This window comes from Taudactylus pleione, unplaced genomic scaffold (assembly GCF_031769625.1).
Source record: "Taudactylus pleione unplaced genomic scaffold, aTauple2 ptg000018l, whole genome shotgun sequence".
In the NCBI taxonomy this organism is placed as follows: domain Eukaryota; kingdom Metazoa; phylum Chordata; class Amphibia; order Anura; family Myobatrachidae; genus Taudactylus; species Taudactylus pleione.
The window spans coordinates 20,402,596-20,463,543 of NW_028284420.1; the positions used below are offsets into that span (position 1 = coordinate 20,402,596).

The following is a 60,948-nucleotide window of genomic DNA, read 5'->3' on the forward strand; positions in this document are numbered from 1 at the left end:
ATTGAAAGTGGGCATCTCAGTCCTCATTCACACATTCAGGTGCATGGCTGTACACCAGGGAAGGGCTTCGTAGCGGCATTAGCTTAAAGTCCCAAACGCAACTGCAGCAATAGACACAAGGAAGACTGCGACTGCTTTGGCTCACAGTCGGGCCTGATGAGGAGTGTCCGGGCCCTCCACAGACCCCACCCCATTAGGGCTGCTTTCAGAAATTTCCTGGGCTGGTTCTCCATCCCAATCCACCCCTGCTGGTGAGTGTTAACTATAAAAATGAATACAATAAACAAAGATGTTTAGAAGTTATATATATATATATCTTCTTTGTATTATTCTAATCATTTTTATATCAAATCTCAGGAGTATGACAGGGGAGGCTCTCCCATGTGCAACCAACGTTAACGATGTTGAGTCTTTTGTATGTAAGCGGCGGATCTGATATGCCGGCGGTCTCTGTACACAAGACAGCGGCTGAGTCATTAGCATATTTTCGCAAGTCTGCTGCATAATCAGTGACGGGCATTGGGCCTGACTCGGATCCACCAGCAAATGTCATCCCAGCTGCAATAACTTATGGATCGCAATTATGAAAATATACTAATGACTCACCTGCGTCCTGTGACTAGAGGCGCCCACTGAAAGCATCTCACTTCCACCACTCACGCACAAAACTGGAACCATTGCAAATATCAAACACAGACCTGGCAGCCATCAGTAAGCCTAAGGTGTCACAGACATAGTGGGTCTCCAGACACACAGAGGGCTCTTCTGCTGCGAGCAAGGAAGAAGTGGCTAATTTATGTATACCCTAAAACTGTTTAAATGATCAGACATGCCTGCATTTTCTAACCACCCCTCCCCCGTTACCTCCCCCAAACGCTTACTACCTGTCACTCACTTTGCGAGTGAATCCTCTGTGTGTGTGAGCGCAAAACACTCGCTGTGCATGCGCAGTGCGCCTTTCAGGCAGGCACAATGTCTATTTATTGCTCAAAAGGCATAAATATCTGCATTTCGTGTAGATCTAAATCAGGCCCATTGCGTCAGCATGTTTTTTTGACTATTTTAGCCCAAACCTAACCATAATACTGACAATGTGCAAGAAAAAAAAAACATGTTGACATTTTAACTATGTTGACCTAAATGCATGTCGACACATTGGTTGTCAACCTAATGGCAGTATCAACATTCAGACGATGTCGACATTCTGACTGTCGACCAGTTAATTGAATACCCATTGATACACACATGAAGGAATTACTCCAAGGTGTATAGTGCATACAACTGCAGGGTTAAAACGTGGTTATTTACACCTCCGGTGCCCATTCACAATATCATCAACATGCTCTTGCAGTCACCTACCTTTCTCACTGTGTCAGGTGCAGCAGTCAGCAAAATAATTCCTGAGATAAGAAATCAGGATGCAGAACCTAATGCTCTTGACTTGATCCTGAATGGTTTTATCACTGTCTGGAGACATGCTTGTACAGGAGAACAAGGTTTATTCCTGGCGGAGGATGTGATACAATCTTCATGTCTTCTAGCAACGCAACAGATGGAACTTACATGATACAGTAACACATATACTTTCAATGGAAACAAAGACGTAGCATACAGGTTCAATATGCATACAGGGCCTGATTCATCACGGATCACTATTGTGACCGCATCTGCTAAAAGACACAACAAAGGAACCTTATCCCTTCTCCACAACAAAGAAAATGTTTAAATTGAATGAAGTCTGACAGACATACAGTCAACTTAGCATTTCCGCTTACATGCCTATGACAAACACTTATCCTACATGTGAATACCCCATGATTGAACATCCTTAGGTACCATCCAACCGGTGCAGCCTGCCAGATTGTTCTTAAATGATCCTGGCAGGACAGCATCAGATGAATGGCAAGAAGGGAAACAGCAATAGCCCCAATGCTCCAACATTATCCTACACTTTCAGAGAACAGAAGCCCAGCGTTACCTGTTCCCAGGTGCAGAGTGCAGTAGCTCCTGTTACCACCGGAATCGAAGTGCCGGGGCTCCACCTCCCAGCTCATAAGAGAACCTTTAGTGTACTTCACTTAAGGGCGCCAAAGGCTGCGCAGCCACTGCCTGCTCCTCCAGCAGTATGACTGTCATCGGGAGGTTGAAGTCCGCCACAGCAGAGGGGAGCTTAGTGAGGCATTGTGGGCCATATTGCGGGGTCTGTGTGGCATAATAATGGGGCACGCATTGGCAAACAAATTGGGCACTTTGGGGTCTATTTATCAAGCAGTGAAAAGTGTGGAGAAGTGGACCAGTGAAGAAGTTGCCCATAGCAACCAATCAGCTCCTACCTATTATTTTATAGACTGTACTTGATAAATCCTACTTGAAAGCTGATTGGTTGCTATGGGAAACTTCTCCGCTGGTCCACTTCTCCAACCTTTTCATTGCTTGACAAATAGACCCCTTTGTGGCTTAATTCCTGTGGGGGGTCAATGTGTGGGGGGTTAATGTGTGTTTGGGAGGGAGTTGTAGCTAGATGGAGTCACTTCAAAATTTCATGCATGGCATAATAAAGGGGTACTGTGTGGCATCATAATGGGGCATAATAATGTGACTCTGTTTTGCTGAGGTTGTGGGTTTGATTCCCATCATAGCCCTAACTGTGCGGAGTTTGTATATTCTCCCTGTGCTTGCGTGGGTTTCCTCCGGGGACTCCAGTTTCCTCCCACACTCCAAAAATATACTGTTAGTTTAATTGGTTTCCCACAAAAATTAATGCCAGTGTGTATGTGTCTGTACATGTGATAGGGAACATAGATTGTAAGCTCCACTCGGGCAGGGACTGATGTGAATGGCCTCTGTAAAGCGCTGCGGAATATGTGTGCACTATATAAATAACTGGTAATAATAATAATGGGGCACTGAGGCATACTAATACATACCTCCCAACATGACCCTCTCCAGGAGGAACAAAATGCTGTTCCTTGACTTCCCTCTTAATTTATGAATGCCGTAACCTGTGTTGAACTAGTTAATTGATAAGATAGCAATTATAAATTGTGAGGGAAGTCTAGGACCAGAGCATTTTGTCCCTCCTGGAATGGGTCATGTTGGGTGGTATGATAATGGTACTCTCTTTTGCCTAATAATAGGGCACTGTGTATCATAATAATGGGACACGGACTGGCATAACAATGGGAACTCTTACCATAAAAATGGGGCACTGTGTGGCATAAAAATGGGGCACTGTTTTGCATAATAATGGGGCACTGTGCAGCATAAAAATGGGGCACTGTGCGGCATAAAAATGGGGCACTGTGTGGCATAAAAATGGGGCATGTAATATTTTAAATTGTTACAAATTGATGTGTGTGCTGTACCCCACTTCATTCAAGTTTGTTGATATAGAGAACGATCAGTTGAGAGGAGAGCCGGAACCACATACTAGTGCTGGAGCTGTTGCCAGTGCCACCAGTCATGATGATACTAGTCCATCTAAGTCATCTACTAAAGCCAATGCCCAAGGGCATACAGGGCTTAGGACAGGGCATCTAAAAACAAGAATCAATCTTTTACAGTGGTAAAGAAAAAAACATCAAAAGAAAAGTTAGCTGCAGAAATACATGAAATTGGCAATATGCCTTTCGCCACATGAAGCAGCAAGGAAAGGCTAAGGTCTTGGCCTTTATTTATGACTGGTGATTCTGCCTCTTGTGATGATGTAAGCACAAGTGAACATGCTGACATAGAAATCGAGGATGCTTCTGTGGAAGTGCACCAGGATGAGCAGGATATTTGTGTAGCTGACACTATAAGGATGTTGTTGATGAGGATGTTGTTTGTGTAAATCAGGCACCAGTGGAAGAAACAGTTACTGCCCATGATAAGGAAAAGCCCATTGTCATGCCTGGGCACAAGACAAAAAAAAATCCACTTCTTGGGGTAAATTTACTAAGAATCGAGTCTGGGAGAGTTTGCTTTTTTTTCAACTCGATTAGATATGCCGAAACTCGGGTGATTTGTGGCTCCTGAGACTCTCAAATTTACCAAGAAGTGAGTTTAGCTGAGAGTGAGATGGCTGATGGTGAAGCAGAATTAGATTTCTCTCCCGAGTAGCCGGTTTTGCAGAAGATTACTCACCCGAGATTGCAGTGTCTTCTCTCTGCAAAACTCCCGAGCAAGCAGCCTGCACATATCAGTGAGATATGTGTAAGCTGCTTGTGTTCTAGCCTGTAAAAAATCGGGTTAAAAGTTTAAAAATAAAATGACATAGGGCCCCCCCCTTAAAGCTTAACCAGCCCGGACTTGCCAGCCTGTCCTGGTTCTTAAACTTACAGGGAACAAAATGAGTAGGGTTCCACAGTAATTTAAGAACCAGCATTAGGCTGCAGGGCCAGACCTGGTTTTAAATATAGGGGGGGAAAAAAATGCCTGAGGTTACCCTTATAATTAAAACCAGCTCCAGACCCTTTCTAGCGGGGGACTGATGCCACAGCCAGGGGTGCCCTTTCACCGTACCCCCAGCCACAGCATTATTCCTGACCACTAGTCAGCCCAGGCCAGGGATCCCTGGGGAGTTGGGGACCCCTCCAATAAAGGGGTCCCCCTCTCCAGGGCACCCCTGGCCTAGGATGATAGCCCGGGGCTATCCCCACCACCCGGGGTGTTGGGTGGCGGGTTGATAGTGTAGGTGTAGTGTTAAAAATAGAATTAACAATATTGTCTTTACTGTAGAACTGCAGGTCCCAGCAAGCCTCCCCCGCATGCTGGTACTTGGAGAACCACAAGTACCAGCATGCGGGGCATTAAGGGGTCGCTGGTACGTGCAAATAAAAATTTATTACATCCATACACACTCACATACTCACCTGCCCCCAGTTGTTCACGTCCCCTTCTCAATGTAAAGTATCCTATGGAAGTTCCTGAAAAAAAGATCCAATACTCACCTTTTGTCCCACAATGTTCTATGCAGAAATCCAATAACGGCCATGGATGGTATATGTCATATCCCGGCGAGGGTGAAATGCCGGGTGTCTATATCTAGACGCCTGTCATTTCCCCAACGCCGGGAGACAGGCGCATTAGTAGGGCATGCTGGTTTTAGTAGTGCTAGTTGGAGTTCCCAGGGGTGACTCCCAGGTAAGCTGGCTCTCAATTTGGATGCATTTATGCATTTATGTATGTGCTTTTATCATGAGGCCTTACATTTGACAAAATTATATATGTGCCTGTATCATGAGGCCTTATAATTGGGATATTTTACATTTGGGGTGAGCGTTTGGGCATAGGGCCCCCGGGACTGGTCTGGCTGGGCCTCCTCAGGGCATCACCACTTAATACACATAGTTGCTTTTCACATCACCTTTTATGTTTGTTTATTATTCATGTATTTTTTCACATATATTTTAACCTCTCATTCCACACTTAATGATTACTCACACACAGCTATACTTTGCACTGCACTGTCACTCTTTTTCCATTTTCGTGTGATGCCCTGGGGGGGTCCTGGGCTGGACGTTTTTTGGGGTGCACTGTGCCCCGGACGTGAACCTCTTAGTGTTAGGGACTGCTGGTAACAGAGAAGCCGTGACGTGGCCCAGCAGCCTCCCATGTGTTTGCAAATGCATGCAACTAATATCTCTGAATTTCTATGACCATATAGTCTTCATATATTGTTGCAGGTATTATTCAGTGTGCTGAGGTACAATAGGGGGTTAAATCCCCCTCCTTTTCTACTTAGTATGACCCCTCCCTTTCATGCACCTGATTAGTACTGCTAGATTGATTGAGCAGCTGCCATTTTTGTTTGTATGCAATTGGTTTCACTGACACGTCCCTAAGATGCTCATAAAACTGACCATGTTTGCGTGCATTTCTAGCCATCTCCCAGTCATCACCCAGGAATGCCCATTACTTTACCACATGTCTGATACAATGGACCTCATTCAGAGGCGGACGGAGGATGCAAGCGGTCGCTCAGAAACTGGCCGGCCACTTGCATCCTGACCGCCTGCCTCTGTTGCGGGCATTAGGCTGTGGGTTAACACCCACAGCTCTAACGACCGCTCGGGTGATGGTCGCGATGGTCAGAGACCATCGCGACCATCGGGGCTTACGTCGAGACCCTAGGGTAGGGTCTCACTTGTCGTAAGCCCCGGAGAGCTTCTGGCTCTGTCAGAGCCAGAAGCTCTCCACTGACATCACTAGTGATGTCAGTGGGGCCTCCCCCAAACAGCAGGCGTTCCCATGGGAACGCCCCCGTTTGGGCTGCCAACCCCCTGGCCCGCCTTCCAAACGGGGCGAGCTGTCAATCAACATCGACAGCTCGCCCCCTTTGGATCGAGACCCGCTACGACCGGCGCTGTCGGTCGTAGCGGGTCTCACGCATGCGCACGACGGCGGTGGTGCCATCGTGCGCATGCTCTGTGGGGGGCCATTGACCCGGTCCGAGCGCATCGCGCTAACGACCGGGTCTGAATGACCCCCAATGTGCCTCGATCGCAACAGTGCCTTTGTGCATACACTGTGTGTAACTCATACACTATATGATTTTTTAGGAACTTTTACACCTGTGCAGTTGCAAAAAAATCACTCAACTATGTAAACATCAGCATTGTGTGCAGCTCTGAATAAGACCCTGTGTAGTGAGAACTAGGGATGGCCATCAGTGGGCTAACTAACCATCGATGGTGCCAACAGTGGTTAACATCGATGGCATGGAATCAGTAACTGGGAACCATTGATTTTTGCACCCCATGATGGCCATCTTTGCAGTGGTGAACCACAGGCAAATCGTAAGGGGACAAAGCTTGTTAATCATGGAAGGGGTGGGACTTAGTGGTGCACCCAGCGGACAGGGCTAAGCTCCACTGCCCTGTGCTGAAAGGAAAAAATAAAATCCTTGCTGCTTCAGCTATTGATGGCGGAGAACCATCGGATCTCAACCATCCATGGCAAAACATCGATTTTGTCAACCATTGATGGTCGAGGGCTATCCCTAGTGAGAGCTCCAATCTGCATACCTGATTAAGGATATGCTGTTTAGTGCATTCCAGCACATGGTTTTTTTTTTAATTACACATTATATTTTTACCTCACTCAGAGCCTGATTCAGCACAGATTGCAAGATTGCACATGCACGCACCCGGCAGCTGCAAAATTATGCAAATGAATGCAATCGCAGTGAGATTGCAGCACTATACCAAGACGCTCAACACTTTATGAAGCCACCCACTTCCCATTACTTACAGTACATCTGCAATACCTTTGCAAGTCTGCGAAAACATCGATAACATCGAGTAACATTGGATCCATATGCACAGTTGTGGTTGAGCTGACCTCACTAACTGCTAAACTTCCTGTCGGTATCTAGGGCTCATGCTGCATATACTGTCACAGGGGCTTATTTATGCATGCCCCTGTAACGGCGTTCAAACGCCCTGGCATGCCTGCGTTTCTCCGACCACCCCCCCATCACCACCCACAAATGGTACTTCCTGTCTATCACTCTGCGATGGGTCTGTGTGGCTACTGCAGTCGCAGTCCTGATCGCAGTGGAGCGTTCACGCACTGCGGCATTGACGCATGCACAGTGTGTAACATTCGGCCGACTGCGTACACGATCGCATCTGCGATCCTTGCTGAATCAGGCCCTCAGTTAGATCCTGTTAACAGAGATGACAATTTGAGAGATTTGTAGGGTCAGTTTGAAATCTTGCAACTTAAAATTGCTTAGTTAAACTTAAACAATAGCACTATCACTTCAACTACATGAAACATTTTGCTCATACTGGTCCTTTAAGACTTTTTAAAATAAAATGTGTATTTGATACAATTAACACTGTGGCATTAGAGGGCCTCTTACATTGAAGAGGTTAAAGAGCTGAGCCTGAGCTCCCACCTTTCAGCATGTTTCACCGTATGCTAATCAGAACAGCTAATTACTGCCTGATGATCACAGAGGGCCAGAGATGGCTGTGAGGCTGAGCAGACCTGACACACAGTCCCAGAGGGGACACTCTCTGCCTGACTCTCACACCCCAGCAAGATTGTGCGCATGCGGAAGGGGTCAAATACTGTAAGTCACTTCAATTCAATGTCTCCGGCCTTGAAAGTGTCATTTTTCCACAAGGTCAAAAAAGAGCCTTAGTGCTGACAAGAAATTGAGCTATTTTAGCTGTCAAGAGATGTATGTCATATGCTTTTTACCTTCTATTTGTTTCTGCACAAGAACTTCTCACTGTTTAGGCCTATTTTTTTTACTTGGACATTGTAATGCACAATACTGCGACATATAGGGGACTTGTCATTTATATACAGTGGTCCAGAAGCATTTTTGATAGTAATTATTCTCGTATCCAGTAGTATAGTGCAATGCACACTGTACATGCAAACTGTTTTAATGTGGCCTCGAAAAGAGATATGCCAAGGTGGGAGGTTCGGGGTGCATGGTGTCATACATCCCATCATCGCGTCCCTGCCCTGCACAAGGCATTGCTTTAAGCAAATGGGGTAAGGTCCATGCTAATGCAAATTCAGCACGAATCATGTCATCAAGTCATAGAGGGGTATTCAATATGAAACGTTAACCTCACTGTCGAAGTTAACTTTTCATATCGAAGTTTTTACCTGCGTTAAAGTATCGGGCGCGCCCCCGCTTATACCCGTATTCAATATAAAATTAACAAAAACGGGAAACTCCGAAGTTGGATTTGCGTAAAGTTACGAATTTTTCCGTAAAATAATTGTAAGAGCCACGTAAAGTAGTAAAAACATGGAGGATCACTATGGGTTCCCCCGTTTTAGCCTTTAATTGAAAGTCGGGGATTTAAATAGCCGCAGCAGGTGTTTTTTTTCCCGACATTGAAGAAGTGATGCAGAAGAGCACTTAGGTTATTTTTTTCGTTTTTTTAAGTGGTGCCATCAAATTTGGGGTACATGAAAATGGGTACTAGCATATTTTTATGTTCCTAAAGTAAGTTTTTAAAAATTCTGCACTTGTGCACCTGCCGCTATAATTCTATTCTAGAAAACACCTGCCGTATACTTGCAGAATAGCCCTGAACCTATTTCCCTATTGTTAAACAATTTTTTCCCATTTTTTTTTTCACCCCAATTTTTAAATTAATTTTTTGGGGTGTCCCTATTTTTTTTTTAAAGTTTTTTTGACACAGTTCTTTTTTAAATGTCATTCCCAGGGGTGCTGGCTATTTTTTTTAAGCCTGCACCCCTAAACCCCAATTCTGCACTTTTTTTCGCCACCTATTCAATGGTGAAAAGTTATCCACGTTTTTTATCAAAGACTTTTCAAAACTGCGATAAGTCTTTGAAATTGAATACGGTGTAAAAGTAAAACCTGCGACAATGATGTCATACCTCTGATATTAACGCAAAAACGATGTTATCGCACCCATATTGAATACCCCTGATAGAGTCATACACTTCTCTCAACAAGTGGGCTGGATCCTGAAGGCTGGTCTAGTCTACCAGTAGTCTGGGAGAGCTCCCCTGCAATTCAGGGAGTGACAAGTACTGTATGATGCAATTTCAATAGTAATGCAATGAAAATCCTAGACCATACTTGCCTACTTCGCCGGAATGGCTGTTAGGCTCCTAGGCATCTGGAAGAGTAGGCAAATTTCCTGGGGATGGCAACCCGTTGCACGAAGCTGCCCACTCAATGATTGGAAGTGGGTGTCCTGGGCTGAATTGTTGCCCCGCCCCTGCTTCGTAATACCAGTTATCATGGCATTGTGTAGTAGAGGGCATGGCCATGATGATGCAAACCCGTACACCGGCCCTCGCACATTCCCGCGACATGCCCCAACCCCGCTGAGCCAACCTGGATGCCCCCTCCTGAAGGGGGCAGCCAGGAAGTTGGCAAGTATGTCCTAGGTTTCTTTGATATATGATAGAGGTACCTATCAGAATTAATACAGTCAGCTGCATTTGCAGTCATTAGTTGTTTTGGTAGAGCATCCAGCAGAACCAGAACTGAGTAGGGCACTTTCTCAGATATTAGTGATGAGTGGTTCAGTGACACCCATTGCATTCATAGGGAGTACAGAATATGACTCAGCTGCTCCTCATTCAGTTCTTAACTGTGCCAAAGGGAGCTGAAATAGAAGTGGAACTGACCAGCAGGTGTGGTATGAAAAGTCGCCATGAATGCCGATAGCTTTTTTTTATATTCAGAACCTAAGTGGCGCCTATAACCGATTCTGAATAATAATCTTTTTTTTTTAATTACACTGTTTTGTTGATTCAGAAACATATCAGTAAAGACATACAATAGTAAATAAAGTTGAACATGAAAATGTAGTGTTGCATACATCGAAATAAATAAGTCTCATGAATACACAACACAACATCATTGAATGACAACCAAAAAATGATGGACACGCTGTGCGAATAAAACAAAAAGGGGGAAAAATACTTTAAACTATAGGGGGATCATCATCCACCAGTCTCCTTAGTTACCATGAGGTATTAGAAAAACACTGAATAAACAATTGCTGTGTCCTTGTAGGGAGTATGGAGATATAACTCCCAAACCCACCCAAAATTTGTCAACTCTAGATTCTTTGGCCAATGAAGCCTCCAACCAATCCATTCGGAATTCTTCAAACAAAGAAAAAGGTGGCACTCCAGATTGTAAATATCAAACTCCTATAACAAATAACAGTTTTTTTCCATAAAGATACATCTAAAATCTACAAGAATTGTAACAAATTGTGAGAGAGAGCCATATAAGATACTTGAATGTCGACAGTTAGAATCTCATGAACTTTAGATTGACAAGAAATATTGAGACATTTGAAAACGTTGACCTGTCCCTATTTAACATGTCAATATTATTATTTTTTGCTTATTTTAACCTAACTCTAAAAAAAGAAGCAAACATCCGTATTTAGACATTCTGGTGTTGACATTTTAAACATGGCGACATTTTCGAATGTCGATCTAAAGTGCATGTCGACATTCTAACTGGATCCCCTGACCAGCAGCTGTCTGTCTGTTTTCTTCTTTCTTTCCCGTATGGCCTTCCTGTATGTGCAATGGGTTGAAAATCTGTTTCTTCCCTCCCTCTTTCTATTAAAGTAAATAGATTTGTAGCTTCTACTAAAGGTTATGGCTGGTGTCAAAATGTAAGCCAGTAAAAAATATAGTTTTAGGCATAGCTTAGCATTAAGGTCCTGAGTGATTACCCAGCAAACACTGAAAAGATAAATAAAATCCTCTTAGATGAATTAACCATACCTGTAGATTGTCCTGGTTCTAAAATATTTCTATCTACAAGCTTCTGACTTTAAAGGTGCCCAGACACGGTGATATTTGCAAACTATCCGATGTCGTATGCAATCTCCCTTGAACTCTCTCCAGCAGCTGAAGTGAACGATGTGCAGCAAAAGCTGCGAGATGTTCACCCAATCTAATCTAATGATTTTCATATTCATTGGATCGAGTGCGATATGACACAGGTACAGGCTTGGATCTGGGAGATCTGTGCTACATGCATCTGTGTCATTGACACAGAAGCACGGACGGGATCAGTGAGACCCGTCTGTGCTGCTATGGTTAAAAAAAAAAGAGATTCCTGTGTAAAAAACAAAACAAAACCCCAGCATCTGACTTTTTCTAGTGGACTAATGCCACAGCCATGGGAGCCCTTTCACCAGGCCTCCCAGCCGAAGCATTAACCCTAACCACTAGTCAGCCCAGGCCAGGGATCCCTGGGGAACTGGAAACCACCCCATTAAATGGGCACCCTTCTCGAAAGCACCCCAGGCCTAGGCTGATATCCCGGGGCTTTCCCCAGCACCCCTGGGTCGGTGGGTGCCGGGTTGATAATGTAGTGCATTTGATAAAACTAAAAATATTGTCTTTTGCTGTGGAACTACAGATCCTAGCAAGCTTCCCCCGCATTCTTGTACTTGGAGAACCACAAGTACCAGCATGTGGGGCAATACGGGGCCGTTCGTACCTGTAGTTCCACAGCGAAAGCAATATTAAAATAAACACAGGACACACACACACCGTACAAACTATGTTTACTTAACATACATACACACTCACCTATGTGTCCCTGAAGCCCCTCGTGTCCTCTTGTCCATATAGAAAATCCATAGAGTACCTGTAAAAAATATCCTATAAGGACGATATGGATCGGAAGGCTCGCCTCTCTCAGCCAATGCGCTCTCAGCTGTGGGGTTTACATAGTGAAATCCCGCCTATGAGCTCTCATTCAGGAAGTGGGTCCGCGAAATGCGTGTTTTTGTTTTGCCAGTCCGGGGATGACTACTTTGGATTGAAGAGGACCCAAACTTCGCATAGGAGAAGGTGAGTATGGATATTTTTTTTACAGGTAGTCTATGGATTTTCTACATGGACAAGAAGACGCAAGGGGCTTCAGGGATACATAGGTGAGTGTGTGTACATTAGAGAGGATCAGAGAACCGGACCCACCCGAACATTGCAATTCTGAGTTGGATCCAAGACCGGCTCAGGGTTTCCTGCATGACTCTGATCTCAAAATGAGGCAAAACATCATCCTCCCACTTTCGGATTCTCCCGGGTTCTGAATTATATAAAGGTCTCCGAGATCTGTGCCATTTTCACTTCGGCTGTAGAGATAGAAGCTAGCAGACGTGTAGTCACTATCAGTCACAGTGTGTGTGTCCAGTCGGGGTCTTGGGCTGTAGGTTGCTGCTGTGTTATACATAAAGGGGCTTAGGCTACAGTATATAAAGGGGGGCTTCCTTCAGTGGGTGCTGCAGCTGCCGTGTCACTTGTCCTGTCAATTAACTGTGGCTGCTGCTGTGTTGTTGTCCTGTGCGTCAGGCCAGGGCTACAGTCTCTGTCAATTAGGGGTGTTCTTCCCCAATGTAAAAAAGTGCTTTTTTTTTTTCTTTTTTCTTTTTTGTGTGTGTGCATTAGCAACTTAGCTCTGCTATTATTGTTCGGTGACACTGCCGCAGTTTATCATCCACGTATTTGTGACTCTGCAGGTGGTCTGTCCGCTCTCGCCAGGGGTGCTTTGTTGTCCATAAATAAGGGGCGTTGTCTGTGTTGTTCATCAGGGGACTGCTGCCTCGTCCAGGGGTGCTCTTCCCCAGTGTAAAAGAAAATATTGTTCGGTGACACTGCCAGTCAGATTGCAGTGTAAGTTTTGTTGATATGGAGGACAATCAAATGAGAGGAGAGCAGGAACCACATAGCAGTCTTGCAGCTGCTGCCAGCCATCTCCACATTTGCAGTGGGCACACAAATGGTGGAAAGAAGATCCTCTTCAAAGTACAGTATTAGAAAGGTCAGGCAAACACATGGCAACCACGAACACACTTGGGCTCTTCTCAGGGATCTGTGACTTTTCTGAGCACACAGTTGGTTCATGTGCCTTAGCGATTTAATTTTTTTTGCCACTTCTACAGGTAGAAGGGCCTACATCATCATAAGATGCAGAACCACCAGTCATAAATAAAGGCCAAGGCCTTATCCTTTCCTTACCACTTCGTGTAGTAAATGGCATATTGCCAATTTTTTGTTTCTCTGCAGCTAACTTAGGTTTTATTTTTTTTTCTTTAACACTGTAAAACATTGCTGGTTTGATTTTAAATGCCCTGACTTAAGTCCTTGGGCATCGGCCTTCGTAAATTACGTTGACGGCCTTGCATCGTCATCGTGACTGCTGAGGAGGATGAGGAGGATATTTCTGTAGTTGGCGCTAACAAGGATGATGAGGATGTTGATGCCGAGGATGTTGTTTGTATAAATCAGGCAACAGTTGTTGCCCATGGTATGAAAAAGCCCATTGTGATGCCGAGGCAAAAGACAAAAATATCCACTTCTCATGTGTGGAATTATTTCCAGCCAAATCCGTTATCAAGCCATCTTTAACGTTTGCCAAGAAATAGTGAGTTGAGGTAAGGACTTTAACCACCTGGGAACCTCCTCCCTGTTATGTCACTTGCAGCGCTTTCATCAAATTCCAAAGTGTTTACAAAATTCAGAAACTTTAGCTAAAAACGTAACAATCAGTCCAGCATCACCTAGCTGTTCTTCTCTCTGTTAGATCCAAGCGCCTGCAATCTCCACCACCAACACCTGCATCATCAACATCCTCAATCATGATCGGAAGTAGTCCTGCTGCATCCAATTTCATAAGCATGACTGACTTCTCTCCTATTCATGATTTCTCAGAAGGATCCTTAAGTGCTATGCCTGTTGCTGCTGCTGTAAGTGGATCTTCATCACAGAAGGGGACCAGGAAGATGACAACTTTTAGTAGTTTAACAAAACAATTGACTGTCAAACAACCCTTTGCAATGTGGAACAAGTATGACAGCAGACACACAGTTGCACAGCGGATTACTGACGCCATAACAGCTATACTGGTATTAGATGTGCATCAAGTATCCGCCAATGCAATGCAGTGGGTTTTAGACAGTTAATTGAGGTCCTGTGTCCCCGCTACCATGTCCATTCTAGATTCCACTTCACTAGAACAGCAATCCTCAGTCTGTACAAGGACATAAAAAAAAACCTTATTAGTGTCCTCCAAAATGCCATTGTACCCACTGTCCACTTAACCACAGATATATGGACAAGGGGGACAGGGCAAACTAAAGAATAGATGACTGTGACAGCCCACTGGGTAGGTGTATTGCCTCCAACAGTGCAAACAGCAGCAGCATCTAACAAATGCCAGCTCATTCACAGGCAGGCTACTCTGCGTATCACCGGTTTCACTAAGAGGCATACCGCTGAGAACCTCTTAGAAAAACTCAGGGAAATCATTGCAAAATGGCTTACCCCGCTTGGACTCTCCTCGGGATATGTGATTTCTGACAATGCCACCAATATTGTGAGAGGATTACATCTGGGCGAATTTGAACACGTGCCATGTTTTGGTCACACAATTAATTTGGTGATTGTAACATTTAAAAAAAATTATGACCGGGGCATGCAGGAGATGCTCTCGGTGGCCCGAAAGATTTTGGGACATTTTCGACATTCAGCAACTGCGTGTCAAAGATTGCAGCACCAACAAGTACTGTTGAATTTTCCCTGCCATCAGCTGAAGCAAGAGGTAGTAACTAGGTGGAATTCTGTCCTCTATATGCTTCAGCGGATGGAGGAACAGCAAAAGGCCATCCAAGGCTACTCAACAGCCTATGACATGGGGAAAGGAGCGGGAATGCACCTTAGTCAAGCGCAGTGGAGAATCATTTCCATGTTGTGCAAGGTTCTCAAACCCTTTTGAACTTGCCACGTGAAGGTAGTTCAGACACTGCCAGCTTCAGTCAGGTCATTCCCCTAATCAGACTTTTGCAAAAGCAGCTGGAGAAACTGAAGGAGGAGATGAGATTGAGTGATTCCGCTTAGTATGTTAGCGTTGTAGATCAAGCCTTTCATTAGCTTCTCCAGGATCCAAGGCTCGTCAATCTCTTGAAATGAGATCACTATATTATGGAGGCCATACTTGAGCATAGATTTAAGTCATACAGTATGTTGTGTCTTTCCGACGGACACAGATCTGAAGAGATGCAAAGAGCTGTTTTTGAAAAAATTGTAAGCTCAAGTGGCACGTGACAAGGCAGCATCTCCTCCTTCAGTTTCTGTGGCTGCCAGGAAAAAGCATTTTCTTAAGAGACCCACTGCTGATAATGCAGATCAGATAGCAAACCATAATGATATCTGGTTGGGTCCCTTCACTTTAGACGGGAGATCGGGCACGATAAAACAATTGAATATCGCCCTATCCTTGTGTTTTGTTTTTAATTGCCCAAAACTCATCTCATATTTAGTATGCTGTATGGTCTTCAAATATATTCTATGCTGCAGACATTAAAATGTATTTTAATACAGTAGTTAAAATAACAAAAACATTGATCATTGATCTCTTTGGTGATGTTCTCAGTAGAGAGCAGTCCATATACCTGGAATGCAACATTTTCTATTTTATGAGCATCCTGCTCTTCAGTGAATGCAATGAATGTGTTTATCATTGGTGTAAGTGATCTCTTTGGAATGTCAGAACTTTGTCTCACCTCACACTGCTCTGCTCGGTAGGGAGGAGCTGCGTGCACAGAACAGTGAAGTTTGTGCTGTGGCCAACTATGTCTATACATGGCAAACCAATGCACCCCCCAAAAAAACGGTCCTGCTTCCCATTGTCCTGTTTTTTTGTTTTTTTCTTTAGCAGATGAGAGGGTTTTTTGCAATGGTCTAGCATTACTAATGTATTGGGCATGGTCCAAATCTGTAGACAGGCAATTTGTCGCATTTGGAAAAAGCTAAAACTTGGCGGTTTTGGTTTAGATGGATATCTACATTAAATGCAGTGATAGGAGCAGCATCTTCAAGGCAGATAAAAATATTATTAATGATGAGATTAATAATGATGTAACCATTAGAAATGTGCGATTCTTATTTCCTGAAAAACTAACACACCCGAACTTGGGGGTTCCAAGTTGAATAGAGTCCCGGCATGGATCAATTTTGGGGGTCCGAGTAGAGCTGAGTCCTGGCTTGGATCTGCTATAAGTTCAGAACTCGGATTTTATAAACAAATCTTATGTTTTGGATTGCATGTAAACCGTTCCAAATTACATGATTTTAGCTATATTTATAAATTTTAAAGAAATCCAAAATTGAATCTGAACTAGGGGTGAGCGGGTTCGGATTTCTGAAATCCGAGCCCCCCCGATCCGAGGCAGATCTGAGTCAGGCTCGACTTTTCCCGCCTGACTCGGATCTGAAATCGAGGCAAAACGTCATCATTCCGCCTTCCGGGTCTCGCAGGTTTTGGATCCTATATAACGTACCCACGTCGGCGCCATTTTTTCACTCGGCTGTGGACAGTGAAGAGGGAGGGTGGGAACAGAGCTGTCTTAACAGCAGTGTGGGCCCTGGGCAAAGCAATGCACTGGGGCCCCTACCCACCTATTCTATTCTAGCCTGGTGGTATTTATTGCACTTTTTTTTTTTTTAGTGAGAGTGGAGAATGTAACATCCATTCCCCCTTAGGAAAAAATAAAACACATTGGCCCCAACAAGAAAAAAGATTGGCCCCCATGCGGAAAAAAAACAAAACACACAACAGCCCCCAAAGCACATACATTGTCCTACACAGCAATAAATATGACATTGATTCAATGACTGCCCTCACAGGGAAAACAATAAACATCACAAACATTGATTCCCCCCAGGCACTGAGCACCGCCCTAAGCCCTTGTAAACTCACAACCATCCTCTGCTCCTCTCCCCCTGACCACCATCCTCTCCCCCTGACCACCATCCTCTCCCCCCTCAGCACCTTCTGCAGCCCCGTGTCTCTTAGCCTCTCCATCCCCCATCCTCACCATTCCCCAGATTTTCCTAGCCCCTTGTGTATCCAACACCCCCCCTCTCTCCCCCCCCCCCCTTTGACACTAGTCGGACAGGCAGATTTGTTAAAGTTTACTTACTGGCCGGCGCTGGCTCCTGCACCTCCTTCTGTGTACACCGTGGGCTGCCGGCTACCGCTGCTGCTGCTGTGCGTGCAGGGAAGGCTGGGCTGCACTGCAGATGAAGAGGGTGATGGAGACGGGCCGCGGATGGACTGGAGGCGGAGCCGTCAGTGGTGACTGACGGCTCCGCAAAGGCTTATGGGAGGAGCTGCTGCAGGTGGGCATGCGCAGCAGCTCCCTCGTCGGCCATTTTTCTTTAACTACAGTACGCTGCTCGATCGGAGCTAAACTCTGATCGCAGCAGCGGCCAGCCAGGCCGGCGGAGAAGAGCAGTGGGGAATGAAGGGCGGCCACACAGGGGGCCCAATCCGTCCCTGGTGGTGAGTACTCGTCAACCGCGGGGCGGGGGGGTTGTGGTGTCACTCGTCACGGAGGGGGGGTTGGGGGGAGCTGGCGGATCGGGACACAGTGCTAAAAAAATAACATTTACCAAGTGGCCGTGGCAGCAGGGGGGCTGGCGGGCCCTTTGAAGTTTAGGGCCCTTGGGCAACTGCCCATTAAGCCCAATGGAAGAGACGGCCCTGGGTGGGAGTTAGGGCTGGCTGGGCTGTGTAGTGTAGTGTAGTGCAGTGTAGTGTTGTGCTGCTGTTGTCCATAGGGGCTGTCCACTCCTTCAAAGTCCATATGGGCTGGCTGGACTGTGTTGTGCAGTCAGTTGTCCATAGGGGCTGTGTCCACTCCAAAGTCCTGTGCAGTATCCCAGTCCTAAAGGAGTGCTGTAGTGTTGTCCAGGGGGTGCTCTGTCCATCAGGGGTGCTCCCCCCAAGTGCAAAAAATATACATATTTTTTCTGTGTTTGTGAATTGTGTGCACTATGGCTGCACGTGCATCAACAAAGTAGTGCCAAGCGTGCGCCTGTGTCCCATAAATAAAGGGCCGGCTGGCTTGTCCGTTAAAGGGTGCTGTAACCCTCAAAGGGCACTCCAAACAAAATAAAAAAATATTTTCTGTGTTTGTGAATTGTGTGCACTGTGGCTGCACGTGCATCAACAAAGGAGCAGTGCCAAGCGTGCGCCTGTGTCCCATAAGTAAAGGGCCGGCTGGCTAATTTCTTAAAGGGTGGTGTAACCCACAAAGTGCACTATGCTCCAGCAAAAATAAAAAAATATTTTCTGTGTTTGTGTGCACCTTAGCCGCACGTATATATCAATATAACATAAATGGAGGACCAAACTTTCTCCGATAAAAATAAAATAGGGAAAGATCAAGAACCACTTCCTCCTAGTGCTGTTGCTGCTGCTGGGAGTTGTTCATCATCCCAGAGAGGAAGTAGGAACACCACTACTTTTACTAAACAATTGACCCTCCAACAGTCCTTAGTGAGGAGGATGAAGTACGACAGCAGTCATCCTGAAGCAAAACGTATAACTGAGGCCTTGACTGCTATATTGGTGTTAGACGTGCGTCCGGTATCCGCCATTAGTGCAGTGGGATTTAGACAATTGATGGAGGTAGTGTGTCCCCGGTTCCAAATCCTGTCTAGATTCCACCTGCATCCTCAAAGCAGCAGCGACAAGCGTGCGTCTGTCTGTTAAAGGATTACATCGGTGACAGCATCCAAGTAGGCATGTCAGACAGTCCGTACATGTACTGGCAGGAAAAAGAGGCAATTTGGAGGCCCCTGTACAAACTTGCTCTATTTTACCTGAGTTGCCCCCCCTCCAGTGTGTATTCTGAAAGAGTGTTTAGTGCAGCCGGGAACCTTGTCAGCAAAAGGCGTAGGAGGTTGCTTCCACAAAATGTGGAGAAGATGATGTTCATAAAAATGAATTATCAACTCTTCCAGGGAGACCAGCCTCCAGAACGTACAGAGGGACCTGTGGTGGTGGATTCCAGTGGGGACGAATTAATACTCTGTGAGGATGAGGATGTACACAACACTGAAGAGGGTGAGGAATCGGTGAATGAGGAGGATGAGGACGACATCTTGCCTCCGTAGAGCCAGTTTGTGCAGGGCCAGATTAATTGCCAGCTTGTTTTGTGGGGGCCCAAACGAACCAATCATTTCAGCCACAGTCGTGTGGCAGACCCTGGCGCTGAAATGATTGGTTTGTTAAAGTGTGCATGTCCTGTTTATACAACATAAGGGTGGGTGGGAGGGCCCAAGGACAATTCCATCTTGCACCTCTTTTTTTTTCTTTGCATTATGTACTGTTTGGGGTCTAGTTTTTCAAACTGCCATCCTGTCTTCCACTGCAGTGTCACTCCTAGATGGGCCACGTGTTTGTGCCGCCCACTCGTATCGCTTAGCATAGTCATCCAGCTACCTCGGTGCAAGATTTTGGACATAAAAACACTATTGTGAGGTGTTTAGAATAGACTGGAAATTAGTGGAAATTAAGGTTATTGAGGTTAATAATAGCACAGGAGCAGAAAAACCTACAAATTCTGTGATTTTAGCTGTTTTTATGCTTGTTTTAAAAAAAAAATACAGATCCAAAACACAAAACCCAGAACCCAAAACACGGAAGGGTGGTTTTGGCAAAACTAATCCAGATCCAAAACACGAAGAAAGATCCAGATCCAAAACCAAAACACAAAACACGAAAAGTGGTCGGTGCACACCCCTAATCTGAACCAAAACACTTAAGGGTGGTTTTGCCAATTCAAAACATGGAGTCCAGTCCGCGCAATAAACTGGTGGAAGTCTGATAGTTGTAGAGGTGTCTTTTGATTGGTCCTAAATAAACACACATAATAATTACCTCATTCCATTAACAACTAGTTGACATTATGCCTGAGCAAGAATTAAATACAAGCAGGAAGGATGTCGTTTTAGTAATCCTTTTCTCAAATATGGTTGATTATAAATGTGCGCTAAAAATGGACTTTATTCAGTCTGTTAACCACTGAAGGGAAAATAAATTATAGACATCTCCCCAGTATTGTCCTGTTCAAAGGTGCAGAGAGAGGGGGGGGAGCGAGAACTGATAGTTCGGCCTTTCTGGTAGGGCCCGGGTCTGCTGCTACTCTCTCTGAGAGCAGCAGTAGTCTCCTTTGCCTGCACTATATTGGAGGGGGTAGAGTAATCGCACTACCCCCCCAGCTTCCCCCCCCCCATGGTATTCGGAGGGGACCACGTCCCCTACAGTACCCGGAACCGGCACCGCTCTCTACGGTCCTGCTGGGACTCTCCTTTACTATTACCTGAATTCAGAAAAATTTATTTGAGAGAGACATTGATTCCTTTTTCTAGTGATGCAAGCTTTATATTTATTTATTTCGATATATATCCATTATCATTTTACTTACAGCCACAACTCAGTTTTTGTGCCAGTGAGGTTAAGTGCAGCACATTTAATTGCAGGAGGTCACCTGTAATTGACAGTGTGAATGTATTTAGTACTCAGTATGTTCTAGTTGTTTATGCATAAAACACAATGGCAGTGATTACTAACAAAGAGCATGTAAGCTGTCGTTGCCTAGGAATGATGCAATTTATGGTACATTATAAGAAGAGACAATTCTCGCAACTATATTCTTTATCGGATAACCTAGGCAACACCAGATACTAACCACGCAGGAAAACGTAAACCGAACACTTGATGGAACATCTTATCAAGAGGGAAAGTAGGAACAGAATAGAATGAAGAGGAGGTGGGAGGGCAACAGAGATCCACTAAGAAGCTCTGAGATAGTAAAGGAGACTGACCGATGCATAATTCAGCCACATTGTCACCCATATACAGAACTCACAATATTTAAAAAGAAAATCTGGGACAAATTAAGCTCCAGCCAGGGTCTGCACAAACCGTGCCCCAATTTCAGTGTACTCAGGGCCTGATTCACTACCAATCGCAACTGCAATTGCAATAGCGATTACGCATGCAGTTCAACTGTGATAGTATGCTAATCTATTGCGATCGCTATGCAGCCGCAGCACATTATAAGGACGCCCACTTTACCTTACATCCGTAATGTTTAGCAAGACTGCAAAACCATCGCAGTCTCACACACACTTTCACAAGGTCTGACCTTACTCAGAAATTGCTAACTTCAGCACACGCTATGAGTCCTCAAGCTATGTAGGGCATCGCAGTGGATAATTTATGCACGCCCATGCAACGGCGTTCAAACACACTGGCACGCCTGCGTTTCACTGACCACCCCCGTGTCACCACCCACAAATGGCACTTCCTGTCAATCACTCTGCGATGGATCTGCGTGGTCACTGCATCGCAGTGGCCAGTTTGCGCACGCGCAGTATGCAACAATCGGCCGATTGCATGCATATTAGCAACAGCGATCCAAGCTGAATCAGGCCCTCAGTGTGATGCAGTTACTGGTGCCTCTCATTTACAGCGTACTTGTGCTTTTGGGGAATGACAGCTATTATTTTCTACTTCTATTTAGGTACTATATTGTCAACACTGGACACTGCTGAACAAGCTGTCACCTTCTATTACATACTATAGTGAACACTCTGCAGAGCCTTTACTGGGGCTACTGTATACCAGCATTATTACAGATATTTTAGTTCTAAAATCTGAAATGTCTGTTATTAGTAGTGTTATAAATTTTAATTACAGCAACATACATGTAGTGGGCTATTTGGGTATACAAGAGGTTAATTCGGAATGGCCCCATATATCTATGATAAAAACCACCATAGGGAGCGTTTAGTTAGGGTATAGGATATAAGTTAGCTACACAGTAAAATATAAAGTTAAATATGAAGATTAATATGTTCATAGGTTGTATAGATGTATTTATATAGACATGTACAGTATGTGATTTGTCTACTTTGTACAGGGAGGCAGAAGTCATGGCCTGAGCCTGTGCACACAGGGTAGGGGCTAATGGTATAGGAAGGTACTAGAAGGAGCTCGAGGAGACCCAGGGCTCGTGACTTAGGCGGGAGAGGAGAGGAGCAAGGCACGTGGCATTTAGGGTGATAGAGGGCAGAGGCAGCGGCAGTAAGGGTGAGACTGCTGTTCCCCCATGTGAGCTCAGGCTGGGTCACTCCCCAGTGCTGGTTGAGAGTAAGCAATAGTAACGGCACTGGTCGGGAGCCCTAGACCTGAAGCCAGAGTGGGCTGGTGTAGGCTGTTACCTCGGCAGCCATCACTGATCTCCGGCGGGTGTTGAAAGGAGGAAGAGGTATATCAGCGTGTGGGCAGGCCTATGTCCACCAGTCCCTGCCCTGAGGTGACGCACAGCTTGGAGAGGAAAGGAGGCGTGCCAGTGGAGAAATCAATAAGCGGCAGCTGTAGGAGCCTGGCTGACAGCAGTGTGTTGTCTAGGTATAGCCAGCGCTAGAAAGCTGTACTGTCTGCTGTCCTCACTGACTTCAGCCTGCCGTGATTTATAGTGCAACATTCCTGTTCTCGGAGGGAATGTAAGTAAATTAACCCTACACTGCACCTGCAAGCAGTAGTTGTAAATTCAGCAGCCAGTCAATAATTAGAAGTGGGCTGGAGAAACAGTCCAAAGGATTCCTTACTACCTTTGCGGCACTGATTATAGTTAACAGGATATATTACCCAAAGGTTAGGTCAGTCAGCGTAAACTAACATACTTATAAGGAAAGTCGGGGGAGAAGTACTATAAGTATTCAGTGCACTGAGGCATCAGATCATCAACCAGATGCAAGGTATCCATATATATCTATACTGTATAATGCAACAGAGTAACTCATTCTGCATCCAAAGATTCAGGAGCTTCAACATAAATGGTTTGGGAGAGTAATTACAACCAGAGACTGTGATAGATTCAAAGTTGCTATTCTGCAGCTCATCGATAAGGGATTATTAACCATTTCACATAAAATCTTGGTGCTTTGACTTCTGTCTCTTTTTATTTAAGTCTGTAACTATATATACTTTTGGGGAAGGAGTTCCAAGCCTTTATTGATTGCATTACAGCCTTTGGAGAGCTATATGGTATCTACTAATAAAGGGCTGTACTATTTATTGGATTCACTGCATGGAAAGCCTAGACTGAGCTACTGTAATTGAAACAGACAATGAGGGGTTTCTCCTGAACTATTACACAGATATTTGATACTGGACTTTGGATAGAGGAGAGGAGAATATGGTTATACACACATATATTTAAGTGGACTTGTTAAATGTAATTATATTCTCATAAGGTGAGGTAATTAAATTAAAGGTAGCTATAAGTAGTGAAGGTTACTATAGGTATACATAACGAGATACTATATTGTATGTAAACCAAACGATTATCATAGAAAGTATATGTACTGTTACAATTGTATATGTTATCATTTTTTTTCCCCCCCCATAAACTAGTAATTAAACTGTACTGGTGATTTACTTATCGGAAAGAGAGTTCACGAGAGGTCAGCACCGAGGAAAACCTAAAACTAAAGTAACAGAAAATAAGAGTGTGATAAGTATAAAATAGAAATTAAATTGTATTATTATGTCCTGCACTGACAGCTACACATAGTATCCAATTAGGCTTTCCCAGTTAGCCTAGATAGCATTATCAAACAAAATCTGGGTGGAGGCACTAACTATCTTTAGTAACAGGTGTTACATACATTTTAGGCTTCCACTTAGACATTCACCGTCATAAAGGCATAACTACCATAGGTGCGGCTGCTATGAAGCCCTTAGCCGAGGAAGGCCTGTCTTGCTTATCTGTCCCATGTTTCTATTAGGGATGTGCGCTGACTAGAGGTGAGCGGGTCCGGTTATCAGAGAACCGGACCCACCCGAACATTGCTATTCCGAGTTTGATCCAAGACCTTCTTGGATTTTCCCGCCTGACTCAGTACTCAAACGAGACAAAACGTAATTCTCCCGCTGTCGGATTCTCACGGGTTTTGGATTCTATAAAGGTTCCGGTGATCGGCGCCATTTTCACTCCTATTGTGGATGAACTGAACAGACGTGTTGCTGTCACTGTCTGTGTCAGTGTGTTGTCCAACTTGTCCTGTTGGGGTCTGGGGCTGAAGGCTGCTGCTGTGTTGTCCATAAAGGGTCTGGGGCTGCAGTATATAAAGGGGGGCTTCAGTGGGTGCTGCAGCTGCTGTCACTTGTCCTGTCAATCAAGGGGGCTGCTGCTGTGTTATACATAAGGACTGGTGCTGTGTTGTTGTCCTGTCCATCAAGGGGCTATGGCTGCACTCCATAAAGGGGTGCTGTGTTGTCCTGGGGGAGTGCTCTGTCAATCAGGGGTGCTCTTTCCCAGTGTAAAAAAAATAAGTGTTTTTTTTTGTGTGTGTGTTAGCAACTTAGCTGCGCTATTATAGTTTGGTGACACTGTCAGCCAGACCGCAGTTTATCATCCACGTATTTGTGACACTGCAGGTGGTCTGTCCGCTTTCAGCAGGGGTGCTTTGTTGTCCATAAAAAATGGGTGCTGTCTGTATTGTTCATCAAGGGGGCTGTTGCCTCATTCAGGGGTGCTCTTCCCCAGTGTAAAAAAAATAAAAGTGAAATCAAATTTAATATTATCAATCCACACAAATAAATATTTTGTGTTAATAAAAAATAAATTAAAAACGAATAAATCCTTCCGTCCTTTCCCTGTCTTCAGCCCATAAACGTATGTCAATTCCTCGGGTCTCTGACTTAGTTCTTGATTAATGAAAACATTGCTATTTAAACTTCCTAGGGGTCATATAGTTTATTAAACTGCCATCCTGTCTATCACTGCAATGCCACTCTGTGCCATGTTGGAAGCTGAACTGCCACATGTTGGTGCTGCCCACTGCTGTCGCTTAGCTTAGTCAGCCAGTTAGCTAGATGCAACCTTTTGGCCTAAACTAGATGAAATCAATATTGTAAGCTGTGAGGTGGTCAAAATTGACTGGAAATAAATGTTATTAAAGTTAATACTGTAGGAACAAAAACAGGCCCAAATTATGTGATTTTAGCTGTTTTTATTAAATTTTTAGAAAAAAATACAGAACCAAAACACGCAAGGGGCAGTTTTGGCAAAACCAAATCCAGATCCAAAACACGAGGAGATACAGATCTAAAACATTGGGGTCGGCGCTCATCCCTAGCGCCGCCCCCCGCGTTTTGGTTTTGGATCTGTGTCTCCTTCGAGGTTTTGGATTTGGTTTTGCAAAACTGTCCTTGCCTGTTTTGGTTTTGGATCTGTATTTTCTTTCAAAAATCTATAAATCTTGCTAAAATCACATAAATTTGTTTTTTTTTTTGTTCCTACAGTATTATTAACCTCAATAACACTAATTTCCACTCATTTCCAGTCAATTTTGACCACCTCACAGCTCACAATATTGTTTCCATCCAGTTTAGGCCCAAAAGTTGCACCAAGCTAGCTGGCTGGCTAAGCTAAGTGGCAGCAGTGGGGGCGGCACAAACGCATTGCAGTTCAACCCCCAACATGGCGCATAAGGAAACACATGTTTTCATTAATCAAGAGGCCTGAGGGAGATGTAATATGTACAGGGGCGTAGAGAGCCACGCCGGGCCCCGGTAAAGAGGGGGCGTGGCCTAATTTCAGAAGGCGTGGCCACGCCCCCTTGATAAAAAAAGTTTTGCAGTGCCGCTCCGGGCGCTGCGCGCCGGGGGAGGGGGCGCTGTGAACCCCTCAGCCTGGCGCAAAGCCAGTGGGGGGGCGCGATCAGTGTGATCGCTCCCCCCTTCAGGCATAGGAGATTGCTGTGGCTGCTACTTAGCAGCCGCAGGCAATCTCCCGCTGCAGCCCAGCACACGCTGTGTGCTGGGCTGCTGCAGAGGGAGGGAGGGGGGGGCGGCGCCAGACCCAGGCCCCCGCCGGGCCCCTCTGGAAGCCCGGGCCCGGCTAAACTGTACCCGCTACCACTCCTCTCGGCGCCCCTGAATATGTATGTAGTTAAAGGCAGCGAAAGGAAGGGTTGATTCATAGTAAATTAAATTTAATTTTTTTTTATTCCAAAGGAAATATATGAGGGAGGAGGGGAGAGAATGGGTGAACAATATGTCCCATGTGTTGCCCACAAAATCAACTTGGTGATTCAGAATATGTTTTAAACTTAAAGGGGCATGCAATAAATGCTTTCTGTGGCCACAAACATTTTTGTCATTCAGCAGCCGCATGTCAAAGATTGCAGCAGCTGTGGCAATTCAACTTCCAACTTGGCACATCAAGAAACAAATGTTTTTATTATTCAAGAGGCCTGAGGGAGTTGGAGTATGTATGTAGTTGATGGAAGGGAAAGGAAGGGTTGATTAGTAGTAAATTTTATTTCATTTCTTGATTCTGATGCAAATTTATGAGGGAGGAAGGGAGGCATTTACAAAAAATATTTTGCTCATTCACATCAGTCCCAGTGGAGCTTCTTGGTGGTTCCGAATTATTTTTAGAAGAATCACAGGGGCAAAAATGGAAGCTTTGAACAGGAAGGGGGCAGAGTGATTTTAGTCTGGTACTAAACATCTCTTATCATTGTGCTTCTGGGATTATGTATGGGGAGAAGGGAGAACATCTCCAAGATACCATCACAAAATAGCCTCTCCATTTGTTGTTTGAGTTGCATCTGACCAAACATGGCTGTTATGATCAAGGAAAGCCAAACCCACCAGGTTGGTATCTAAAAATTAAGGTTGAAAAATGGCATGAGTATTTTGCAAGTATGCCTATTTGTGATTTTAGTTGAAATAAATACAGTATGAAACAAAAAAAAAAAGAAGCATCAGAACAGCGGCACAAAAGCACAGCAGTTTAAAAAAATATAGGACATCTATGAAACTTCTGCTGGGAGTGGATTTTTATCCTAGAAAGGGACCAGGAAGACTGCTTTCCAAAACAATTGACTGTAAAATAATCCTTTGCAAAGCTTCCACATTGAACATTTCCAAACCTGTACATACAAACATCATAGTTAGTGACCTCAAAGTGCCACTTAACCAGCACAGCTATGTGGACAAGCGTAAGATCTATGATTTAAGGCAGGGGTAGGGAACCCTGGTCCTCGAGAGCTACCAACAGTGCATGTTTTCCAGGTCTCCTCACGGAATCACAAATGTAATAATTAACTCCATATATGGATCTTTTCAAATGTGTTTCTGAGTAATGAATACATCTGTGCACCAGCTAGGTGGTTTGGAAAACGTGAACTGTTAGTAGCTCTCGAGGACCGAGGTTGGCTACCCTGGATGTAAGACCTTACGTTGTGTCTTTCTTCTGAATTCTTGAGCGCCATGCTTGCTGCTGGGAGTGGATTTTCATCCCAGAAGGGATGAAGACATTGTTTTTTCTTCCCAATGGACACCGGTCTGAAGAGAAAGAGATACATGTAAATAACTAATGGTAGGAAAAAGAGGCAATTTAGAGGCCCTTACACAAAACTGCCTTTGCTTTACTTGAGCTGCCCACCTTCCAGTGTGTACTCAGAGTTTTCAGCACAGCCGGGAACCTTGTCAGTGATCGGCCTGATACAACTTCCCCAAAAGTGGAAAAGATGATGCCCATCAAAATGAACTACAAATTCTACGAGAAAGACCTTTACCATCAATTACGTGCAAAAATTACAGAGGCTCCTGTAATGGTGGCTTCCAGCGGGGACAAACTATTATTGTGTGAAGAGGATGATGTATACATAACCCCAGATTATACCATCACCCAAGCCTATATCGTCATCCCATCCTGTGGTGTGTATAAATTACAGCTGCGCTCCCTGTTAGATTGGGGATTCATTGTCCACTTTAGTGGATGTGAGCTCCATTTTAGTCCATATCACCACACCCCCTACACATCTTCTGACCTGGGCTACAGCAGGAGCAGCTGCAGTTTGGAATATGGTTGCATGGAGTTGCCCCTCTGCCTCGCTGAAATTCAGGTAGATGGGCCATGGGTAGGGACTGGGAATAGGGACACTATAATCAGACAATGCAGTTTTAGCTGCTTTATTCCATTTTTTAAACCATATCCTCTATTTTCACCTTTGAAAATGTTTATGCAAATCTCAGCAGAGGTGTTTTGTGATGCCATGGCTAACGCGCACACACACACGAAAAAAAGCCAGATTGATTTAATTAATTTTTGGGGGGCACTTGGGAGGGAGAGCACCCGAACGAGGCAGCAGCTTCTTGATAAATGACACAGGAATCACTTCTGCGCAGCTACGTTGCTGGTGATAAGTGTGGCTTATCGCACGCACACAGACAAAAAATAGTCTTTATTTGTTTCACACTGGGGGGATGCACCCCTGAACGAGGCAGCAGCCCCTTGATAAATGATACAGGCAGCACAGCACCCCTGCGCACCTACGTTGCTGATACGTGTGGCTAATACGCACACACAAAAAATAGTTTTGCCTCGTTTTGAGATCCGAGTTAGGCGGGAAAACCCGAGCTGGCTCATATCTGACTCTGATCCCTTAAGTTTGGGTGGGTTCGGATCTCTTGGAATCCGAACCTGCTCATCTCTACTAGCATTATCATAAAGTAGCAGATGCGATTACGGCAAAAGACGATAAAGCGGTCGCAGCAGATTTAGAATAAGGCCCTAGTGTGCAACATCACATAACAGCATTTGCACATTTGTGAATGACCCTAGAGAACTGTGGAATGTACTGCAGACAAATGCATAAGATTTGCTTGCTAGGTCAGGTCAGGACACTGTAACCCTCATGTTAAGTATACAAACATCACAAGGCCTGGGGAAATTCCTTGCATCTTACATTTCTGAGTCAAATTAGGACTTGAATTAGCTAATTAGTGCTGCACTGTCTACACTACAGGATGAGAACAAGAAAATTCACCTATAATACTATGCAATCCCTATTGCTGGCCATACATGCTACCATTATCGGGGCGATACACCCGATATCCGCGGATCGCCCTGATAATTGTAGCGTGTGTGGGCGACCGAGGGTTAAATATCGCTTGGTCGGGCATGGTAGATTGTCCAGCTTGCCCGTCCGATGCGATATTTATGAGTTAAACTGTCGGCCGCATTGGGCAGGGTATGCCCAGCCACGGCCGACAGATAAACATTTCCTGTGTTCCTTCCCATGGAAGGAACAGGGAAATGTCTCCTTACCCGTGTATGCCAGGTACATCTGCAGCTGGCAGGCTGTCAGATAAAATGTCTGTCGTTCTGACAGGCATTTTATCTGGACGTGTATGCCCAGCTTAAGTATTATACATTCTTCATACTGATAACATTTAAATCACAATTGCTGCTAGTTTTACAGATTCAATGCTGATTTTATTCCACTTGAATCCTGTGAACTCAAATCATGTTTGTGAAAGAGAATGAAAATTTGCATAACTACATTTAAAGGGGTTTCCCACGTTCAATCAACTTCTCAGCTTGTACATTTTTACAAAATATATTGCTTTGGCCTTCTAATTTATTTATTTTTTTGTATTTGCCTGTATTTATTTATATTTTTCTAAGCAAAAGTTGTTTCCAGAGCCACGGTTGTCTGACACCAGTGGCCATGGGCTGCCTAAGACACCGAGTATCTTGTTTAGATTCAACCTTAAACTTAATTGCATTTTGCAATTTCTTTTTTTTTTTTTTTTTTTAAAGTTTACATCTCTGAGTCCTAATGACAGTTACATATAGGGAATCTTGTGCTGCCACTCCCTCCCCTTAGCTTCTGCTCCCTTTCCATGTCATATTCAGCAGTGGGGACGGATATGGGTCCCTCACCTGTTCCCGTTGTCAGACTGGCCCTTGGGGGATGTCATCTTCCTTCCCAGAACAGTGCATTGAGGATGGTGGCGGTGGGCTGTGCCATGGCTTAGGACTGGGGAGGACTTCAGTGGCGGTAATGCAAAAGGGCTATATGAAGCTCCCCACTGCCTCTCCCATTGATACTGGTAGACGACCTTGGGCCACTATCGCCTACCTATAAGTTCCACCTAGACCATCAGGTGTCAAGCATTAGACCTGTGGGTATAGTCAGGCTGCAGACCTGTGTGGGAAATAGGCAGGCAAAAGACCTGAGCCCTATTATAATAGTGACTCTGGGCATAAGACCCACGTCACTTCCTGGTGCACCTCAAATAGACAGACCAAAGGTCTGAGCCCCACAATAGTGATCTTGGGCATCAGGCCCACGGCACATTCTGCTCCTCTGTGCATTCTGCTCCTCTAATTAGCCTGGGCATTAGGCCCAGTATATTTAGTCATTCCCCTCACACTGGTGAACCTGGGCATTAGGCTGTGTTTGTGCTATTATGGTTGTCACTACTAGTCAGTGTCACAATCCCTGACACTGCCCCTTTTTTTTCCCCCTTAACTTGTGTGCATTCAGCCAACACAGGAAGGCTGTGCTACCTTGTCTAATGGTCAGTTGGTCCAGTGAAGGGCCACTGTTGTAATTAGAGATGAGCGGTTCGGATTCTGTGGAATCCGAACCGCTCTGAACATTGGGGATCCAGGCCCACCCGAACGCTGTTCGGGTGTTCCCTGCCTAACTCGGATCCCCGTTCGAGGCCAAGCCTCAGCCTCCTGATGTCGGATTCTCGCAAGAGAATCTGACGTCAGGGCTACTCTAGTGTAGGGCAGACCGCTGTGATAGCGGTCTGCCCTACACAGATCAAACACACAGCCGCCAGTGGCAGCTGTGTGCTTGTAATAGCAGCCAATGAGAGTCTGTGTGACTCTCATTGGCTGCTGCATGGAGGGAGCCGGTTGGAGCTCACTCATGAGCTCCGTCTTCCGGCTCCCTCTGCGCGTTATACAGCAGAGCAGGGCGGACGGCGGCGGGGGGGTTTCAGGTACGTTTTTTTTTATTGTTTGTTTTTTATGTGTGTGTGTGTAAGGGGGCATTACTGGGGGGCATACTACTACTGGGGGCCTGCTAAGGGGGGGCACTACTACTACTGGAGGCCTGCTAAGGGGGGGCACTACTACTACTGGAGGCCTGCTAAGGGGGGGCACTACTACTACTGGAGGCCTGCTAAGGGGGGGCACTACTACTACTGGAGGCCTGCTAAGGGGGGGCACTACTACTACTGGGGGCCTGCTGAGGGGGGCATACTACTACTGGGGGCCTGCTGAGGGGGGCATACTACTACTGGGGACTGCTAAGGGGGGGCACTACTACTACTGGGGGCCTGCTAAGGGGGGGCATACTACTACTGGGGGCCTGCTAAGGGGGGGGCACTACTACTACTGGGGGCCTGCTAAGGGGGGGCACTACTACTACTGGGGGCCTGCTAAAGGGGGGCACTACTACTACTGGGGGCCTGCTGAGGGTGGCATACTACTACTGGGGGCCGGCTAAGGGGGGCCATTCCTACTACTGGGGGCCTGCTAAGGGGGGGCACTACTACTGGGGGCCTGCTAAGGGGGGGCACTACTACTACTACTACTACTACTACTGGGGGCCTGCTGAGGGGGGCATACTACTATTGGGGCATGTTAATGGGGGCACTGCTACTGGGGGGCACTGCTACTGGGGGCCTGCTACTGGGGGGCACTGCTACTGGGGGGCCATAGACCACTATGTAAAAAAGTACTGTGATTCTACTGGCCGTACCCCACTGGGTGGGTGCACTACTTTTCATTTCTGCCACTGCTATATGGCAATGTTTCATAGATGTGCTTTAAATTGTGGTGTCTGTGCCGCTGCGCCGCTGCTTTGTCGCTTAGTAACCAGTCAATTCACTGCAACCTTTGGCCAATAATGTTGAAAACAATATCATAAGCTGTGAGGTGGTCTAAATTGACTATAAATGACTGGAAATTAATGTTATTGAGGTTAATGATACTCTAAGAAGAAAAAAAGGACATTTATGTGATTTTAGCTTTTTTTTTGTCAATTTTTGTAAAATAAATCCAAATCCAAAGCTAGTCACCGCAGTTTGGCAAATCCAAAGCCAGACGATGAATTAGAACCAAATCCAAATCCAGCAAAAATTGTCCAGCACACATCCCTAGTTGTAATATTTGTGAAGTTCAATGGTGTTGACTGTTGCACCCCCCAAAAAAAGAAAAATCTTCTTTTTTTATTAGATAGTACAGTGTGTGTGTGCGTTCAGCCAGTACAGGAAGGCTGTGCTACCTTGTCTAACGGTCAGTGGGTCTATTCAAGGGCCACCATAGTAATATTTGTGCAGTGCGTCAATATGGATCACGACGATCAATCCATAGTTTACTAGCTTTGCAGCTGCTGCCACCAGTCATGACGATACTAGTACTTCAATGTCATCTAGTAAAGTCATGCCCAAGGGCATAAAAGATTTAAACTCAAAGAACCAAAATTTTACAATAGTAAAGAAAAAAACTCCTCTAATACCAACGGGAGTCTAATACCACAACTGCCCATGTCAATTCTTGAATGGGTGGAAGAACTATTAATGTGGCAGCAATGAAAATGGAAGCTCTGAACAGGAAAGGGGCAGAAGTATTATTAAAATCTGGTACTAAACTTCTCTCATCATTGTGCTTCTGGGATTACAGTATGTATGGGAGGGGAGGGGGAGAACATCTCCAGATACCATTACAAAATATCCTCTCCATTTGGTGCTTGAGTTGCATCTCAGAGGACATTTGTTGTGATCACAGGCACAAGTGATCATATAATAACACAGCTTACTATACACTGACACCCTAGCCCCCGCCCCACTGACATTAATATGTCTCAACTCTGCCACGCTGACATTACTACATCTCCCCCTGCCACATTCACATTAATAGAACCTCTCCCTCACACACACTCACATTAACAGAGGGGAGGGGGGCTCATTGACAGAGGGGAATGTGTGTGTGTGTGGGGTGAGGGGGGCTCACTGATAGTGGGGAATGAGTGTGGGGGAGCTAACTGACTGAGGGGAGTGTGTGTGGAGAGGCACTTACTGACTGAGGGGAATGTGTGTGTGCATGTGGAGGCTGGCTCACTGAGGGGAATGCGTGTGTGGAGTGGGGCTCACTGACGGGAATGAGTGTGGGGATGGGGCTCAAGGAGAGGAATGTGTGTGTGGGGAGGGGGGCTTACTGACAGGAATGTGTGTAAAGATCACAGAGAGAAAGCAGGGAATGCGTCTGTGTTTGGGGGGATTAGTGACATACAGAGGGCACAAAGGAGAATGTCAGGAGATTGCTGAGAGAGGGGAATGTGGGGGGATCGCTGAGAGAGAAGTGTGGGTGGGGGATTGCGGCTGCCTGATACAATAAAGTATTTTATTATTGAGCTTAGGCGCACAGGACGTCATGATATCATATACGCTGCACCACTGACAGACAGAGCCGGATTAACAATGGGGCTCCAGGCCCCACCATTAAAATAGGCCCACACGATCTGCAGGGCTGCTCGACTGGAGACAGGAAAAAAATATTTTCGTATTACAGGCAGTCTGGCTGCCATTGACGACGCAAGACCCGCCGACTGTAATTGCAACCCCCTGTCTGTCACCCAGTAGGCTTCATAATCACTGCAATGCATGCAGTTGCCTGGTGCCTCGCTCTGTAACGTCACACTGCGTGACGTCAGACAAGAGACGCCGGCCGCTCCATTTTGCACAAGAGAAGCTCCGCTCCATCGAGGCGGCCCGAGTGACTGAGCTGATTGGGAACGGGCTGCAGCATGTGATCGAGGAAGTGGTGTCTGTGTCATTGCAGTGCCGTGCCTCTGAAGAAGGAATGCTCCCTCTATAAATATAAATATATATTATAATATATATATATTATACTGTACTGTATGTGTATGTATGTGTGCAAGTGTTTGTGTGTGTGCATACTTGTATATGTGTAGAAGTGTATGTATGTGCGTGCATGAATATATATTTATATACAGTCAGGTCCATAAATATTGGGACATTGACAGAATTTTGATATTTTGTCCTCTATTCACCACCACAATGGCTTTAAAATGAAACAAACAAGATGTGATTTAACTGCAGACTTTCAGATTTAATTTGAGGGTAATTACATCCAAATCAGGTGAACGGTGTAGGAATTACAACGGTTTCTATATGTGCCTCCCACTTTTAAAGGGCCAAAAGTAATGGGACAAACTAAACAATCCTAAATCTAACTTTCACTTTTTAATACTTTGTTGCAAATCCTTTGCAGACAATTACAGCCTGACGTCTGGAACGCATAGACCTCACCAGACACTGGGTTTCATCCCTGGTGATGCTCTGCCAGGCCTCTACTGCAAATGTCTTCAGTTCCTGCTTGTTCTTGGGGCATTTTCCCTTCAGTTTTGTCTTCATCAAGTGAAATGCATGCTTAATCGGATTCAGGTCAGGGGATTGACTTGGCCATTGCATTACATTCCACTTTTTAGCCTTACAAAACTCTTTGGTTGCTTTTGCAGTATGCTTCGGGTCATTGTCCATCTGCACTGTGAAGCGCTGTCCAATGAGTTCTGAAGCATTTGACTGAAAATGAGCATATAATATTTCCCGAAACACTTCAGAATTCATTCTGCTGCTTTTGTCAGCAGTCACATCATCAATAAATACAAGGGAACCAGTTCCATTGGCAGCCATACATGCCCACGCCATGACACTACCACCACCATGCTTCACTGATGAGGTGGTATGTTTTGGATCATGAGCAGATCCTTTCCTTCTCCATACTCTTCTCTTCCCATCACTCTGGTACAGTTGATCTTTGTCTCATCTGTCAATAGGATGATGTTCCAGAACTGTAATGGCTTTTTTAGATGTTGTTTGGCAAACTCTAATATGGTCTTCCTGTTTTTGAGGCTCACCAATGGTTTGCATCTTGTGGTGAACCCTCTATATTCACTCTTGTGAAGTCTTCTCTTGATTGTTGACTTTGACACATATACATCTACCTCCTGGAGAGTGTTCTTGATTTGGCCAACTGTTGTGAAGGGGTTTTTCTTCACCAGGGAAATAATTCTTTTGTCATCCACCACTGTGTTTTCCGTGGTCTTACGGGTCTTTTGGTGTTGCTGAGCTCTCCGGTGCGTTCTTTCTTTTTAAGAATGTTCCAAATAGTTGATTTGGCCCACCTAATGTTTTTGCTATCTCTCTGATGGGTTTGTTTTGATTTTTCAGCCTAATGATGGCTTGCTTCACTGACAGTGACAGCTCTTTGGATCTCATATTGAGAGTTGACAGCAACTTATTCCAAATGCAAATTTCACACCTAGAATCAACTCCAGACCTTTTACCTGCTTAATTGATAATGAAATAATGAGGGAATAGCCCACACCTGTCCATGAAATAGCTTTTGAGTTGATAGTCCCATTACTTTTGGCCCCTTTAAAAAGTGGGAGGCACATATTGAAACTGTTGTAATTCCTACACCGTTCACCCGATTTGGATGTAATTACCCTCAAATTAAATCTGAAAGTCTGCAGTTAAAGCACATCTTGTTTGTTTCATTTCAAAATCATTGTGGTGGTGAATAGAGGCCAAAATCTGAAAATTCTGTCAATGTCCCAATATTTATGGAACTGACTGTATGTATATCCATTTATCATAAAGTACACTTGCAATTGGCACCTTTTGTAATTATTTTGTGATTTTATTTTTAAATATTGCACTATGAGCTCTCTCCTTCTCTCCTTGTTTCTTTGATCTGAGGCTGGTGCAGATTGAAGGGGGCAGAACTGCATGTATATATGGACTACATGCTATATATTAAATTGAATATCTTAGATTGGGGATTTGTCATAGTTTTTCCTTGTTCAAAATGTCATACCAAATAACAGTGGACCCACAAACACACAGGTTCTGGGGGAATTGCCCTATTTACTAAAGAGAGTGAGGCTAGAGCTCACTCATGAGCTCCCATTCCGGCTCCCCCCGCAGTGGTTGATGGGAGAGATGTTCATGACGCCTCTCCCATAGTGCAGAGCGGGCTGGGACCAGCGGACAGTGGCGGTCGTCGGCTGGAGTGGGGATCAGGTAAGTGATCTATTTTTTTTTTCTTTTGTGAGTATGCGTTACTGTATAAATGGGGCTGCTACTGGGGGTACTGTATAGGGGGCTGCTACTGGGGGCATTGTGTAATGGGGCTGCTAATGAGGGCACTGTATAACGGGGCTGCTACTGGGGTCACTGTATAATGGGGCTGCTATTGGGGGCACTGTATAGGGGGCTGCTATTGGGGGTACTGTATAGGGGGCTGCTACTGGGGGAACTATAAAGGGAGCAGCTACTGGGGGCACTGTATAGGGGGGCTGCTACTGGGGGCACTGTATAGGGGGTTGCTGCTGGGGGCACTGTATAATGAGGCTGCTACTGGGGGCACTGTATAATGTGGCTGCTACTGGGGGCACTGTATCATGTGGCTGCTACTGGGGGCACTGTATAAAGGGGGCTGCTACTGGGGGCACTGTATAGGAGGGCTGCTACTGGGGGCACTGTATCGGGGGGCTGCTACTGGGGGCACTGTATCGGGGGGCTGCTACTGGGGGCACTGTATCATGGGGCTGCTACTGGGGGCACTGTATCATGGGGCTGCTACTGGGGGCACTATCATGGGGCTGCTACTGGGGGCACTGTATAAAGGGGGCTGCAACTGGGGGCACTGTATAGGGGGGGGCTGCTACTGGGGACACTGTATAGGGAGCTGTTACTGGGGACACTGTATAGGGAGCTGCTACTGGGGGCACTGTATAAGGGACACTATTTAAGCCTGGGGTACTGCATAAGGGGCCAGTCTGGGGGCACTATTTAAGCCTGGGGGCACTACTTAAGGGACCAGTCTTGGGGGGCACTACATAGGGGCACTACTTCAGCCTGGGGGCACTGCATAAGGGCAAAGCTAAACTACAGGGGGCACTGTATAAAGGGGAAAACTACAGGGGGCACTGTATAAAGGTCACAAATACAGGGGTCACTGCATAATGGGCACTTTTGACTGAGAGCCAGTGGGAGAGCAGCCTGAGACCTGTCTGGATTGATAAGGGAGATGCACCTTTTCCCGGCACGCATAATTGTGAAGGCCCCCACACGGCTTCTTTTTGGTGCCACCTGGCTGGGAAAAACTTCTGGGGAGAAACACACACACACACACACACACACACACACACACGTTTGGACACACCTCATTCATTGGTTTTTGTTGATTTAAGTTATTTTCAACATAGTAGATTAATACTGAAGACATCAAAACTATGAATGAACACATGGAATTATGTTGTGAACAAAAAGGTGTTAAACACATCAAAATATATTTTATATATTAGATTCCTCAAAGTAGCCCCCTTTTGCTTGTGTAAGACCGTGTTAAATAGTTTGTTCCTTTCATAACACATGAAAGCCACACATATGTATATGATAAAGTTTACTTCTTACCCCCCACCAGGGCACCTTACACTTGGTTGCTTACGCTCTGTTGCATATCTAGGTGTTATGGTCACTTATGTATCAATGTATATTATCCATGTCCTTGTCCTATTTTGTACTGTAAGTTAGTTGTCAAATTATCTGTTTATGTACTTTGTAAGGCGCTGCGGAACACTTGTGGCGCCATATAAATAAAGGATAATAATAATAACAATGTATGTGTACAGAAATACAATATATGGTATGTGACTACAGCAGGCTTGTGAATACTCAGGAAGGGTAATCTATTTGTATTATAGATGGAGATTATTATTCTGGTTGCCCTTTATAAATGAAATGTACGTGGGAATATTGAATATGTTGGTGGAGGCAATTTTGCTATATAAAAGCTCATATCATCACACACACACATAGGTGATTGCGGAGGGTGGTTCCCAAGCCCAGTCCGCTGAGGCGGGCGGGCTGCCGTGACACTCCCCAGAGACTGAGTGGACCAGCGCATTAGGTACTGTGTTGGTCATACCGCACGTCCCCTGTATTAAGCGGCGTGTGTGTATTTGTAAGTCATGTACCTCGCAATTATTGCCGATGACGCAGCTATATGACGTCATTAAGATAGCAGCTTTGCAATGGGCATGCGCGGACGGCGTTTTTAACAGTTTCACTTTAGATTTTGGCACACCCCTATTAAAGGGTATATAAAGTGGCACTCCAAGTTCTGGGCATCACCCCTGAGGAAGTGCAAATAGGATGAAACGCTTTGGCACTGGTTCTCCTGCACCTCCAACAAAGTGGACTTAACTCTGCTTAAGCCATACTTAAGATAAACAATATTTTAAAACATTATTTTTCCTGTCACCGTCCTGTCTGTCCGTGTTTTATGTGTTATTTGAGTAATAAATGATCATTTACTGAGAGTGTTCTCCATTTTTTATGGTCTGAGGCCTGATATGCCTGGTTTATGAAGCTGGAAGTTGGTCTTTGAAACACTGGGAACAGGAAGGAGTGACATTCTTATATGCACTATATATTGCATTATCTGGTACGCAGATTTATATACGTCCACTGTCTATCATGTTTGCATCAGAAAATACTACACCATGTTGTGTTTATGGGCTTGATGTAAGCCCTCTTTTTAAGGTTTATTCAAGTGGTTTTCATCCCTTGGACTAGTATCCAGATTACATTGGCATCACGTGCTTCCTGACCATAGGAGTGCTACCTGGACATCAGATAAGCTTTAAAACATTTAATTTTGGTACGCAACATTATTTACCTTGAGCACAGATTGCTTTACTTTAAATACTAAACTATTAGACGCACGTCTCTTATTTTTGAGCATCCATCTTCCCGTTGCCACATGGATCACTAGAAGACTGCTGCCACCTGTTATTATCAGGAGTGTTTTTCTCACAAAGTATCACCACTTTCTTCAACAATATATGACTTTATTCACATAAGGAACCTAAAAATTTGCGCGCCAGTGTTCATTTTATATATATATATATATATATTTGTCCAATAATGTACCGGCACTCAATAAAAAGTTCCTCAAGGCCAGGGTGCCCTCTGCATAGATACTGGTAGTATTTGCAAAGAGAGACAGTGGCACTCCTGGACTTTGTAATAAATCAAGATGAATTCTTTATTGCATGCTGAATACTGCTGACCTTTCAGGATCTAACAGGACCCTTTCCTCAAGGCTAGCAATGCAAAATGACAATTTCACATAATGAAAAAAGTAGAAGAAAATTTCTTACCTTAAATAACATCCCTCCTTGACGCTGGAGCAGGCAGAGTCAGACAAGGGGTGCTGCAGAGCCGTGCACATGGCGCTAGAGTCCCCAACTGATGACGTCACTCTGGAGCAGACTGGTTACCAAGCAACCAGCAAGCAAATCGGGCGCTTCGTCTCCCCGGCCCGCAGCCAGCTGTCAACAAGGGAAACATTCTAACAAAGATGTGATACATGGTGATCATGGTGCAGTACATATTGGAAGTGGTCTAATATTAAGACATGAACCTCATAAACAAAATTAAAATCATAACACTCAATACATGATAACACCATAGCTTGAAAAGAGAAGATACATCATCAGGAAAAAAAACTGTGAGAAATATACAAAATAGTAGTGACAGGGTATTAGTAAGTATCACGCTTAATGAATCCTAAAACATATATTACAGAAATACACTTAAAGGTTATTTTTCATTCAGACCACCTGGATGCATGGTATTAAGTCTGTGTATCCACATAGCCTCTAACCGTAGTAAACGTCCTCTGTCCCCCCCTCGCATAGAGGTTGGCAAATGATCAATGATTATGTGTTTTAAAGATGCTAGAGGATGCTTGTATTGCAAGAAATGTCTGGCAATTGGCTGATGTGAGGTGCGCTTAGTCAATGCCGCTTTGATGGCCGAGCGATGCAAAGCCATGCATTCCCTACAGTCCTTGTGGTTTTGCCGTCATAACACTGTCCGCAGGGACACACAATCAAATAGACAACAAAAGGATGATGTGCAAGTAAGTACATAGTTGATACAGTATTCCTTATCCTTGTGAGGGTGTTTAAATTTAGATCATGTTAACATGTGTCTGCACGTAGTGCAGTTTGCACACCGGTTGCATCCAGGGACGCGTGTCCGAAAAAATCGTGTGTCCTGTTGTATATTCTTGAAGCCTGTAATATCTGTGTGTACTACAGTGTCCTTAATACAACGTCCCCATGTGTAGCATGCATGGGTCATTTATTTTTGAAACATTTTAAATCTTTGTCCGTGGCCACTATGGGCCATAAGGCACTTGTGGCTCGCTGTACCACTGGTCTGCTGGTTTGATATTCCAATTTCCATGGTATAAATTCTGTTTTATTTTTAGGATGTGAATGAAGTAATTCTTCACGTTGGAGTAATAGGAATTCATCCCTTTGTTTTTTTAGTAAGGGTAGATGATAACCCTTTACCACAAATTTATCAATGATTTTGTCCAGTACCCCTTTAATCTGAGAAACCTTACTAGTGATTCTCGCTGCTCTTAACATTTGTGATTTGGGTAGCCCCTTGATAAGGGGATTTTGGATGATAACTGGAAGCTGCTAGAAGGGTGTTCCGGGCTGTGGATTTAGAGTACAACCTTGTCACAATGTGTCCATCCTGAAGGGTCACTTGGACATCTAGATAATTAAGAGTATGGTCACTGTAGTGATAAGTAAGTTTAATTGGAGAGTTTCTAGCATTAATGGATTGCATTAGTTTTTCAAACTGTTCCTTACCACCTGTCCACAACATGAACAAGTCATCTATATATCTCATATAGAGTAAGATGTTCTTGCTAGTCTCTAGATCTTCAAAAAACATAGCCAGTTCTTCCATGACCATATATATATTTGCTTAGCTCGGAGCTACGTTACTGCCCATGACACATCCGGATACCTGTAGGTAAAATTTACCGTTGTACATAAAGTAATTTCTTGATAGAGTCAAGTTGAGCGATTGCATAAAAAATGATTTATCAATCACTGACACATTTTGTTCTTCTATAAAAGCTTGCGTCCTTTCTAGTCCTTGTACATGTGGAATAGAAGTGTACAGGCTTTTTACATCCATGACTCATATTAGCGTATCAGGTGGAATAGAGAGAATGGTTTGTAGTGATAATAAGAAGGCTGTGGTATCCTTGATATATGATGGTTGTGATGTTACCAGGGGCTGTAATATGGAATCTAAGAACATGGAAATTGGTTGAAAAAGAGAGTTTCTCACCAAAATAATTGGGCGTCCGGGGGGAGATATGAGGCTCTTTGGTACCGTTTATATGATTGGTACTACTTGGAATTCTTGTGTTAAGGAGCTGAGTAATGTGGCATCCAGTTCGTTTTTGAAACCACAAGTTGGGTCATTATTAAGGGGAAGGTAAGTATGACTGTCAGCAAGTTGGCATTCTATTTCAAGCATATAGTCATCCAGGTTCTGAATTACAATTGCGCCCCCCTTATCAGCGGGGCATATGACAGTATCCTTGTAAGTACCAAGATTCCTTAGTGCATTCTTCTCATCCAGGGATAAGTTGTAATGTTGTTTAATTGGTACATTAGTGTATTTGAAGACAGACTCATCAATGAGACGACTGAAAGTTTTTAATGAGGAGTTAGTAGATTGTGGATCAAATACTGATTTACTCCTAGAAGACATAAACTTGGACAGCGGATTCTGATGTTCTTCAGTGCTGCTTGTCTGGAAAAATTCTTGTAACCTCAATTTGCGGGAGAAGCGGTGTAAGTCCATGCTTGAAATAGAACGCCAACTTGCTGACAATCATACTTCACTTCCCCTTAATAATGACCTAACTTGTGATTTCAAAAAGGAACTGGATGCCACATTACAACAAGCTATGCAAAATGACATAATTAGCGAAAAATTACTCACCTCCTTAACACAAGAATTCCCAGTAGTACCAATCATATACACTGTACCAAAGATTCATAAAAGCCTCATATCTCCTTTCGGACGCCCAATTATTTCGTCGAGAAACTCTTTTTCAACCAATTTCCATGTTCTTAGATTCCATATTACAGCCCCTGGTAACATCACAACATCATATATCAATGATACCACTGCCTTTTTATTACCACTACAAACCATTCTCTCTATTCCACCTGATACGCTAATATGCACCATGGACGTAACAAGCCTGTACACTTCTATTCCACATGTACAAGGACTAGAAAGGACGCAAGCTTTTATAGAACAAAATCTGTCAGTGGTTGATAAATAATTTTTTATGCAATTGATCAACTTGACTCTATCAAGAAATTACTTTATGTACAACGGTAAATTTTACCTACACGTATCCGGATGTGCCATGGGCAGTAACGTAGCTCCGAGCTAGGCAAATACACAGTCGGGTGCATAAATATTGGAACATTGACAGAATTTTCATATTTTGGCCTCTATTCACCACCACAATGGCTTTGAAATGAAACAAACAAGATGTGCTTTAACTGCAGACATTCAGATTTAATTTGAGGGTAATTACATCCAAATCAGGTGAACGGTGTAGGAATTACAATGGTTTCTATATGTGCCTCACACTTTTTAAGGGGCCAAAAGTAATGGGACAAACTAAACAATCCTAAATCTAACTTTCACTTTTTAATACTTTGTTGCAAATCCTTTGCAGGCAATTACAGCCTGAAGTCTGAAACGCATAGACATCACCAGACACTGGGTTTCATCGCTGGTGATGCTCTGCCAGGCCTCTACTGCAAATGTCTTCAGTTCCTGCTTGTTCTTGGGGCATTTTCCCTTCAGTTTTGTCTTCATCAAGTGAAATGCATGCTCAATCGGATTCAGGTCAGGGGATTGACTTGGCCATTGCATTACATTCCACTTTTTACCCTTAAACTCTTTGGTTGCTTTTGCAGTATGCTTCAGGTCATTGTCCATCTGCACTGTGAAGCGCCATCCAATGAGTTCTGAAGCATTTGACTGAATATAAGCATATAATATTTCCCGAAACACTTCAGAATTCATTTTGCTGCTTTTGTCAGCAGTCACATCATCAATAAAAACAAGGGAACCAGTTTCATTGGCAGCCATACATGCCCACACCATGACACTACCACCACCATGCTTCACTGATGAGGTGGTATGTTTTGGATCATGAGCAGTTCCTTTCCTTCTCCATACTCTTCTCTTCCCATCACTCTGATACAAGTTGATCTTTGTCTCACCTGTCCATAGGATGTTGTTCCAGAACTGTAATGGCTTTTTTAGATGTTGTTTGGCAAACTTTAATCTGATCTTCCTGTTTTTGAGGCTCACCAATGGTTTGCATCTTGTGGTGAACCCTCTATATTCACTCTTGTGAAGTCTGCTCTTGATTGTTGACTTTGACACATATACATCTACCTCCTGGAGAGTGTTCTTGATTTGGCCAACTGTTGTGAAGGGGTTTTTCTTCACCAGGGAAATAATTCTTTTGTCATCCACCACAGTTGTTTTCCGTGGTCTTCCGGGTCTTTTGGTGTTGCTGAGCTCTCCGGTGCGTTCTTTCTTTTTAAGAATGTTCCAAATGGTTGATTTGGCCCACCTAATGTTTTTGCTATCTCTCTGATGGGTTTGTTTTGATTTTTCAGCCTAATGATGGCTTGCTTCACTGACAGTGACAGCTCTTTGGATCTCATATTGAGTCGACAGCAACTTATTCCAAATGCAAATGTCACACCTAGAATCAACTCCAGACCTTTTACCTGCTTAATTGATAATGAAATAAGGAGGGAATAGCCTACACCTGTCCATGAAATAGCTTTTGAGTTGATAGTCCCATTACTTTTGGCCCCTTAAAAAGTGGGAGGCACATATAGAAACCGTTGTAATTCCTACAACGTTCACCTGATTTGGATGTAATTACCCTCAAATTAAATCTGAAAGTCTGCAGTTAAAGCACATCTTGTTTCATTTCAAAGCCATTGTGGTGGTGAATAGAGGCCAAAATATGAAAATTTGGTCAATGTCCTGTCAAAACCGAATAATTGGGTAAGACAGAATCTGTTTGGCAATCAGGAAAACCTGCACGACACCATCTTGTGAATGGCAACAAGACTCCATTTTAGAAAACAAAGCTTACACAAGCGCCATTTTGTCAAAAATACATAGTACACAATCCACAGTGAAAAATTGATAAAAGTAGCAATTTTGCTACTCACAACGCAAAGTTGCTAAAAAGTAGCACGAACAGCTTTTTAAAAATCTTCCCCTAATACCTACCGATGGTGTTTAGCAGACATAAAATAACTTTGCAACACATTAAAATCACCACAGACTTATATTTGAGCAGTAGCAAAGTAGTGGTGTTTTCCCTGCATTCACATTAACACATACGCGATGTAGCAAATTAGTGGTGTTTTCCCTGCACTTCATGTTAAACATAGGACAATGCAAAATAGCGATTTAGACGCACAGCCAGCATTTTAGTGACCTTTCCCAAACCCATACTGTCATGCTCACACACATACACAGAAGCCTTTCCAACTTAGTGCTGGTAGCTAAGTGCCCCACAGACCCTCAAACGCACAGCGCAATTTAGTGTCATTTCTCCCCGCATACACATTTAAAAGCAATGGTCCCGCAGCGCAAAAGGAATGATTATTACTTGGTTTAATCGCAATGTCAGCATATAAAGAAATGAATGTTTTCTGTAACTATGGCTTAGTAAATGACAATTGGACCGTGTTTGGTGCCGTACTGATCTACTCTGTTCTCACAGCATTTCAGTGGCATCGGTGAGAAGATCAGAACATGCGGCTATGAAATATGAGTGTTATAGAGAGAATAACATCTTGAAATGTTGTATGCCATAGTTAGATTAGATTTATTATGCAGCGGGAAGGTGAACACAATCAGGCTGTTAGAGGCTGGGTTGTGTCTTTGCACTGACCTATGAATTGTACCGTAATGGAAGAAGCAAGAAGAGGAACCAATGAGTACCTGCCAACGTATTCTATTGTATTACCCAGTACGGGTATATATGTGAGTGCTCTGAAACAAGATGCCAGTCTGCGGTGTTCCTGTTATGCTGTTCGACGGAGGTGTCATTATTGATGCCAGTATCTGGTCCCAGAGCGCACGCGAATGTATTGACTGTACCTTATGACCTAACGTTTGTACAATTATTTTGCGCTCATTGTTAGATCATAGCATGGTAACATCTGAACTTTTACCTGAATAATAATCTTTAGCGCGTTGGACCGTTATTCAACTGTCTTAGAGTTTTATTAATGGTATAATTAAACACAGCGCTAATTAGCAACATCTTGTGGTTTTAGAAGGTATAGGCAGGTTTTGTCTTAGAGGATCTAGACAGGTGAATCTTAGAGGTTTATAGGCAGGAATGTACTAAAGGTTTATTTACGATTCAACAGTCCCAATATTTATGCACCTGACTGAATATATGTTCATGGAAGAACGGGCTATATTTTTGAAGATCTAGAGACTAGCAAGAACATCTTACTATATATGCAATATATAGACGACTTGTTCATGTTGTGAACAGGTGGTAAGGAACGGTTTGAAAAACTAATGCAATCTATTAATGCTAGAAACTCTCCAATTAAACTTACTTATCACTATAGTGACCATACTCTTAATTATCTAGATGTCCAAGTGACCCTTCAGGATGGACACATTGTGACAGGGTTGTACTCTAAACCCACTGACCGGAACACCCTTCTAGCAGCTTCCAGTTATCATCCAAAACCCCTTATCAAGGGGCTACCCGAATCACAAATGTTAAGAGTAGCAAGAATCACTAGTGATGTTTCTCAAATTAAAGGGGCACTGGACAAAATCATTGATAAATTTGAGGTAAGGGGTTATCATCTACCCTTACTAAAAAACAAAGGGATGAATTCCTATTACTCCAACGTGAAGAATTACTTCATTCACATCCTAAAAATAAAACAGAAGTTATCCCATGGAAATTGGAACATCAAACCAGCAGCCCAGTGGTACAGCGAGCCACAAGTGCCTTATGGTCCATAGTGGCCACGGATAAAGATTTAAAGTGTTTCAAAAATAAACGACCCATGGCATGCTACACATGGGGATGTAGTATTAAGGACACTGTAGTACACACAGATATTACAGGCTTCAAGAATATACAACAGGACACACGATTTTTTCGGACACGCGCCCCTGGATGCTACCAGTGTGCAAACAGCACTATGTGCAGACACATGTTAACAGGATCTAACACCTTCACAAGGATAAGGAATACTGTATCAACTTTGTACTTACTTGCACATCATCCTTTTGTTGTCTATTTGATTGTGTGCCCCTGCGAACAGTGTTATGTCGGCAAAACCACAAGGACTGTAGGGAACGCATGGCTTTGCATCGTGCGACCATCAAAGCGGCATTGACTAAGCACACCTCACATCAGCCAATTGCCAGACATTTCTTGCAATACAAGCATCCTCTAGCATCTTTAAAACACATAATCATTGATCATGTGCCAACCTCTCTGTGAGGGGGGGGGACAGAGGAGGACGTTTACTACGGTTAGAGGCTATGTGGATACACAGACTTAATACCATGCATCCAGGTGGTCTGAATGAAAAATTACCTTTAAGTGTATTTCTGTAATATATATATTTTAGGATTCATTAAGCATGATACTTACTAATACCCTGTCACTACTATTTTGTATATTTCTCACTCTTTTTTTTCCCTGATGATGTATCTTCTCTTTTCAAGCTATGGTGTTATCATTTATTGAGTGTTACGATTTTCATTTTGTTTATGAGGTTCATGTCTTAATATTAGACCACTTCCAATATGTACTGCACCATGATCACCATGTATCACATCTTTGTTACAATGTTTCCCTCGTTGACAGCTGGCTGCGGGCCGGGGAGACGAAGCGGCCAATTTGATTGCTGGTTGCTTGGTAACTAGTCGGCTCCAGAGTGACGTCATCAGTTGGGGACTCCAGCGCCACGTGCATGGCTCTGCAGCACCCCTTCTCTGACTCGGCCTGCTCCAGCGTCAAGGAGGGATGTTATTTAAGTAAGACATTTTCTACTTCTTTTTTCGTGATGTGAGATTGTCATTTTGCATTGCTAGCCTTGAGGAAAGGGTCCTGTGAGATCCTGAAACGTCAGCAGTATTCAGCATGCAATAAAGAATTCATCTTGATTTATTACAAAGTCCAGGAGTGCCACTGTCTCTTTGCAAGTGTAACCCCACCAATTCTAAGGATGGTAGCTATATATGTATATATTTTATCCTTATATTGTGTGCCTCCACCCAGGCTATTTTATAAGGGCTATCCTAGGGTTGCCCTAATATATAATTTGTATAATGAAATGTTTTGTTTGGATTCAAATATTTACACAGTACTTATAAATCGACATTTATACATTGCACTTAAATCAACACCTGTCTCCTTTCTTCCTTCACAGCTTCCCAATGAAAGACGTCCATCAGATACCTTAAGGTAAGTAGTTCTATACACGGTTATTGTTTTTATACATATATTGTCATCATCATATATTAGGCCTTACAAAGTGTACGCATAAATATACAGGTAATATCACAATACAATTCCCATGAACATTCCCTCCCCATGCAATAAATCTGCTATACTGTAATGAAAACTATACTGATGGATTTCTGTAAATAACATTCACAGTTAAAATATATAATAGTCAATTCTGTGAATGAGAATAAATGAAGATGAGTCTATATCAAGAGTCCTGTCTCTTCAACTAAAATGTCTTAGTCCTAAAGAGTAGAATCCAGGATTATCCTAGGCAAAAGAATAAGTTTATAGGATGAGCCCCAGATTTATCCAAGTTTATGCTTCCTTTTAGGGCTTATATATATGTACGGAAATCCCCTGACTCTGTAATTTACATAAAGATATACATATAAGTCTCTAGAGTGTAGTAGCCAGTGCTTTATCTACTGCAATACTCCTACTCTGAATTCCAAACTTGAGATAAGAATTCACACTGTACTATAGACGTGTAAAGTCTTGCTGCAATTGTATCCTTCTTCTATTTGATACTTTTCTCCTGCGTTGGCTATACAGGTGCATATAGCAGTATTATATCCCTTAATTCATAGTGCCTTGCTGACAAGAAAGGGATTCTCTCTGATATATCCCCTGCTGTATACTTATAAATTATGCCAGTCTGCTTTACTAATGATGCTTGTAAGTGTGGTGTGGGGCTTTATAGTACTCACAACCACTGTAGCCACTGCTGAAGTGCTGGCTACACTCCGTAGCTCTCAGGCTGTCAGCGTATCTCCAGCTCCTGCTCACACATCAGGGTCCGCCTCTCCTTCTCTCCGCCTCCTGCGTGACCTCAGATCAGGGGATGTCCCTTCCGATGATGCGGCTTCCTGTTACTGCTTATCGCTGGGGCCAAGCCAGAACACACAGCTCTATCTCCGGCAAACACGAAGGTAATGCCCACTCTGGCTTCAGTGCTGGAGCTCCCAGCCGCTGCCGCTACTAGCGCTCACTCCTAAAGTAGCGCTAGAGAGACTCCCAGCATGAGCACTGTTGGGGGAACTGCAGATTGGACTCTGCGCTGTGCCAGCATCCCTATATCCCCCACAGCACGAGCATCCCTACCGCACCCAACTGCCACTGGCCACCTAACTGCCACTGGTCAGAGCTCATGCCATTTCTGGCACTTTCTAAACTACCTCGTGCCGCTGCACTGGCTAATACCCCAGACCTATATGTTCACAATACGGAAATGTAATTACATACATTTATATTATTTACATTCATTTCTCTATAATGATTATAGTATAAACCTATTATTAAACATTCAGAATTTATATATTAACCCTTGTGTGTGTCCTGTACCACTGGCCTATATTCATGTATTTTTTTAGCCATAAATTCATATGGCTACATTCTCCCCCTGGTGATCTCATTATTAAACAGATCACCACAAAATTCCTATTTATGCATAAGGGCATCCACTTCTCCCTTCCTCATGATATCCAAAGTAGGGCCAGGAAAGTACAATATTAGGATTTACAACTCTAGGAGTGTTCCTGGGATTCCCTAATTGATCATATGTAAAGATAAGAGGGGGTCTTAATTGTCTCTTAGGCCTTTCTAAAATACTTTCCCTTCCACTATAAAGAATGCTTTCTTCTATATCCTTCTCATTATTTCCAAAAGAATTGTTATCAGGAGAAATAAATTCTTCTTCCATGGTATCAGAATAACAAAGGTCACGTGAGCTATATCCTTCAGGTTCAGAAAGTAATTATCATTCACGCTATCTTTGTAGTAACAGCCAGGACCTTTCCCATCCTCCTCATTTCCTTCGCTATCCTCCTCCAGTGGCTGGTCATTACTTTGGACCTCTACTAGTTTCTTCATTCTATTTGCTGACTTACAGTGGGAGAGTTTGTCTTCCTTAACAAATTTATCCATTCGTACATCTCGCCCTATAGGGAGTATGTGCTGTCTATGATAGGTAAGTATGATATCAGATCCATCCTCAGGCTTAAGCCGGTAAACTGGTAGACCCGAGAATTTCTCTATTACTACATATCGATTTTCTCTCCATCGATTTGCAATTTTTAATTTCTTTGGTTGTCCTAAATGTCTGATGAGTACTCTATCACCTGGAGATAATTCCTGATCTCTGACCTTCCTGTCATAATAGGTTTTGTTTTTCTCTCCAAGCTTTCTAGCTGCCTTATTAGCTAGATCATATGCTTTATTCAACTCCTCTCTTAACTCTCGGACATACTGAGTGTGGGAAGTAGAAGTTCATCCACCAGGAGAGATCCCCATACAGATATCAATTGGTAATTTGGCCTCTCTCCCAAACATCAGAAAGTAAAGTGTCATTCCAGTAGCTTAATTCTTGGTACAGTTGTACGCATGTACTTATAAACTGTTTCCATCTGTACTTATCTAAGGGATTTAGAGTCCCTAACATGTTTAACATAGTACGATTGAATCTCTCCGGCTGGGGATCACCCTGAGGGTGGTACGGAGTAGTCCTAGATTTGGAAATGCCACAGACATAACACAGTTCCTTTATCAGACGGCTCTCGAAGTCCCTGCCCTGATCTGAATGTATTCTGTTAGGTAGTCCATAGTGTATGAAGAACTTATCGCAAAGGGTTCTTGCTACTGTAAAAGCTTTTTGATTTGGAGTTACATTGGCTTGTGCATACCTGGTAAAGTGATCAGTGACAATCAGTATGTTGCATTTCTTTCCTTTTTCTACTTCTAAAGTCAGATAATCAATGCACACCAGATCCATTGGTCCATTACTCTGAATATTTACTAAAGGAGCTTTACGAGTAGGCAAGGATTTACTTACAACACAATTTCCGCAGTTCTTACAATAGTTCTCAATCTCACCCCTCATTTCAGGCCAATAAAATCTATCCGAAATTAGTCCTAAGGTTTTTTCAAAACCCAGGTGTCCATGATTGTCATGTAATGCCTGTAGGATAACTGGACGTAGTTTCTTTGGTAAGACTATCTGAAGGGATTTTCTTTCCTTCGTTTTAGCATTCCAGCATAACAATCCATTTTTTAAAACTAAGTTTTTCCGTTGCCTCAATAATAATTGCACCTCCTGTGTCCATGGTTGGCAACTTGGAAGGTGAGTATTCTGGGTCATCTGCATCTGTGCTATGACATGTCTAATACTGGGATCATGTTGTTCTTCAATTAATTGCTGATGTTTCATTCTTGGTACTCCCTCCAACTCTACCAGACTAAGCCAGCAATAAGAAAGTGGTATAGCCGCTCCCATTGCACCTAGACTGCTTATTAGTTCTTGCCCTCCATTTCCCACTTTCATCATTTGACACATTCCTTTTATATCTCCTGTAGGAACTTCTACCCACTCCTCCTCATTGAAAGTCACAGACTGATTAGGAATTCGTGATAGCGAGTCAGCATCTATATTGTTTATACCTGGTCTATATTTCAGTTTAAAATTGTACAAGGCCAATGCTGATAACCACCTGTGTCCAGTTGCATCCAGTCGGGCAGTGGTTTGATTGTATGTTAATGGGTTATTATCAGTCAGTACTTCAAAAAACACTCCGTATAAATAGTCATGGAATTTTTCAACTATACACCACTTTAACGCTAGAAACTCTAGTTTGTGAGTGGGATATCTTTTTTCACTTTTTGAAAGTCCCCGACTGACGAAAGAGATAGGCCTCATTTCTTCTTGCTGTTTTTGATACAGTACTCCCCCCTATCCCCCCTTGAGAGGCATCAGAGTGAAGGGTATACGGTAGATTAGGGTCTGCATATGCTAACACAGGCGCTTGAGTTAAACAACTTTTAAGCTTAAGAAAAGCCCCTTCACATTCCTGTGTCCACCGATCTCCAAATGGTTCATTAGGCCGGTGATATGATTCAGAGCTATTATTTTTCTTTCCCGACTCTCCTAATTTAGTGTTCTTCACAGGGGGGTAACCTTTTGTCAAATCAGTTAATGGTTTGGCAATGGTTGAATACTGTGGCACAAATCTGCGATAGTATCCACAGAAACCTAAAAATGACCGCAGTTCCTTTAATTTTGTAGAATGGGGCCAATTATTTACTGCCTCGACCTTGGATGGGTCTGTAGCTATCCCGTTATGACTAACAATGTGTCCATGGTACTTTACTGAGGATTGACACACATGACATTTATCCACCGACAATTTTAGTCCTCCTTCTATTAGCCGATCTAGAACTTTGAGTAAACGAGTGTTATGTTCCTCCAAAGTACTGCCAAACACGATTATGTCGTCAAGGTAAACTATTACTTCCCTATAGTTCATATCTCTGACTATTCTGTCCATTGTCCTCTGAAATGTAGCTGGGGCTCCCTTGATTCCTTGCGGCATCATCAAAAACTCAAAGAACCCCAACGGACAAATAAAAGCGGTCTTTTCTCTATCATTGGGACTCATAGGTATCTGATAAAATCCGCTCCTGAGGTCCAAAACGGAGAACCAGTTGCTTCCCTGGAGACAATCCAAAGCCTCATCTATTCGAGGCACTGTATATTGGTCAGGTATAGTACGCTGATTAAGAGTCCTATAGTCTATACACATCCTTACTTTCCCACTTTTCTTTCTGGCCACCACAATAGGGGATGCATAGGGACTACGAGACTCTATAATCACCTGATACTCTAGCAATCCTTTCAAATGATGCCGGACATCATCGAAATCAGCAGGCGCTATTCTGCGGGAACGCTCTCTGAACGGGGTTTCATCATTAAGTCTGATACTATGCTCAACCCCTTTGGCTTTACCTAAATCCCAGTCTCCAGCAGAAAAAAACCTGGGCCCTCTTCTGTATTTCAGTTATTAATTCTTCTTGTTTAATAGGAATATCACTTCCTTGGAAACAAGTAATAAATTGATTAGACTCTTCCCCCTTTTCTACTTGTAGAGTCAAAACATGGGATCCAGACCCTCTATCCTCATTTTTGCACCACTCTGAGAGGCAATGGTATAGTTTGGTGTTAGTACCCATGATTATGGGTAAATTATCTCTCCTTTCTGAGATTTCTGGGCAAATTAATGCAACAAATGGTACATGCAATTTCCCTTCTACTGGATCTGTGATTTCCAAGGTCACCGGTACGTATCCTAGATATGGGTACTTCTCTGCACTCAGTCCCCAAATGACTAATCCATTTAATGGCTGAATTTGAACTTCAGACAAGTTTTCATTATACCAAGATTCAAAAATGATAGAGACCTGTGAGCCACTATCCAACAGAATTTCACATGGATGTCTATTTATTCTTGCTGACATCATGGGGGAGGGTCCCATTAAACCATCAGGTAGGATCCCACTCCATCATGTACTCCCCATGGCACTCAAGCTAATTTCTAGGGGGCCTGTGTGGGGGTCACAGACCTCCCCCGACCGTTTCCCGGCTTGCTACAGTCACTATTACCAAAGGTACCAGAGGTGTTATTGTTGGTTCCAGGGTTCTGACTGCATTGATATGCTCGATGCCCCATCTGTCCACATCTAAAGCATCCTCTAGTTATAGGCCTAACCCCTCTACCCATACCTCTACTAGGCATTAATGAAGATACTCCTCTGGGAGGGGGCATTGAAGTTTGCGAAATTATGAATTGGTCAATTTTTTTATTCTGCTCCTCCATTAGCTTAATTATTTTTTCTTCAAATGACTGTTGTTCAAGAGCAGGTACTACTACCTTAACTTTCTTTATTGTACGTTCCCGCATATCTATGAGCATTTCATCCTGTTTTATCTCCTTCATAAGCTCATTAAAAGAGGGTGGGGTTTTCTTAATTTTGGAGCATCTAATTTTTTGTGCCACTGGGTCAGTGGTCAAAGCACACCTCAAAAGTTGTTTCATTCGATTTTCATCGATATCCTCTTTTTTTTAATCCCTTTTTCTCTACTATTTTATACAGCAATTTATCTAGTCTAAATAGATATACACTTAATTTCTCCCCAGGTTCCTGAAAAGTATGGTGCAACCTGGAAATGAGATCTCCCACATCTTCCAGGGTTCCGTAGGCATAGTCCAATGCCTCGAAATAAGTTTCAATAGTGGCGTCTGGATTACTACGCCGGGTGGCCTGTATAACTCCCATTGCAGGTCCCCTAAGGCTCTCCACCACTCTGTTTCTTAATATAGTCGGGACATTTCCACTCCTCGGATTGTTGTATGGCCGCCTCCCTCCAGGCTTCAAAAGTTTCCTCCCCTACGGGAACTGGTTGAATGCCTGAGAAGATTCTTAGTCTACGATAGCTGCCTTCATAGTGCCACCTTTCTAGCTGAGTTACAACCCTATCTATTATGGTCTCAAATTGGCTTCCTAATTTTTCATTATTTATGTTACTATCCTTTTCTCCATTATTCCCCTGGTCAACATTATCTCCAACAGAATTGGGGTCAATTAATAAGGGAGATGATTCAGCCGCTTCATCTTCTCCACTACTAGGCCAAATAATATTCCATCTCCTTCCTGACATGCTGTCCGCCACCATCATCATTGGGATTAGATTTGGGTTTAAATCTCTCTGTCTCTATCAATATTACGCACACCAATCCCAAATCTCCCCTCCATTTATCTATAATATGTGGCTGTATAACCCCATATAATGATTTTACTTGTTTTGTAATATATAGTCATCAGTAAATTCTGAAAAGTTTCCACCTACTCCAAAACACTGTTTAGGGTTTACTCCTTTCCTATGGCACCATGCCCTTAAATCTGCTCCGCTAAAATACTCCATTTCTCCTGATTGTAGATCTCCACCAATTCTAAGGATGGTAGCTATATATGTATATATTTTATCCTTATATTGTGTTCCTCCACCTAGGCTATTTTATAAGGGCTATCCTAGGGTTGCCCTAATATATAATTTGTATAATGAAATGTTTTGTTTGGATTCAAATATTTACACAGTACTTATAAATCGACATTTATACATTGCACTTAAATCAACACCTGTCTCCTTTCTTCCTTCACAGCTTCCCAATGAAAGGCCTTACAAAGTATATGCATAAATATACAGGTAATATCACAATACAATTCCCATGAACATTCCCTCCCCGTGCAATAAATCCGCTATACTGTAATGAAAACTATACTGATGGATTTCTGTAAATAACATTCACAGTTAAAATATATAATAGTCAATTCTGTGAATGAGAATAAATGAAGATGAGTCTATATCAAGAGTCCTGTCTCTTCAACTAAAATGTCTTAGTCCTAAAGAGTAGAATCCAGGATTATCCTAGGCAAAAGAATAAGTTTATAGGATGAGCCCCAGATTTATCCAAGTTTATGCTTCCTTTTAGGGCTTATATATATGTACGGAAATCCCCTGACTCTGTAATTTACATAAAGATATACATATAAGTCTCTAGAGTGTAGTAGCCAGTGCTTTATTTACTGCAATACTCCTACTCTGAATTCCAAACTTGAGATAAGAATTCACACTGTACTATAGACGTGTAAAGTCTTGCTGCAATTGTATCCTTCTTCTATTTGATACTTTTCTCCTGCGTTGGCTATACAGGTGCATATAGCAGTATTATATCCCTTAATTCATAGTGCCTTGCTGACAAGAAAGGGATTCTCTCTGATATATCCCCTGCTGTATACTTATAAATTATGCCAGTCTGCTTTACTAATGATGCTTGTAAGTGTGGTGTGGGGCTTTATAGTACTCACAACCACTGTAGCCACTGCTGAAGTGCTGGCTACACTCCGTAGCTCTCAGGCTGTCAGCGTATCTCCAGCTCCTGCTCACACATCAGGGTCCGCCTCTCCTTCTCTCCGCCTCCTGCGTGACCTCAGATCAGGGGATGTCCCTTCCGATGATGCGGCTTCCTGTTACTGCTTACCGCTGGGGCCAAGCCAGAACACACAGCTCTATCTCCGGCAAACACAAAGGTAATGCCCACTCTGGCTTCAGTGCTGGAGCTCCCGGCCGCTGCCGCTACTAGCGCTCACTCCTAAAGTAGCGCCAGAGAGACTCCCAGCATGAGTACAGTTGGGGGAACTGCAGACTAGACTCTGCGCTGCGCCAGCATCCCTATATCCCCCGCAGCACGAGCATCCCTACCGCACCCAACTGCCACTGGTCAGAGCTCATGCCATTTCTGGCACTTTCTAAACTACCTCGTGCCGCTGCACTGGCTAATACCCCAGACCTATATGTTCACAATACGGAAATGTAATTACATACATTTATATTATTTACATTCATTTCTCTATAATGATTATAGTATAAACCTATTATTAAACATTCAGATAATTTATATATTAACCCTTGTGTGTGTCCTGTACCACTGGCCTATATTCATGTATTTTTTTAGCCATAAATTCATATGGCTACACAAGTACTACCAGTATCTATGCAGAGGGCACCATGGCCTTGAGGAACTTTTTATTGAGTGTCGGTACATTATTGGATTATATATGTAATTAAAATGAACACTGGCACGCAAATTTTTAGGTTCCTTATGTGAATTAAGTCATATATTGTTGAAGAAAGTGGTGATACTTTGTGAGAAAAACACTCCTGATAATAACAGGTGGCAGCAGTCTTCTAGTGATCCTTGTGGCAATGGGAAGATGGGTGCTGAAAAATAAGTGACGTGCGCCTAATAGTGTAGTATTTAAAGTAAAGCAATCTGTGCTCCAAGGTAAATAATGTTGCGTACCAAAAATTAAATGTTTTAAAGCTTATCTGATGTCCTGGTAGCACTCCTATGGTCAGGAAGCACGTGATGCCAATGTAATCTGGATACTAGTCCAAGGGATGAAAACCACTTGAATAAACCTTAAAAAGAGGGCTTACATCAAGCCCATAAACACAATATGGTGTAGTATTTTCTGATGCAAACATGATAGACAGTGGACGTATGTAAATCTGCGTACCAGATAATGCAATATATAGTGCATATAAGAATGTCACTCCTTCCTGTTCCCAGTGTTTCAAAGACCAACTTCCAGCTTCATAAACCAGGCATATCGGGCCTCAGACCATAAAAAATGGAGAACACTCTCCGTAAATGATCATATTAGACCACTTCCAATATGTACTGCACCATGATCACCATGTATCACATTTTTGTTACAATGTTTCCCTCGTTGACAGCTGGCTGCTGGCCGGGGAGACGAAGCGCCCGATTTGCTTGCTGGTTGCTTGGTAACCAGTCGGCTCCAGAGTGACATCATCAGTTGGGGACTCCAGCGCCACGTGCTTGGCTCTGCAGCACCCCTTGTCTGACTCTGCCTGCTCCAGCGTCAAGGAGGGATGTTATTTAAGGTAAGAAATTTTCTACTTTTTTCGTTATGTGAGATTGTCATTTTGCATTGCTAGCCTTGAGGAAAGGGTCCTGTTAGATCCTAAAAGGTCAGCAGTATTCAGCATGCAATAAAGAATTCATCTTGATTTATTACGAAGTCCAGGAGTACCGCTGTCCCTCTTTGCAAGTAATATATATAACAATTGGCTAATTGGCTTCAATCCACGCCACTCAAGCATCTTCAGTGGGTGCCTTTGGTATGTGACCACACTCCCATCTATCTATCTCATATTATAAAGGGGCATAGGTGGGTAGAAGTGACAATATCTTTCCTCTTCAGGCTGGAAATCATATGCACGATATTCAAGCAACCTGGCACGTGTATATATGAGGAATCTTTCATATAGAGTAATTATTCTCCCTGTTTACTATGAAATAGTAGAGACAATGCCGAGCTGTACAAGAAACTTTTTTTTGATACAGGTGAAACTGACACTTGGTCACAAATTCTCTCCGGTGCCAAAGCTCATATCTCCAGCATTCAGGCTGTGGCATCAGGGAACTTTACTTATCCAGGGCCTTTAGTAGAGGATTTGAAGAACTCCTGTCTTTCAGAATAAAGCAACATGACATATTTCTGCTGTGCTGACTGTTCCTTGCCAGCTTTGAGGCATACTGTCCTTGCTCACTGTTCCTGTGATAATCTGAAATCCTTGCACCTCTTCCTTCTCCCATCTTCCCTTATACAATTTCTTGTGAATATGTGAAGTCATGTGTAGTGATGAAAGGGTTAACAATGTAGGCAGTGTGCCTAAAATTAGACATTTGTCCTAGACAGCAGATTAAAATTAAAAGGTGATTTTCACCTTCAAGCTCCGTTTTGCAAATCTCCAGCTAACACGTCTCCCTTTACTGGGACACCCACTGTTTACGAGGCGCAGCAATCACCAGTACTACTTTGTACTGAGGACCTCTGCTGGATACTTGGTGTAAGACAATAGCAGAGCCAATGATAAGTAGGCATCCAACACACATTGGTAAAACAGCATTCTGACTGAATATACAATAAGGGATAGGCTACCATTTTAGGATGCGGCATTGGCCTGCTACATGCCAGGGCTTAAAAGCTGTGAAGGACGAAGATAGGCCTAATGCTTACCCATGCTGTGGGGCAAACAGGCCTATATTATTCAGAGCCGTAAGTAGACTTTTTGGTGCCTGTGCCAGAGAGAGCATTGGCGCCCCTCTCCCCTATTTTTTAAATAGGGACATAAGATAGAGTACCTGAAAAAGGGCCAGGGAAGAGATAATAGAAGCCAGGAGATGCTGGGGATAAAAGAAGAGGAATCTACAAGTGAGAATAATAATAAACAGGAAAATTGACAGGCCCAAACAGTGCCTCCTGCCCTGCGGTGCCCTGTGCCATGGCACTGGTCGTACTACCCTAGTTATGACCCTGATATTATTGCCAATTTGTCATAAGAGGTGTTGTTGTGCCAGGCCTCTTAGGGTTCCCCTATAAAGTAGAGTTGTCCCTAAAGAAAGTTTGTTGCACAGTGGGCCTTACTAGTTCCTGATGCCTGGAGAGGCAACATTAGGGGACATTGTTAGCTCTTGCCTTCCACTACTGATGCTGGCTTGGCATAATCCTCAGTTTGCCTCAGTGATCTTCTTTGGCTTGATCCCGCCACTCTATACATTTCCCCACTTCTTCTAACATCCTCTTTGAAGATCCTCTCTTGGCTGTTGACTGCATCCCTTCAGTGTTACGTATATTTGAGACATAAATGAAGCCTGAACGATCCGGCATGTTACAGATGTCCTCACTCATCAGCCCCTCTTGGCATGCCTGGTCCCGTGAGACTGCGCTAGGCATCTTTTGTTACGTCTTATTTGGCAGAAAATGCGTCTAAGTTGCAATGTGTTGTGTCTAGGAGACTGTGTTGATTAATTTGATGTGACACTTGTATATCTGTGTGCAAATAAGTCAATCAGCATGTGATACAGCGGCCACAGCTTTTTTCCACATTAAGTTCTGTTTACAGTCTCAGTCGCACACAGATATACATATGTCCTAGTCACATCGCATTGTGACTTAGACGCATTTTCACAAAAAATAAAGACGCTCGACATTAGCCGAGTTTCACAGGACCTGACGCCTCACTAACGCCAGGCATATTGCACTGCATTGCGTATTGAGACTAAAAGAGCAAGGACACATCTGTAGATGAAAATCTGGTTAATGAAATTGCCAGTATGCAGCGTTCTAACAGTATGTTTTGTCTCTTTCCACCATGCACATTTCTGTTCCAGAACTGCAATGTGGCTGTACGCTAGAAGGCTGAGCAATAACTTTCCATATTAAACAAAGATTTGCCCTTAAGGGCACAACACAAGAAAACTGCAGATACATTTTGTCTTTGGTAGTTTGCTCATGTTGCATTACATGTAGACTGCAACAAGTGAAAAGTACAGTGTATATAATCTTTAACACTGCATCACAAGACTCAGATTATACATGGAAATAAGAAGCAAAATAATTTCATCATAAGGTGTGTAGAGGGTTCTTCATGGTCACAGCAGTAATACTGTTTAATGCCCTAACAGAACATGTTAATTATTGCACACAGTGCTAAAGAATTGCTTGGATGTCATTTAAAAATTATATCAATTTGTATTTTGCTATAAATGTTATTAAATCACAATGTTATTTTTACTTTTGGAACCGGGGAGGTGTTTTTCCCTGTTTCCATCTGCCTTTAGTTTCTATTGCTGTAAGGATGACCTCTTGTTCACCTTCATGGCGATCTTCCAAGAAATGTTCCCTATCTTGACTTTCCAAAAGGACACAGCAAGCTTGTGGTCAATAAATGTAATAAAAATATGTACTTTTGATTAAACTAAATACCTATTTGTTGTTAGTAAACAAGACAATGACCATATTTGACAAGGTCTGTTCCTACCACCTTCCGCATTCATGATGTGTCCTGACATCCTCACCCCACTTAATACCGCTGGCTACCTTCTCCCAGTATACATTATTACAGTATGTGTTCTCATGCTCTCACTATCCCTTTACCCTCCCTTCCTACTACCTTTCATCTCAGCACCTCTTCCCCTTCAGTGGGTTTCACACTAATTTGTGTGGCAGTGGAGCTGTTCCTTTCTGGAAGTTAACTCTTACGGTACCTTACAAACATGCTGGAAGTTTTCCTCTCTTCCCACGCGTGACGGTGTTCTTATATGTTCATGGAAGTAACATGTATTGTTATACTAGTGACAACATTTCAGTGACTTCAACGCCACACAATGCTTAATCTTAGAAATAAAGATTGAATCATTCTCAATGCCTTGAGAAGATATCGTGCACATTAATTGTATTTCTGCAAAACACTGTTTCATCAGCACTATGTAATACAGCTTCTAAGAAAGTATAGTTATTTAGCTAAATCCAGCTATCGTTTAGAATTCATTCAATCCATGTCATTGCTTATAATTACCTGAAACCATGTCTTTATTTCTTTACCATTTCAGTGCTCAGAGCACAATTTTCAGTATCAAAATGTATAATTTTTAGGTATGTATGTAAAATCGGTGGCAGACACTGATGCGCTAATACTTTCATTTTGATTTATTTATTTTTTTTTGCGATTTTCAATATTTTTTTAAATAAAAATAGGTTTGGAAATAAAGAAGCAAAAAGAGAAATCTTTACATCTTATGGCGTACCACAGATCAGAGACGTAACTAGGGTTGATGGTGCCTGGGGCAAATAAAAATATGGCGACCCTTGAAGATTGTTCTTTAATTTTTTTTTCCTGTCTTTGCAAACCCCCCCCCCACAGCTCAAGGTCCTTTGCTATTTGTTGGTCCAATTAATTACCAACCCCCCATACACCTATAAATGGGTGTCATGCCTTTTCCATGGTTCACACAATGAAAGTACCCAAAATAGATTATAACTGTATTCGTAACCACACAGC

At 43.4% G+C, this 60,948-nt stretch overlaps 1 long non-coding RNA gene across 1 annotated transcript; it reads left to right on the plus strand.

The window, feature by feature from the left end:
• The first annotated feature begins 7,925 nt into the window (after window positions 1–7,925).
• Window positions 7,926–60,460, plus strand: LOC148540723 (uncharacterized). Its single transcript, XR_015868713.1, has 5 exons — window positions 7,926–8,062; window positions 47,611–47,645; window positions 54,677–54,720; window positions 56,815–56,985; window positions 59,279–60,460. It is a non-coding gene; the product is annotated as an uncharacterized LOC148540723 (long non-coding RNA).
• Window positions 60,461–60,948: the final 488 nt, after the last annotated feature.